This window comes from Coregonus clupeaformis, chromosome 2, assembly GCF_020615455.1.
Source record: "Coregonus clupeaformis isolate EN_2021a chromosome 2, ASM2061545v1, whole genome shotgun sequence".
NCBI lineage: Eukaryota > Metazoa > Chordata > Actinopteri > Salmoniformes > Salmonidae > Coregonus > Coregonus clupeaformis.
Window position 1 is genome coordinate 4,832,306 of NC_059193.1, and position 72,089 is coordinate 4,904,394.

General features: G+C 42.9%; 2 protein-coding genes across 2 annotated transcripts; both read left to right on the top strand.

The window, feature by feature from the left end:
• The first annotated feature begins 7,259 nt into the window (after positions 1-7,259).
• Positions 7,260-29,391, top strand: LOC121536053 (dual specificity protein phosphatase 3-like). The gene is made up of 3 exons (XM_041843356.1): positions 7,260-7,588; positions 23,907-24,139; positions 29,037-29,391. Exons 1-3 carry the CDS (start codon positions 7,419-7,421, stop codon positions 29,276-29,278), a joined length of 645 nt encoding a protein of 214 aa, XP_041699290.1. The 5' UTR covers positions 7,260-7,418; the 3' UTR covers positions 29,279-29,391.
• Positions 29,392-62,014: 32,623 nt separating this feature from the next.
• LOC121536047 (sclerostin) lies at positions 62,015-67,727 on the top strand. The gene is made up of 2 exons (XM_041843343.2): positions 62,015-62,389; positions 65,533-67,727. Exons 1-2 carry the CDS (start codon positions 62,149-62,151, stop codon positions 65,952-65,954), a joined length of 663 nt encoding a protein of 220 aa, XP_041699277.1. The 5' UTR covers positions 62,015-62,148; the 3' UTR covers positions 65,955-67,727.
• Positions 67,728-72,089: the final 4,362 nt, after the last annotated feature.

Genomic DNA, 72,089 nt, shown 5'->3' on the forward strand with positions numbered 1-72,089 from the left:
GAAAGAGGGAAAATAAGGCCACGTAAAAAATAGGTTTACTTTCCCTTTAATGGCTCCCTCTCCACCATATTATCGGGTTGCCACTCGTGTTGCGCGCGTGTCGCTGTCGTCAACCAATTCCTATCTCGAGTGTCTGACCAGCGTTGCCAACTTAGCGACTTTGTCGCTATATTTAGCGAGTATTCAGACCCCTCTAGCGACACAATTTCAAAAAAATCGACTAGCGACAAATATAGCGACTTTTTCTGGTGTTATTGGAGACTTTTGGAGACTCAAATCAAATCAAATGTTATTGGCCACATGCGCCGAATACAACAGGTGTAGACATTACAGTGAAATGCTTACTTACAGCCCTTAACCAACAATGCATTAATTTTTTTATAAAAAAGTACAATAAAAGTGTTGAGAAAAAAAGAGCAGAAGTAAAATAAAACAACAGTAGGGAGGCTATATATATATATATATATATATATATATATATATATATACATATATACACAGTGGGGAAAAAAAGTATTTAGTCAGCCACCAATTGTGCAAGTTCTCCCACTTAAAAAGATGAGAGGCCTGTAATTTTCATCATAGGTACACATCAACTATGACAGACAAAATGAGAAAAAAAATCCAGAAAATCACATTGTAGGATTTTTAATGAATTTATTTGCAAATTACGGTGGAAAATAAGTATTTGGTCAATGACAAAAGTTTCTCAATATTTTGTTATATACCCTTTGTTGGCAATGACACAGGTCAAACGTTTTCTGTAAGTCTTCACAAGGTTTTCACACACTGTTGCTGGTATTTTGGCCCATTCCTCCATGCAGATCTCCTCTAGAGCAGTGATGTTTTGGGGCTGTCGCTGGGCAACACGGACTTTCAACTCCCTCCAAAGATTTTCTATGGGGTTGAGATCTGGAGACTGGCTAGGCCACTCCAGGACCTTGAAATGCTTCTTACGAAGCCACTCCTTCGTTGCCGGGCGGTGTGTTTGGGATCATTGTCATGCTGAAAGACCCAGCCACGTTTCATCTTCAATGCCCTTGCTGATGGAAGGAGGTTTTCACTCAAAATCTCACGATACATGGCCCCATTCATTCTTTCCTTTACACGGATCAGTCGTCCTGGTCCCTTTGCAGAAAAACAGCCCCAAAGCATGATGTTTCCACCCCATTGCTTCACAGTAGGTATGGTGTTCTTTGGATGCAACTCAGCATTCTTTGTCCTCCAAACACGACGAGTTTAGTTTTTACCAAAAAGTTATATTTTGGTTTCATCTGACCATATGACATTCTCCCAATTTTCTTCTGGATCATCCAAATGCACTCTAGCAAACTTCAGAAGGGCCTGGACATGTACTGGCTAAAGCAGGGGGACGCGTCTGGCACTGCAGGATTTGAGTCCCTGGCGGCGTAGTGTGTTACTGATGGTAGGCTTTGTTACTTTGGTCCCAGCTCTCTGCAGGTCATTCACTAGGTCCCCCCGTGTGGTTCTGGGATTTTTGCTCACCGTTCTTGTGATCATTTTGACCCCACGGGGTGAGATCTTGCGTGGAGCCCCAGATCGAGGGAGATTATCAGTGGTCTTGTATGTCTTCCATTTCTAATAATTGCTCCCACAGTTGATTTCTTCAAACCAAGCTGCTTACCTATTGCAGATTCAGTCTTCCCAGCCTGGTGCAGGTCTACAATTTTGTTTCTGGTGTCCTTTGACAGCTCTTTGGTCTTGGCCATAGTGGAGTTTGGAGTGTGACTGTTTGAGGTTGTGGACAGGTGTCTTTTATACTGATAACAAGTTCAAACAGGTGCCATTAATACAGGTAACGTGTGGAGGACAGAGGAGCCTCTTAAAGAAGAAGTTACAGGTCTGTGAGAGCCAGAAATCTTGCTTGTTTGTAGGTGACCAAATACTTATTTTCCACCATAATTTGCAAATAAATTCATAAAAAATCCTACAATGTGATTTTCTGGATTTTTTTTTCTCAATTTGTCTGTCATAGTTGACGTGTACCTATGATGAAAAGTACAGGCCTCTCTCATCTTTTTAAGTGGGAGAACTTGCACAATTGGTGGCTGACTAAATACTTTTTTTCCCCACTGTATATATACAGTGGGGAAAAAAAGTATTTAGTCAGCCACCAATTGTGCAAGTTCTCCCACTTAAAAAGATGAGAGAGGCCTGTACTTTTCATCATAGGTACACGTCAACTATGACAGACAAATTGAGAAAAAAAAATCCAGAAAATCACATTGTAGGATTTTTTATGAATTTATTTGCAAATTATGGTGGAAAATAAGTATTTGGTCACCTACAAACAAGCAAGATTTCTGGCTCTCACAGACCTGTAACTTCTTCTTTAAGAGGCTCCTCTGTCCTCCACACGTTACCTGTATTAATGGCACCTGTTTGAACTTGTTATCAGTATAAAAGACACCTGTCCACAACCTCAAACAGTCACACTCCAAACTCCACTATGGCCAAGACCAAAGAGCTGTCAAAGGACACCAGAAACAAAATTGTAGACCTGCACCAGGCTGGGAAGACTGAATCTGCAATAGGTAAGCAGCTTGGTTTGAAGAAATCAACTGTAGGAGCAATTATTAGGAAATGGAAGACATACAAGACCACTGATAATCTCCCTTGATCTGGGGCTCCACGCAAGATCTCACCCCGTGGGGTCAAAATGGTCACAAGAACGGTGAGCAAAAATCCCAGAACCACACAGGGGGACCTAGTGAATGACCTGCAGAGAGCTGGGACCAAAGTAACAAAGCCTACCATCAGTAACACACTACGCCGCCAGGGACTCAAATCCTGAGTGTCCCCCTGCTTAAGCCAGTACATGTCCAGGCCCGTCTGAAGTTTACTAGAGTCCATTTGGATGATCCAGAAGAGGATTGGGAGAATGTCATATGGTCAGATGAAACCAAACTAGAACTTTTTGGTAAAAACTCAACTCGTCGTGTTTGGAGGACAAAGAATGCTGAGTTGCTTCCAAAGAACACCATACCTACTGTGAAGCATGGGGGTGGAAACATCATGCTTTGGGGCTGTTTTTCTGCAAAGGGACCAGGACGACTGATCCGTAAAGGAAAGAATGAATGGGGCCATGTATCGTGAGATTTTGAGTGAAAACCTCCTTCCATCAGCAAGGGCATTGAAGATGAAACGTGGCTGGGTCTTTCAGCATGACAATGATCCCAAACACACCGCCCGGCAACGAAGGAGTGGCTTCGTAAGAAGCATTTCAAGGTCCTGGAGTGGCCTAGCCAGTCTCCAGATCTCAACCCCATAGAAAATCTTTGGAGGGAGTTGAAAGTCTGTGTTGCCCAGCTACAGCCCCAAACATCACTGCTCTAGAGGAGATCTGCATGGAGGAATGGGCCAAAATACCAGCAACAGCGTGTGAAAACCTTGTGAAGACTTACAGAAAACGTTTGACCTGTGTCATTGCCAACAAAGGGTATATAACAAAGTATTGAGAAACTTTTGTTATTGACCAAATACTTATTTTCCACCATAATTTGCAAATAAATTCATAAAAAATCCTACAATGTGATTTTCTGGATTTTTTTCTCATTTTGTCTGTCATAGTTGACGTGTACCTATGATGAAAATTACAGGCCTCTCTCATCTTTTTAAGTGGGAGAACATGCACAATTGGTGGCTGACTAAATACTTTTTTTCCCCACTTATATATATATATATATATATATATATATATATATATATATATATATATTTACAAAATAGCCTCCAACACTCTACTCAGCAAATTGGATGTAGTCTATCACAGTGCCATCCGTTTTGTCACCAAAGCCCCATATACTACCCACCACTGTGACCTGTACACTCTTGTTGGCTGGTCCTCTCTACATATTCGTCGCCAAACCCACTGGCTCCAGGCCATCTATAAATAACTGCTAGGCAAATCCCTGCCTTATCTTAGCTCATTGGTCACCATAGCAACACCCACCCATAGTATGCGCTCCAGCAGGTATATCTCACTGGTCATCCCCAAAGCCAACACCTCCTTTGGCCGCCATTCCTTCCAGTTCTCTGCTGCCAATGACTGGAACGAATTGCAAAAATCTCTGAAGCTGGAGAATCTTATCTCCCTCACTAACTTTAAGCATCAGTTGTCAGAGCACCTTACTGATCACTGCACCTGTACACAGCCCATCTGAAATTAGCCCACCCAACTACCTCATCCCCATATTGTTGTTTATTTTGCTCATTTGCACCCCAGTATCTCTATTTGCACATCATCTCTTGCACATCCATCATTCCAGTGTTAATACTAATTGTAATTATTTTGCACTATGGCCTATTTATTGCCTTACCTCCATAACTTGCTACATTTACACACACTGTATCTATATTTTCTGTTGTATTTCTGACTTTATGTTTTGTTTTACCCCATATGTAACTCTGTGTTGTTGTTTTTAAATCGCACTGCTTTGCTTTATCTTGGCCAGGTCGCAGTTGTAAATGAGAACTTGTTCTCAACTGGCTTACCTGGTTAAATAAAGGTTAAATAAATTAAAATATATACACATACAGGGGGGTACCGGTGCAGAGTCAATGTGCGGGGGCACCGGCTAGTTGAGGTAGTTGAAATAATATGTACATGTGGGTAGAGTTAAAGTGACTATGCATAAATAATTAACAGAGTAGCAGCAGCGTAAAAAGATGGGGTGGGGGTGGGGTGGGGCAGTGCAAATTGTCCGGGTAGCCATGATTAGCTGTTCAGGAGTCTTATGGCTTGGGGGTAGAAGCTGTTGAGAAGTCTTTTGGACCTAGACTTGGCACTCCGGTACCGCTTGCCGTGTGGTAGCAGAGAGAACAGTCTATGACTAGGGTGGCTGGAGTCTTTGACAATTTTGAGGGCCTTCCTCCGACACCGCCTGGTATAGAAGTCCTGGATGGCAGGAAGCTTGGCCCAGTGATGTACTGGGTCGTACGCACTACCCTCTGTAGTGCCTTGAGGTCGGAGGCCGAGCAGTTGCCATACCAGGCGGTGATGCAACCAGTCAGGATGCTCTCGATGGTGCAGCTGTATAATTTTTTGAGGATCTGAGGACCCATGCCAAATTTTTTCAGTCTCCTGAGGGGGAAAAGGCTTTGTCGTGCCCTCTTCACGACTGTCTTGGTGTGTTTGGACCATGATAGTTTGTTGGTGATGTGGACACCAAGGAACTTGAAGCTCTCAACCTGTTCCACTACAGCCCCGTCGATGAGAATGGGGGCGTGCTCGGTCCTCCTTTTCCTGTAGTCCACAATCATCTCCTTTGTCTTGGTCACGTTAAGGGAGAGGTTGTTATCCTGGCACCACACGGCCAGGTCTCTGACCTCCTCCCTATAGGCTGTCTCATCGTTGTCGGTGATCAGGCCTACCACTGTTGTATCGTCGGCAAACTTAATGATGGTGTTGGAATCGTGCCTGGCCATGCAGTCATGGGTGAACAGAGAGTACAGGAGGGGACTGAGCACGCACCCCTGAGGGGCCCCCGTGTTGAGGATCAGTGTGGCAGATGTGTTGTTACCTACCCTTACCACCTGGGGGCGGCCCGTCAGGAAGTCCAGGATCCAGTTGCAGAGGGAGGGGTTTAGTCCCAGGATCCTTAGCTTAGTGATGAGCTTTGAGGGCACTATGGTGTTGAATGCTGAGCTGTAGTCAATGAATAGCATTCTCACGTAGGTGTTCCTCTTGTCCAAGTGGGAAAGGGCAGTGTGGAGTGCAATAGAGATTGCATCATCTGTGGATCTGTTGGGGCGGTTTGCAAATTGGAGTGGGTCTAGGGTTTCTGGGATAATGGTGTTGATGTGAGCCATGACTAGACGTTCAAAGCACTTCATGGCTACAGACGTCAGTGATACGGGTCGGTAGTCATTTAGGCAGGTTATCTTAGTGTCCTTGGGCACGGGGACTATGGTGGTCTGCTTGAGACATGTTGGTATTACAGACTCAGTCAGGGACATGTTGAAAATTCTGGTAATCCGTCTGGCCCTGCGGCCTTGTGAATGTTGACCTGCTTAAAAGTCTTACTCACATTGGCTACGGAGAGCGTGATCACGTAGTCATCCGGAATAGCTGGTGCTCTCATGCATGCTTCAGTGTTGCTTGCCTCGAAGTGAGCATAGAAGTGGTTTAGCTCGTCTGGAAGTTTTGTGTCACTGGGCAGCTCGCGGCTGTGCTTCCCTTTGTAGTCTGTTATAGTTTTCAAGCCATGCCACATCCGACGAGCGTCAGAGCCGGTGTAGTACGATTCAATCTTAGTCCTGTACTGACTCTTTGCCTGTTTGATGGTTCGTCGGAGGGCATAGCGGGATTTCTTATAAGCGTCCGGGTTAGTGTCCCGCTCCTTGAAAGCAGCAGCTCTACCCTTTAGCTCTGTGTGGATGTTGCCTGTAATCCATGGCTTCTGGTTGGGGTATGTATGTACGGTCACTGTGGGGACGACGTCATCGATGCACTTATTGATGAAGCCAGTGACTGATGTGGCGTACTCCTTAATGCTATCTGAAGAATCCAGGAACATGTTCCAGTCTGTGCTAGCAAAACAGTCCTGTAGCTTAGCATCTGCGTCATCTGACCACTTTTTTATTAACCGAATCACTGGTGCTTCCTGCTTTAGTTTTTGCTTATAAGCAGGAATCAGGAGGATAGAGTTATGGTCAGATTTGCCAAATGGAGGGCGAGGGAGAGCTTTGTATGCGTCTCTGTGTGTGGAGTAAAGGTGGTCTAGAGTTTTTTGTCCTCTGGTTGCACATTTAACATGCTGGTAGAAATTAGGTAGAACTGATTTAAAGTCACCAGCCACTAGGAGCGCTGCCTCTGGATGAGCATTTTCCTGTTCACAAGAATCGACAGAAGAAAGTTAATTTGTAGTTCTAAACATATTTAGGGTGTTTTTTACTCACTTTTTGTCTCTCCCACAACGTTATTCCTCTCTCATACAGGGTCCATCACAATTGGTGGTCCTCTGTAGCTCAATTGGTAGAGCATGGCGCTTGTAACACCAGGGTAGTGGGTTCGATCCCCGGGACCACCCATACGTGAAAATTTATGCACACATGACTGTAAGTCGCTTTGGATAAAAGCGTCTGCTAAATGGCATATTATATATTATTATTATAATTACATGCACATGGCCAATTATACAAATTAGGTGATGACGTCATTCAGCGACTTTTAGCACAGCCAATAGCTACTTTCCTTACTGAGGAGTTGGCAACACTGCCGACCAGCGTTGAGCGAGTTGGGGTGTGTCTGCGAACGGAGAGAGCGTGCGTTTCAGACACCGTGTAGGCTACCCAACAATACATAAGTGAGAATAAAATGCTGCAAAATCAGAAATTGACACGACTCAGAGTCTGACACTTGTTTGTTCGCCAATTCGGAGAGAGAGCCTGGAACCATGAAGAAATCGAGCCCGGCAAAGCAACCACAACCAGCTGAAGTCACCGTGCCAGACATCGAGGTTACTGTGCAACAACTGAACGAGCTTTTGGCAAACAGCAGCGGATTTTACAGTTTACCAACACAGCATTTCAACGAGGTCTTCCCTAGAATATACGTTGGTAACGCGTAAGTTATTTTTATTTTACCGAATTCTGAGGGCTCAACCCTGTTCCTGGAGAGCTACCCTCCTGTAGGTTTGCTCATCAACCCCAGTTGTAATTAACCTGATTGTTTATCAACCAGCTAATTATTAGAATCAGGTGCGCTAGATTAGGGTTGGAGTGAACCTACAGGACAGTGACTATCCAGGAACTGGGTTGGAGAGCCCTAGTATACATTGTCAACACCCATCAATTAAAACCCTATAGTAAACGAATATTTTCCAATTGAACAAATCAAACCATTCCAAAAACATAGGCTTTAGCAGCCCACCGTTGTCAATAAAAGGTGTCTAAGAATTCAGTTGGATTTAACTAACCCTGTCAAGTAATGTATTTTATGCATTAGGCTAATAGCCAATGCAATCTCTTCATAATATTTGCCACGAGCATCGGAGGAGGTAGCCCAATATTGGACTAAAGGAGCCTAAAGTTACTCCTTAGTCCAAGGACCTTACATGTTATTTTTAAAGGTGTAATATGCAGAAATCGCTCCGGCATTTCCTGGTTGTTAAAATTCTAATAGTTTGCCTAATTTCAGTTTGTGACAAAACAAGCAATCATTGTGTAGAGAATCATTGTACCATCTAAACCGCTGTGAAATATATTTTCCATAACCCAAAATATTGTATTTTCAGCTGTTTGAAGGTGGTGTACAAAACCTAAAGTAAAAGAAGCAAAAACAAAATTTAAGAATGGGAAGCATAGAAATGTTGCACGTAGAACAGATCCAGACTTGCTTTCAATGAGAATGACAGATCAATGACTCACATTTCTATGTGAATTTGGTCAGGTCATCCAAAAAGTTACTTATTGCAGCTTTTAAGGGCAAATTGGCTCTGAAAGCCAAAACAGCCAAATACTCATCAAAACGTGAATCGATTCTCAGTTGTGGTACGGTTCTAGAAACATAAATTCCTGTACATTAATATCACATCAAAATAATTTCACAAATGAAAAATACACACTTACTGTTTTAATAGTTGCAGTATTTTTCAGTGACAACACGTTTGTGGTGTCTGTCTTCTATTTAAACCCAGGTGTTCGGAGACACAGATAGCTAATAAACACAGGTAGTCCACTCTGTCTTCCGCCTGATTTCCTTAAACAAATGCTATAACATGGCCGTGTGGGAACCCTAACCCTATAAAGGTGTGTATCAATTTAACCTTTTATTTTTTATTTTTTATAATTTCTCGCCGATATGAAAGATACGGTCCTTATGCTTTCAAAACCGTACCTCAAGCGATGCGTGTTAATGTTCAGACCGAGCGTTGCGGCTCTTAGCAAAACTTCCCCCTACAGTAGACGCCTTCGTCCAATAACTCTTATGTGTAATGAAATGGAACTGAAAGTCATGATCAAAGGTTAGGGAGGAGGAGGCTGCTCTCTTGCTCTGAAGGAAATAGTGAAGACTCATGCACCCTCTCAAACGTTCGTACTTCAACGGTGACACAAAGCCCTATTTTATTTTTATGAAACGATTCCATCATATTATCGTGCCATCTAGGTTGTGGCTCTACTGGGTTTTCCAATATTGTTTGCTATATTAAATCACATTTTCATTGATATCACCCATCTACTCACCTCCCTTTGTCTCGCTTACCTTTACACACACACACACACACACACACACAATCAAAGGGGGATGGAGGGTTAGACCAGTCTGTGTCATGGTATTCCGCTAGGTTAAATCCATTGTGGTTAGTTGACTGGGTACTATAGGCTATGTACGTGCCGACTCTCCCTACAATTTATAGGCCACAATTCCAGTAAGGTCAGTTGTTAGTCATCCCTTATGCTGATTTTGTGTGCAGGAGGTGTGGTGGTCCCAATGTACACTGCTCAAAAAAATAAAGGGAACACTTAAACAACACCCTAGATCTGAATGAATGAAATAATCGTATTAAATACTTTTTTCTTTACATAGTTGAATGTGCTGACAACAAAATCACACAAAAATTATCAATGGAAATCAAATTTATCAACCCATGGAGGTCTGGATTTGGAGTCACCCTCAAAATTAAAGTGGAAAACCACACTACAGGCTGATCCAACTTTGATGTAATGTCCTTAAAACAAGTCAAAATTAGGCTTAGTAGTGTGTGTGGCCTCCACGTGCCTGTATGACCTCCCTACAACGCCTGGGCATGCTCCTGATGAGGTGGCGGATGGTCTCCTGAGGGATCTCCTCCCAGACCTGGACTAAAGCATCCGCCAACTCCTGGACAGTCTGTGGTGCAACGTGGCGTTGGTGGATGGAGGCGAGACATGATGTCCCAGATGTGCTCAATTGGATTCAGGTCTGGGGAACGGGCGGGCCAGTCCATAGCATCAATGCCTTCCTCTTGCAGGTACTGCTGACACACTCCAGCCACATGAGGTCTAGCATTGTCTTGCATTAGGAGGAACCCAGGGCCAACCGCACCAGCATATGGTCTCACAAGGGGTCTGAGGATCTCATCTCAGTACCTAATGGCAGTCAGGCTACCTCTGGCGAGCACATGGAGGGCTGTGCGGCCCCCCAAAGAAATGCCACCCCACACCATGACTGACCCACCGCCAAACCGGTCATGCTGGAGGATGTTGCAGGCAGCAGAACGTTCTCCACGGCGTCTCCAGACTCTGTCACGTCTGTCACATGTGCTCAGTGTGAACCTGCTTTCATCTGTGAAGAGCACAGGGCGCCAGTGGCGGATTTGCCAATCTTGGTGTTCTCTGGCAAATGCCAAACGTCCTGCACGGTGTTGGGCTGTAAGCACAACCCCCACCTGTGGACGTCGGGCCCTCATACCACCCTCATGGAGTCTGTTTCTGACCGTTTGAGCAGACACATGCACATTTGTGGCCTGCTGGAGGTCATTTTGCAGGGCTCTGGCAGTGCTCCTCCTGCTCCTCCTTGCACAAAGGCGGAGGTAGCGGTCCTGCTGCTGGGTTGTTGCCCTCCTACGGCCTCCTCCACGTCTCCTGATGTACTGGCCTGTCTCCTGGTAGCGCCTCCATGCTCTGGAGACTACGCTGACAGACACAGCAAACCTTCTTGCCACAGCTCGCATGATGTGCCATCCTGGATGAGCTGCACTACCTGAGCCACTTGTGTGGGTTGTAGACTCCGTCTCATGCTACCACTAGAGTGAAAGCACCGCCAGCATTCAAAAGTGACCAAAACATCAGCCAGGAAGCATAGGAACTGAGAAGTGGTCTGTGGTCACCACCTGCAAAACCAGTCCTTTATTGGGGGTGTCTTGCTAATTGCCTATAATTTCCACCTGTTGTCTATTCCATTTGCACAACAGCATGTGAAATTTATTGTCAATCAGTGTTGCTTCCTAAGTGGACAGTTTGATTTCACAGAAGTGTGATTGACTTGGAGTTACATTGTGTTGTTTAAGTGTTCCCTTTATTTTTTTGAGCAGTGTATATGCAAAGTCCACCTCACAAACACAGCACTTACCTAGTCTAGACACTATGAGTAAGATGTACAAAAAAAAATTATATATATATATCCATGCATGGAAGGAAGGTGTGTTTACATGTATTGGGTGAAATAAATCCACATTGAAGACCTGTGCAGTAACAAAAAATTACTATTTTATTATACAGAATACAACAGTCTATAGTAGATTATATGGGTAAAGGGAAAGTAAAGCTATACAAAGGGCCATGTAGCTACAGGAAACCCATACTGTAGAAGTAAGTCTCTATTGTCTAATGATATCCATCACTTGGCTCCAGTCATTGCCAAGAGAGGACAGAAAGCAGGACAGAAAGCAAGTGCATTACCTCTGTTACAACAAAATCAATTTGAATATGTTACTCTCCAGGGCCAAGAGCCAGCTAACTCAATAGTCATGTTCTAAGGCACGTGTCAAACTAATTCCAGGGAGGGCCGAGTGTCTGCGGGTTTTCGCTCCTCCCTTGTACTTGATTGATTAAGGTCACTAATTAGTAAGGAACTCCACACACCTGGCTGTCTAGAGTTTGATTGAAACTGAAAAACCTGCAGACACTAGGCCCTCCATGGAATGAATTTGACACCCCTGGGTTAGGGGGTGAGGTGTCTGTGCCAAAGACTGTTTTTGCCTTTATTTTAAAATGTGTAAAGAAGACCCTTAGATATTTGAGAGCACAGTAAATAGAATGTGTTTCTCATTTGTTCTTACATGAAATTTGATGGAATATTTCACTGTCATTAATTGTATGTGTGAACCAATAATAAAACCGATTCTTAATATAACCTTGTATATACACAGGGTAGCGCGTACGGCCCAGTACATCACTGGGGCCAAGCTTCCTGCCATCCAGGACCTCTATACCAGGCGGTGTCAGAGGAAGGCCCTAGAAATTGTCAAAGACTCCAGCCACCCTAGTCATAGACTGTTCTCTCTGCTACCGCACAGCAAGCGGTACCAGTGCGCCAAGTCTAGGTCCTAGAGCCTTCTAAACAGCTTCTACCCCCAAGCCATAAGACTCCTGAACATCTAATCAAATGGCTACCCAGACTATTTGCATTAACCCTCCCCCCCTATTTTGCGCTGCCGCTACTTTCTGTTTATTATCTATGCATGGTCACTTTAATAACTCTACCTACATTTACATATTCCCTCAATTGCCTGGCCGGTGCCCCCGCACATTGACTCTTTGCCGGTGCCCCCTGTATATATCCTCGCTATTGTTATTTTACTGCTGCTCTTTAATTATCTGTAATTTTTTTTTTTTTTTAGGGTATTCCTTCTTAAAACTGCATTGTTGGTTAAGGGCTTGTAAGTAAGCATTTCACTGTAAGGTCTACACCTGTTGTATTCGGCGCATGTGACAAAAACAATTTGATTTGATATTGTGAAGCGTCATCCTCCAATGTAGAGTAAAGGCTTTAAGGCGTAGCTACAAATAAGATGTATGGATTGCCTATCAATTTAAGATCCACTCACACCACTGTCTACGCCACAGAGACCAGTGGCTTCACATGATCTGTGATATACTGTTGCTACCATAGCTCAAGCTGATGCGTAGCTGGCTGCTGTTCAATCAAAACACACTAGGGATGTCGTTAAAACGATAAGAGAAAATCATCAAATTCCATGTCTATTCACAATGCAGAAGAATGGTCCTATTAACATATGTATGACCGCTAGGGCTTTGCAATTAAGTTATCTACCGCAGTCATCCTTGAAAGCTCCTTGAATACATCATGTTTGTCTGTAAGGTTAGCCTACACTACGTATTTTTAAACGCTGACATGAAACCTTTTCTGGAGATAGTTTCGAAGCGCCACTGAACAGGCATTTTACTTGGCTGTAAAGGAAAACCGCTTCTGAAGTGGGACTAATGTCCATCACTAGGCGACCAGAACTGTCAATCAAATAATCTTGAGCTGCCTCCGCGTAGCCTGGCTGCGTACAAAGTACTTTAAAGTTTGTTAAATACCTTGACTTACCAAGACATTTAGTAGGAAGAAAACAACATATCTTCCACTAGTAATCAACATCTAAGATTCAGTATTTTTGGAATGGAGGAGACTGATTAGTTGCTGTACTTCCGAGAACACAAACACTAATCTTTCATAGTGAGCTAGCGAAGGACCGAGAGGGGAGGGGCTGAGTATAGGCAGGTCGGCCACCAGGCAGACTGAGTCAGAACAGTTCACTAGGCCTATCTATCAAATTTCTGTCCTGCTAGAGCTGCCCCGGTTAACTGTAAGTGCTGTTATTGTGAAGTGGAAATGTTTAGGAGCAACAATGGCTCAGCCGCAACGAGGTAGGACACGCAAGCTCACAGAACGGGACCTCTTAGTGCTGAAGCTTGCAGCGCATAAAAAGTAAATGTCCTCGGTTGCAACACTTACTACAGAGTTTCAAACTGCCTCTGGAAGCATCGTCAGCACGAACTGTTCGTCAGGAGCATCATGAAATAGGTTTCCATGGCCGAAAAGCTGCACACAAGCCTAAGATCACCATGCGCAATGCCAAGCGTCGGCTGGAGTGGTGTAAAGCTCACCGCCATTGGACTCTGGACCAGTGGAAATGCGTTTTCTGGAGTGATGAATCACGCTTCACCATCTGGAGTTCGATGGATGAATCTGTGTTTGGCGGATGACAGGAGAACACTACCTGCCACAATGCATAGTCCCAACTGTAAAGTTTGGTGGAGGAGGAATAATGGTCTCGGGCTGTTTTTCATGGTTCGGGTTAGGCCCCTTAGTTCCAGTGAAGGGAAATCTTAACGCTACAGCATACAATTACATTCTAGTCGATTCTGTGTTTCCAACTTTGTGGCAACAATTTGGGGAAGGCCCTTTCCTGTTTCAGCATGACAATTCCCACGTGCACAAAGCAAGGTCCATACAGAAATGGTTTGTCGATCGGTGTGGAAGAACATGACTGGCCTTCACAGAACCCTGACCTCAACCCCCTCGAACACCTTTTGGATGAACTGGAACGCAGACTGCGAGCCAGGCCTAATTGCCCAACATCAGTGCCCGACCTCACTAATGCTCTTGTTGGTGAATGGAAGCAAGTCCCTGCAGCAATGTTCTAGTGGAAAGCCTTCCCAGAAGAGTGGAGGCTGTTATAGCAGCAAAGGGGGGACCAACTCCATATTAATGCCCATGATTTTGGAAGGTTATGTTTGACGTGCAGGTGTCCACATACTTTTGGTCATGTAGTGCATCATCAGTGACTAGGCTACGATATTCTACACAAAACCAACTGAAGACTGAACACACATGCATCATTAGCAAAGAGAAAGCGCAGTCGAGCCAGCTGCACTGTGATTTGCACTTTTTCTTAACGTTAAGAAACCCAATTTCGTTTTAACATTTAAAATGGTCACACCCCCTAACACACACACACACACACACACACACACGGGTGTCATGCCTATTAAGTCTTAGCAGATTTATCCATTTGCCCCTTAAAATAATACAGAAGATATTGGCCGTGTCTGAATACCCGTACTAGCGCTTTAAATGGTAGGCTTTTTGGATATGCGAAAATGTCAACATTTGACGTTTTTAAGATTGAGTATGCTTTAAATGCCAGGATGTCATACTCATTTCGGCTTTTCGTCTAGTAGAATTCACTTCATGCTATAGAGTAATGGCGTCTCTTTGTAGGTGCCATGGTTCGTTGGACAAAGCCTATGGGAAAATTAATTATTGTAGGATTTTTGGATAAACGGCGATAATAAGGTCTGTGGTAAACACAGGATTAGGGGCTCTTATGTTTTGTTCTATGAGAGAATCTTCATCAGCGAACGTCACTTTTTGTACACTTATGCATTTCTGTAATCATAAAAAGCACAAAGGCTTCATAATTCATAAATGTCTTGTTAACTGACTGATTATCTCATAAAACAAAACAACATGTGTTAACTTCCGACCTTTATTTTTGGCATTTATCCCAAAACCCTATTCTTTCCCTATTCAATTTCCCCCATAGGAATGGCTGAACGAACCAGAGGTAACGTATTTCCGATGCGCTCTATTGGGGAAGAGAATCGTGTGCAGTGCCGGCTCTAGCCTTTTGGGGGCCCTAAGCGAGATTTGGTTGGGGTGCCCCCCACCTCGCGGCAAAACATTTTAGTGGCCCCCCTATTGCCGTTAGAGAACATTTACATTTTAAAGTTCATTTCCTGCAATTCTACACATTTTGCCATGGGTTTCAGATTTATTTTAGCAGTTTTAAAGCCAATTTCCTACAATTCTACACATTTTGTAATGACGTATGCCATGTTTATATGATATCTGAGTGCGAATGACTAACAACATCAATGGGGGCCCCTTGGAGGTCAGGGCCCCTGGGTGGCATACCGTATTTTATTATATACCGGTATTGAAGCACGGACGGGTTTGGGTTTTTACTTTACCTTCTATAATTGTATTTGAATGTTTGGTTTGTAAAATGTGATACGCCGTGTGTAATGTACATTTTTGTAGTTTACTCCGCTACTTGAGTCATCTCTCGCCACTCTCTCCGTGCCACTTTCCACACAGACCGTGCCCCGCCCCCTGTCACTCAAGGAGCGCATTTGTTGTTGCTCAACCACGATACACTTGCGTTCAGTCTGCATGGTCATGCAACAATGTTGATAAAAAATAAAAAAAACATTTTAGTCATTTAGCAGACGCTCTTATCCAGAGCGACTTACAGTTAGTGAGTGCATACATTTTTCATACTGGCCCCCCGTGGGAAAAGAACCCACAACCCTGGCGTTGCAAGCGCCATGCTCTACCAACTGAGCTACAGGGGACTACATGATGACAACTATGCTGTTTCCGCTTTGCTTCTTAATATAAATCCACAAGCGTTCAATATTTACACCATTAGTATGTTTCTTACATCTGCAAACAGCTAGTTTGTCTTTTCTTAGCAAGTTGTGGCTAAATTGTGTTGGCTTCTAATGCTATCCGCTGATGCTAATCGCTAGCTAATAAACGAGTCAGAGCAAACGTAGCTAGCTATACAGCCTGATACCAATGGTGGTGTAGGCCTAAATCAGCATGTTGTTTGCGCAACAGTACCTTCTAAATTAAAGAGGAATAGGTGAAGCATGAATATGTTGGCCAAAGATTATAGGGTCCTCTAGGAAACACTGACCAACACTTTGTTTCCTGGTTCTTACCCTGTCAAATTAACTCCTCCCTGGCATTTTCATTCGTTGCCATGTCAAACACTGTATTCAAAGTGCCCAATATTATATTCTAATTATAGAATTAGAATAATCATTATTTCCATGATTCTAACAGTTCATCTAAGTGTTCACAATTGTGTTACATTTGATTAAAAATAAGGCCTAGATTATTATTTTTTCATATCGTGGAAATGATCTCAAATGAGTGCAGGAAATGTATGACCATTTTGAGATTTTTGGGAGGTTGAAGTTGAATTGAACAATATGAAACAATCAGAATGAAGAAGGACCCATCAAAATCACTGTATGTGTTGCCACCCTAGGGTCACGCACAACTCCTAAAGCAAAAACTTTTAATATTCAAAAACATTAAATACCGTCAAATGTGGAAAATACAGTGAGATTATATTTTGGCGGTCGCCCAGCCCTACTAACTACCTATCTAAAAATAGTTAGCTAAAAAGGCTAATTGAGGGACTGTCAGTGACTGACATAACATGAGAAAATCTACTGATGCACAACCAAATTTCTAAATTGCACCTGGTGTATTCTACTATTCTTACTCTCAATAGTAAGTTGAGACTGAGTTTTTAAAGGTGGTCGTGGGCCCTGAGCAACCGCTTATGTTGCTTATGCCTGGAACCAGCCCTGCACGTGTTTGACAACAGCTGATAATCAGATCAGGGGACTGGTTGTAGCAAAATGAACGAATGGCGGGAAACAACGCAATTCCGCATTTAGATTATGCATTCTCAGTCAAATTGGTTGTTGATCATTTTCAGCCATTTTCAAGTCTTGCCATAGATTTTCAAGCCAATTTAAGTCAACTGCCACTCAGGAACATTCTTTGTCATCTTCGTAAGCAACTCAAGTGTAGATTTTGCCTTGTGTTTTTTGGTTATTGTCCGGCTGAAAAGTGAATTAATCTCAGTGTCTGTTGGGAAGCAGACTGAACCAGGTTTTTCTCTTGGATTTTGCCTGTGCTTAGCTACATTCAGTTTCTTTGTATCCTGAATCTCCCTCGTCCTTGCCAGTGATGTGTTGTTGGATTTGCCACAAACACTTTGTATTTAGGACAAAAAGTTAATTCCTTTGACACAGTTTTTGCAGTATTACTTTAGTGACTTTGGAATATTTTTTGGAATATTTTTTTATTATTTTCACGCTGACATTTAGGTTAGTATTTTGTAGTAACTACAATGTTGTTGATCGATCCTCAATTTTCTCCTATCACAGCCATTAAACTCTGTAACTGTTTTAAATCACCATTTGCCTAATGGTGAAATCCCTGAGCGAATCTATTAATATTTTTAATTTAATTTTTTATGTTTCTCTGGCAACTCAATTTGGAAGAATGACTATCTTTGTAGTGACTGGGTGTATTGATACACCATCAAAAGCCTAATTTAACATCTTCACCATGCGCAAAGGGATATTCAGTGTCTTCTTTTTTATTTTTACCAATCGGTGCCCTTTGAGGCATTGGGGAAAACTTCCCTGGTCTTTTGTGATTGAATCTGGGCTTGAAATTCACTGCTCGACTGAGGGACCTTACAGATAATTGTATGTATAGGGTACAGAGATGAGGTAGTCCATAAAAAAATCATGTTAACCCCTATTATTGCACAAAGTGAGTCCTTTCAACTTATAATGTGATTTGGTAAGCAAAAGTTTACTCTTGAACTTTTAGGCTTGCCATAACAAAGGGGTTGCATACTTTTTGACTCAAGACATTTCAGCTTTTCATTTGTTATTAATTTGTAAACATTTCTAAAAACAAAATTCCACTGACATTATGGGGAATTATTATGTGTAAATCAGTGACACAATCACAATTTAATTAATGTTATATTCAGGCTGTCACAAAACAAAATGGGGAAAAAGTCAAGGTGTCAATACAATTAAGCCCAGTGTGGCTTTTCACATAGATCTGTCTTATTAGAATGTTTTGTAAGTAAAGTCATTACTTCACATGAGACTAATCTTTCATTTTATCTAAATTTTTCTTACAGAAATTAGGGCAGTATACGTTAGAAATGTCTAAACTTCGATTTTGGTGGGTTTAATAGATATACTTCACTTAACCTATTGAGTTAGTTGATATTAGTGAAAATACTATATGTTTGTCCTGGCTGCTATCATGGTCAAACACTCCCTGAATGAAAAGTTTACTACGCATCTCAGTGACTGGCTTCAAGACACGCTCATAACACAGACTTGATTAGTGAGACACTCTCAAAAACACCATCCATGGAACCAAACGTCGATGGAAGCCATGATGTAAGGTGTGCTGAAATGCTTTTATCGACGCCCACTCAGTCTTTAATATAAAGCGCTGGGGAGCACCTGGTTGACGGCACACTTTGGCTCTTTGTAAGGGCTTGTTTTAATAATGTATGGGCTGGGACTGCACAGTGGAGGACTATGAGTCGAGGACAGGGCAGGTGAATAGAGGGCGAGAAGGAATTAGCCTGTGCATGCACTTATATGCGCACGCACACATACTAACACAAGCAGGTATGCATACACTTTGGTAGGCACTGGTGTACACACACATTCAGACGCATAGATGCTCTATCTGTACACTTTGATGCGTACAGGCACATACTCTGCAACACAAACATGTATTGTACACATACACAAATGTATCCTCTCCCCTTTACACAGAGGCATCGTCTTTACAAGAGAAATGTGACTGGATTCGCCAGAATCGACAGAGCATCACAGAGGGAATAGTGAGAGAGCGAAGTAGACAGCAGGGAGAGAAATAGTGAGGGGAGATGGAGAAGGGTAGACACAACGGAGAGAAGGGTAGATGCAGCAGGGAGAGAGCGATATGGGCGTCTGTGAGCAGATCTGAGCGGCTGAGCCCCAAGTATTGAAGCCATCGCTCCATCACCTCAGAGTAGCCTTGGTCTGCAGACAGGCCAGACAGATGGGCCACCTCATACCCTAGTCATAAAGTAAGATGGTGGCAGACTGGATCTTTATTAGTTAGCCCTGCAGTGGGAGGCAGTGCGGGCATGTTGACCCTCTGTCCCAGGGGACCCATCCAAGGTCATTCAGCCTATCCACGCTCCTGCCTGGATCCTGATGATATGCTCATCCAGCTGCAGAGCACTCTGGGATAAGATGATAAAGCCCCCAGAGCATAGTAAATATAGTAAACAGAACCTGTATTCAATTAAAGAAATGCCTGTATGTAGGTATATACCCAGTGGATAGAGAGTAGCTGGAAGTCTGCTAGTTTAAAAGTTGAGTAAGTAACAATTTTGTCTGAAAATGTACCCACATTTCGGAACGTATTCAGACCCCTTGACCTTTTCCACATTTTGTGACGTTACAGCCTTATTCTAAAATTGATAAATAGTTTTTTTCCCTCATCAATCTACACACAATACCCCATAATGACAAAGCAAAAACTGATTTTGTAGATTTTTTTTGCTAATTTATTAAAAATAAAAAACATACCGTTATTTACGTAAGTATTCAGACCCTTTGCTATGAGACTCCAAATTGAGCTCAGGTGCATCCTGTTTCCATTGATCATCCTTGATGTCTTTTCTACAACTTGATTGGAGTCCACCTGTGGTAAATTCAATTGATTGGACATGATTTGGAAAGGTGTATATATATCTATATAAGGTCCCACAGTTGACAGTGTATGTCAGAGCAAAAACCAAGCCATGAGGTCGAAGGAATTGTCCGTAGAGCTCCGAGACAGGATTGTGTCAAGGCACAGATCTGGGGAAGGGTACCAATTATTAATCTTTTTCAGCATTGAAGGTCCCCAATAACACAGTGGCCTCCATCATCATTTTTAAATGGAAGAAGTTTGGAACCACCAAGACTCTTCCTAGAGCTGGCCGCCCAGCCAAACTGAGCAATTGGGGGAGAAGGGCCTTGGTCAGGGAGGTGACCAAGAACCCGATGCTCACTCTGACAGAGCTCTAGATTTCCTCTGTGGAGATGGGAGAACCTTCCAGAAGGACAACCATCTCTACAGCATTCCACCAAAAAGGCACATGACAGTCCGCTTGGAGTTTGCCAAAAGGCACCTAAAGGACTGACCATGAGAAACAAGATTCTCTGGTCTGATGAAACCAAGATTGAACTCTGGCCTGAATGCCAAGTGTCACATCTGGAGGAAACCTGGCACCATCCCTACGGTGAAGCATGGTGGTGGCAGCATCATGCTGTGGGGATGTTTTTCAGCGGCAGGGACTGGGAGACTAGTCAGGATGGAGGCAAAGATGAACGGAGCAAAGTACAGAGATCCTTGATTAAAAACCTTCTCCAGAGCGCTCAGGACCTCAGACTGGGGCCAAGGTTCACCTTCCAACAGGACAACGACCCTAAGCACACAGCCAAGACAATGCCGGATTGGCTTCGTGACAAGTCTCAATGTCCTTGAGTTGCCCAGCCAGAGCCCGGACTTGAACCTGATCGAACATCTTGGGAGAGACCTGAAAATAGCTGTGCAGAAACACTCCCCATCCAACCTGACAGAGCTTGTGAGGCTCTGAAGAGAAGAATGGTAGAAACTCCCCAAATTCAGGTGTGCCAGGCTTGTAGCGTCATACCCAAGAAGACTTGAGGCTGTAATCGCTGCCAAAGATGCTTCAAGTACTGAGTAAATACTTCTGTAAATGTTATTTAAGTTTTTTATTTCTAATAAATTAGCAATCATTTCTAAAAACCTGTTTTTGCTTAGTCATTATGTGGTATCGTGTGTAGCTTGATGGAAAACAACGATTACATTTTAGAATAAGGCTGTAACAAAATGTGGAAAAAGTCAAGGGGTCTGAATACTTTCCGAAGGCACTGTAAATAGTTTGATTAGTGAATGCCATGATGTAGTTATTTTATTAACTGTAATCATTTTTCAAAGCCATTTTAGATGGGCTTGCTGTTTGGTCCGAACAGTTTCACAAATCATGGGAATTTTTCACACTATGAAGATGTTGTCTCCCCTCTGAAGCACGTGTTGCTAGGCTATCCCACTGCACTTGCCTGGGGGGGGGGGTTGGCTGGGCCTGGCTCCCAAGTGGGAGGGCGTATGCCCTCCCAGGCCCATCCGTGGCTGCGCCCTTGCCCAGTCATGTGAAATCCATCGATTAGGGCCTAATGAATTGATTTCAATTGACTGATTTCATTATATGAACTGTAACTCATTAAAATCTTTGAAATTGTTGCATGTATACTTAATAAAGCTGCATACTGTGTACTAATCATACTATTTAGAACATGCTGTTTAGTAAACATTTATGCAGTAAGCAACAATTGTTAACATACTAGACTCACCGATACTGAGAATGCGTCATCTAATGTGCAATTGCGTTGTTTCCAGCCATTAACACATTTTTACAGCACGTCCCCTTATCTCAAATTCAGCTGATTATCAGTTGCTGTCAAATACACCTGGGTCTGAAAAGACGACTGTTTCTCAATAGTGTGCAGTAAATTCAACTAAATGAAAAGCTGAAATGAGTATGACATCCTGGCATTTGAAACATACATTTTAGAAATGTCACACTATAAAATGTTATATTTTCACATACTAAAAATGCCTAATATTGATATAGAATACAAGTACCGGTATTTGGACGCAGCCGCTGATTAAAACTGGAGGAGGGAAGGGAGCAGAGATTGAGGAGAGCAGAAAGAAATGTATAGTTCCTTGGAAGTTGAATAGATGGAGGTGCACTGGAGTGGAGCTGTCTGATTAGGAAGCGCTTTAGCCTCTCTCTCCTTCATTCTCTCACTCTCTCCCCTCTGGCCCTTTCTGGATCTCTTTTTCTCCTGCCCTCCTCTCCCTCCCTGAGTTTCATGCTAATTATATACAGAAAGACTTGTTGTTTTAAACTACTGTGTACTAATCATATGTCATACTATTTAGAATGTACTGTTTAGTAAAATGTATGCAGTAAGCAACAAATATGAACATACTAGCCTCATCCATACTGAGAATGCGTAATCTAATGTGCAATTGCATTGTTCCCCGCCATTCGTTCATTTTGGTACAGCTCATCCCCTAATCTGATTGATCAGCATTTGTCAAACACGTGGGCCTGAAAAGACCATTATCTTTCTCAATGGCATGCAGCTAATTCGTACTAGATGTAAAACCGAATTGAGTATGACATCCTGGCATTTAAAGCATACTATATTGTCGAAATTTCCAATGCTATAAAATGTCCTATTTTCACATACCCACACAGTAAGTGTTACATTTAACACTGTCAGCGAGTACATATGATCCCACTCTACACAGAGTAAAAATGTACATCAAAGTGTTACATTTATAGTTTTAATCTGGCACTGATGTTGGGCGATTAGGTCTGGCTCACAGTCGGCGTTCCAATTCATCCCAAAGGTGTTCGATGGGGTTGAGGTCAGGACTCTGTGCAGGCCAGTCAAGTTCTTCCACACCAATCTTGACAAAGTATTTCTGTATGGACCTCGCAGAATTGTCTAGAATGTCATTATATGCTGTAGCGTTAAGATTTACCTTCACTGGAATTAAGACCATTATTCCTCCACCGAACTTTACAGTTTGCACTATGTATTGGGGCAGGCAGCGTTCTCCTGGCATCCAGATTAGTCCGTCGGACTGCCAGATGGTGAAGCGTGATTCATCACTCCAGAGAACACGTTTCCACTGCTCTAGAGTCCAATGGCGGCGAGCTTTACACCACTCGAGCCAACGCTTGGCATGGTGATCTTAGGCTTGTGTGCGGCTGCTCGGCCATTGGAAACCCATTTCATGAAGCTCCCGACAAACAGTTATGGTGCTGATGTTGCTTCCAGAGGCAGTTTGGAAGTCTGTAGTGAGTGTTGCAACCGAGGACAAGACGATTTTTACGCGCTATGCCCTTCAGCACTCAGAGGTCCAGTTCTGTGAGATTGTGTGGCCTACCACTTCGTGGCTGAGCCGTTGTTGCCCCTAGATGTTTCCCCTTCACAATAACAGCATTTACAGTTGACCGGGGCAGCTCTAGCAGGGCAGAAATTTGACGAACTGACTTGTTGAAAGTCACTGAGCTCTTCAGTAAAGTCATTTTACTGCCAATGTTTGTCTATGGAGATTGCATGGCTGTGTGCTCAATTGTATACACCTGTCAGCAACGGGTGTGGCTGAAATAGCCGAATCTACTAATTTAAAGGGGTGTCCACATACTGTTGTGTATATACAGTGTAGGTTTAAGACTGGGCAAGATGGAGTGGCCTGGGTTGGGTGCGATAATCGACAAGCATGAAAGTGCATCCAACACATCACATTTTCACAATGATGCTCTGAGAGTGCATTGGCTACTAAGAACATTTTGGGTGACAAGCAGGAGAGGCTTTGAGAGGCTGTTACGACAATGGCTTGAATAGCATGTCTGGGACAACTTTGTCAGAACTGCTAAAACCTGGTATTGTTGTACTGTGATGTTTAGTTTGACAGCCACTGTAAAGTAGGTCTAGCATTTTGCTTATTTGCTGCATCTTCCCTTGGGTAGCTACTCTACAAAACTGATAATAGGGATTATGGAAGCCTTCAATATAACTTTATTGAAGTGTTCCAAAGCACTGTTCTCAGGTGTGCCCCGTGCTTAATCAATGTCTGTCTACCTCATAGAAATATCTATTTCTATGGTCTACCTCTCCAGGTTCGTGGGCCAGAATCTGATGCGTCTGCAGAAGCTGGGCGTGACCCACATCCTGAATGTGGCGGAGGGCAACTCCTTCATGCACGTCAACACCAATGCAGATTTCTACAATGGCTCGGGCATCACCTACCATGGCATCCAGGCCAATGACAAGCCGCAGTTCAACCTCAGTAATTTTTTTGAGGAGGGGGCGGACTTTATCGAGGAGGCTCTGGCACACAACAATGGCAAAGGTGAGTCTGACCACTCTGAGTTCTCTTTAATCTTATTCATAGGTGATTATTGTGTATTTACCATTTCACCATGTAATTTATAAGCAAATACCTGATCATTTCTGTACAGTAAAATAGTGGCAACTGCCCCTTATACAGTGCCTTCAGAAAGTATTCATACCCCTTGACTTACAGTGAGGGAAAAAAGTATTTGATCCCCTGCTGATTTTGTACGTTTGCCCACTGACAAAGAAATTATCAGTCTATAATTTTAATGGTAGGTTTATTTGAACAGTGAGAGACAGAATAACAACAAAAAAATCCAGAAAAACGCATGTCAAAAATTTTATAAATTGATTTGCATTTTAATGAGGGAAATAAGTATTTGACCCCCTCTCAATCAGAAAGATTTCTGGCTCCCAGGTGTCTTTTATACAGGTAACGAGCTGAGATTAGGAGCACACTCTTAAAGGGAGTGCTCCTAATCTCAGCTTGTTACCTGTATAAAAGACACCTGTCCACAGAAGCAATCAATCAATCAGATTCCAAATTCTCCACCATGGCCAAGACCAAAGAGCTCTCCAAGGATGTCAGGGACAAGATTGTAGACCTACACAAGGCTGGAATGGGCTACAAGACCATCGCCAAGCAGCTTGGTTAGAAGGTGACAACAGTTGGTGCGATTATTCGCAAATGGAAGAAACACAAAATAACTGTCAATCTCCCTCGGCCTGGGGCTCCATGCAAGATCTCACCTCGTGGAGTTGCAATGATCATGAGAACGTTGAGGAATCAGCCCAGAACTACACGGGAGGATCTTGTCAATGATCTCAAGGCAGCTGGGACCATAGTCACCAAGAAAACAATTGGTAACACACTACGCCGTGAAGGACTGAAATCCTGCAGCGCCCGCAAGGTCCCCCTGCTCAAGAAAGCACATATACAGGCCCGTCTGAAGTTTGCCAATGAACATCTGAATGATTCAGAGGAGAACTGGGTGAAAGTGTTGTGGTCAGATGAGACCAAAATCGAGCTCTTTGGCATCAACTCAACTCGCCGTGTTTGGAGGAGGAGGAGTGCTGCCTATGACCCCAAGAACACCATCCCCACCGTCAAACATGGAGGTGGAAACATTATGCTTTGGGGGTGTTTTTCTGCTAAGGGGACAGGACAACTTCACCGCATCAAAGGGACGATGGACGGGACCATGTACCGTCAACTTGGGTGAGAACCTCCTTCCCTCAGCCAGGGCATTGAAAATGGGTTGTGGATGGGTATTCTAGCATGACAGTGACTCAAAACACACGGCCAAGGCAACAAAGGAGTGGCTCTAGAAGAGGCACATTAAGGTCCTGGAGTGGCCTAGCCAGAAAATCTGTGGAGGGAGCTGAAGGTTCGAGTTGCCAAACATCAGCCTCGAAACCTTAATGACTTGGAGAAGATCTGCAAAGAGGAGTGGAACAAAATCCCTCCTGAGATGTGTGCAAACCTGGTGGCCAACTACAAGAAACGTCTGACCTCTGATTGCCAACAAGGGTTTTGCCACCAAGTACTAAGTCATGTTTTGCAGAGGGGTCAAATACTTATAAATTGATTTGCATTTTAATGAGGGAAATAACATTTTTGACATGCGTTTTTCTGGATTTTTGTTGTTGTTATTCTGTCTCTCACTGTTCAAATAAACCTACCATTAAAATTATAGACTGATCATTTCTTTGTCAGTGGGCAAACGTACAAAATCAGCAGGGGATCAAATACTTTTTTCCCTCACTGTATTTTATTTTGGGGGGGATATTGGACATAACGTTGAAGATATGCCGTTGTTTCAATGGTACAAATTGAACATATTTTACAAAAGATTTGTCTATGTTGAAATTTGGTTTCCATGATGACATAATCCTGTGGTTGAAATTTCACACTCAAAACAACAGTTGATTACTTTTTTCAACGTAGATTCCACATCACAATACGTTGACAAAATACATTGAAACAACGTTGATTCAACCAGTTTCTGGATTTTTGTTGTTGTTCTGTCTCTCACTGTTCAAATAAACCTACCATTAAAATTATAGACTGATAATGTCTTTGTCAGTGAGCAAACGTACAAAATCAGCAGGGGATCATATACTTTTTTCCCTCGCTGTATGCCACATTTTGTTGTTACAGCCTGAATTCAAAATGGATTGAATAAAATACATCTCCTCTTCGAATTGAAAACGTTTTATATATTTTATTGAAAATGAAATACAGAAATATCTCATTTACATAAGTATTCAATTATTTGTATTAGCACCTTTTGCAGCAATTGCAGCTGTGAGTCTTTCTGGTTAAGTCTCTAAGAGCTTTGCACACCAGGATTATACAATATTTGACATTTATTATTTTCAAAAGACCATTTTCAAGTCTTGCCATAGATTTTCCAGCAGATTTAAGTCAAAACTGTAACTCAGCTACTCAGGAACATTCACTGTCTTTTTGGTAAGCAACTTCAATGTAGATTTGGCCTTGTTTTAGGTTACTGTCCTGCTGAAAGGTGAAATAATCTCCCAGTGTCTGGTGGAAAGCAGACTGAGGCAGGTTTTCCTCTAGGATTTTGCATGAAAAACTCCCCAGTCCTTAACGATTACAAGTATACGCATAGCGTGATGCAACCACTATGCTTGAAAATATGGAGGGTGGTACTCAGTAAGCGGCATCTAGTGGGCAAAGCTTGATACTTTCGCACTAATTTAAGGTAAATAATGCAAGTGACTTCAAATGGCTAATTTCTCTGGACAGGGAAAAAAACATCACCAGATTCACAGGAAATGCATTACAAAGGATAAAGCTGCAGCAGCTCCATACTACTTGTTAAACATAGAGAACTGATACTGTGTACTGGTTGTTGGGGTGGGATTGGCGTGGGGGGTCCGTGGGTAGCTTTTGACAATTTTATTGGATTCCTCAAGTCTTACTCATTGTTAGGAAGAATTATGGTCCAAATCGGATGTTAGGTACTATATTTATTGAAGGTTATATGAATCCTATAAATTAAAATAGCCAATTTGGGTGCAATTATTTAGCTTTCAACAAAATAATGTTGTAGAGTCCATACCCAGACGAATTGAGGCTGTTCCAAGGGCAAAAGGGGGGAGTGCAAATCAATTTTAGGAAGGTGTTCATAATGTTTGGTATACTCCGTGTATGTCATCAGTCCTCCGGATTAACAAAGTGGAGATGGATACTCCTGTAAACTGTTTCTCAGGCCAGTCCTATTCCACATTGCTGTATGAGCTGATATTTCGGTCAGTTAAATTTGAGAACATTCCGCTGGTGATAGACCTGTTGTACCAAACCAGACACTCCACATTTTTCCATAGATACCAAACAGATACCAGTTTGCCGCAAGTTATTTTTCCTTTCCTCTGTGTTCCAAAGGTAAAACACGCTTAGATGCTACTTAAAGAGGACCATTCGATGTACCAGGACACTGTTTGAAACATATTGCATTGAACAGCACATTGATTGCGTTTAGTAGTACTGTAAAACGTACTATTTGAAATATATGTCTGAGATTTGTAACCGAGCACCAACCAACACAAAACAAAGTGAAATCTAGCAAGGAAGCGAACAAGAAAAGATAAAGGGAGTCCCATCACTTCAACCAAAACCCTCTAATTCATAACAGCCTCTGTAGACAGAAAGAACAAGAACAGCCATCTATCTCTGACCATGGCTCTGGCCCCTTGCTCCTCTCTCCTCTCTCCCAAATGTTACTGGGGTGTTGACATACACTGGGGACCCATTTTTAATTGGAGCCCTGAACACGGTGTTTTATGGCATGGATTTAATGTCATCTTTGACATACAGCGGAGCAATTATAAATCATCTTAATTCTCAGCCAATTTGGCAGCAGTTGCATCTACACCCCAGTAAATCAGTGGCTACCGTAGAGGAGGTGGAAGAGAAAGAGGTGGTGGAGGAGGACACATCTTTCCAAAGAGACACAATGCCGTAACACCAGCCCCTTCCTGATGGATAAAGTGTCTTGCTGTAACCCATCGAGGCTTGATCAGGGACATTTTGTGACCACCCTGCCGAGCTGTGGAAAGGTCAGGGTTGGAGCTTGTGCACGTGACTCGTCAGCAGGGTTGTTCAGCTGGATGAGTGTGTGTGTGTGTGTGTGTGTGTGTGTGTGTAGAGTGAGTCCGTGTGGGAAGCGATGAGCAGCTGATTTCGGGTATGTAATGAGCTGCTACAGTCAGCCATGCATTGATCGGTGGGAGGCATGGCAATTGGGGATTGGAGAGGGGTCACTTCAATGGCAAGAACCTAGTCTCGAGACGCGGGGAGCACTGTCGGGTTTCGAACACGCTGCAGAATCAGCTGATCTGAACTGAGCACAAGCAGATCAGCTTCTCGGTGAAGTTGGCGCTGTGAGTAGGGAGGTTGATAATGAACTTATGCGTTGAGGAGGAGATGCATAGCCTACATATCCAGGCACGTGCACACACACACATGCTTTTAATGAGGCTAGGGCAGTGGTTAGGCGCAGCAAATATGGTTGACATTGATTTGTCTGCCGCAGAGGTCAGGCCCTGGATTTGCATCTCCCTGGCTGAGATGCTTCGCTAGGCAAGTTTATTTGGAGCATCTGTTCGTTCCCTCCCTCCTTTCATCCCTGTACCTCAGTCTTCCCTCTCTTCTTCCTTTTACTTCAGTCGCAGTCTTCGTCAGAATCCCAATGCCAGAAATGGTCTCCTTTTATTGTTTCCATTCCTTTTTAAGACCACTGATCTGACAGGATTTGATGGGTTCAAGCAGTAGAGTGAAACCCTATCCAGTCCTCTCAACCATCAGTGTTCATGAAGGAATGGAGTTAAGGGGGCCATTGAGGAGAATTGGGACGTAGCTCTAGGTGTCTGTCTGTGTCCATCAGGGAAGGTGTACGTCCACTGCCGAGAGGGCTACAGCCGCTCGCCCACCATTGTCATCGCTTACCTCATGCTGCGCCACAAGCTGGACGCCCGGGTGGCGGTCGCCACGGTGAGGCTCAAGAGAGAGATCGGCCCCAATGACGGCTTTCTGCGCCAGCTGTGCCAACTCAACGAGAAGCTGACGAAAGAGGGCAAGTTGAATGGGGTGATGCCAGTCGTGGCGGCCAAGTTAAAGACCAAATAAGACCAAATAAGGTTGGCTCCCCTAAGAGCCAACCTGACTCAATCCACCCTGACCAGCACACATCACTCAGACACACATGCACATACATACATTCACAACATGTAACATACATACATACATACATACATACATACATACATACATACATACATACATACATACATACATACATACATACATACATACATACATGCATGCATGCAGTGCTGTGAAAAAGTATTTGCCCCATTTTCTAATTATCTCCTACTGAATGTTATCAGATCTTCAACCAAAACCTAATATTAGACAAAGGGAACCTGAGTGAACAAATAACACAACTATTACATACTTATTTAATAAACGAAGTAATGCAACACCGACTGCCCCTGTGTGAATAAGTAATTGCTCACTTACACTCTAACTGGTTGTGCCACCTTTAGCTGCAATGACTCTAACCAAATGCTTCCTGTAGTTGTTGATCAGTCTCTCACGTCGCTGTGGAGGAATCTTGGCCCATTCTTCATGCATTTCAAGCATGAACTGCTCCTTCCAAGTCATTCAGTTCTTGCTTGAAAACCAACAAATGTTGCTGAGTTAAAGCAGTTATGCATGCAAGGGTGGGCCAAAATAACTCCACAGCAACTGATCAACAACTACAGGAGGTGTTTGGTTGGAGTCATTGCAGCTAAAGGTGGCACAACCAGTTATTGAGTGTAAGGGGGCAATTACTTATTCACACAGGGGAATGTGTTGCATAACTTAATTTAAATAAATATAATAAGTATTTTTGTTTATTTGTAAACTCAGGTTCCCTTTATCTAATATTAGGTTTTGGTTGAAGATCTGATAACATTCAGTATCAAAAATAGGCGAAAATCAGAAAGGGGACAAATACTTTTTCACGGCACTGTGCATGCAAACATGCATGGTGACAGTCACACACACACACACACTACTCTGTCATGCTGCCGTCCTCTCTCTCACCTTCACTCCTCCTCTTTTTCTCTGTGGGTATCCTTGGATACATCTGCCCAACAGTGGGGGAGTTATGTTAGGCAGAGGAGAGATGGAAGCCTTCTAACCATGGCTCAATTCTGTAACCCAACTTCTGTCTCTATATTCCATAAACATACATGCCACCGCTAGTACATACAGCCCCAAAGTTCTCCCAGTGTGATGTTTTGACTTGACCAATGAAGCATTCCCTAGACCTAGCCATAGGTTTAGAACACTGGAAATCTCTCCCTGTGTGCCACTTTTGGAGCTCTGAGGTACGAATAATAGATTATATCACAATTTTTCCATAGTGTCCCACTGCAGGGACTGTCTGACTACAATTTACATTTTTTACATTTTAGTCATTTAGCAGACGCTCTTATCCAGAGCGACTTAGTTAGTGAGTGCATACATTTCTTTTCATACTGGCCCCCCGTGGGAATCGAACCCACAACCCTGGCGTTGCAAACGCCATGCTCTACCAACTGAGCTACACGGGACAATGATGTCATGACACCAACAAAATTATCCCTGACCAGTCTGGAATGTTTTGAGACACACTGGTTCATTTGGTTTAGACTATTCCTGATTGGGTGTGACAGCGTAGCACCCTGCCATCACACCAGCAAGTGACATGGGTAGTGTTTGGTGGGTTAATTTGGTATATCAACAAAACATTCCATAGAGACCAGAAAGGTGGCTCCCCAAGATGTCAGCCAAAGGAATACGCACTTACCATGCCAGACCGTTACCCACTGCTAATTCCATAGTGCACATCCGTCATTCTGTCCATCCCATAGATCTACAGTTCCGCTGTCGATCAATGTCACTCACAGCAATTCCAATTGGCCCTTACATATCCACTGCCTTGCACCAATATGTGTATGCCAATGTTATGCCTCTCTTGTCTTAACATACACATAATGAGGTGAAATCCCAAGGCCTTTGTTTGTCTGTTTTAGTACATTGCTGTATACATCTCAATGCCCTACCATCCTATTAAAGTATATGGTATGATCAAATCCAGGAGATAAACGTCCCAGAAATGATCATGTCCGGTGTTGCACATACAGTTGCACATCAAATGAGTGTGGTAGGCTCTACAGTTCTCTGAAACAATGACATCGGAATCAATGGAAAGAAAAAGGCTCCACAGACAAGCTCACTAGACATCTAGCCTTAGGGGGGTTCATCCCTCAGTTGTTCAGAGTTGTCTTTAATTTAACTTAATCTTAAAGTGAGAGACAGACACTAACAGGGACAGAGAGTCCTAACGACCAGCATCACTCCATTTTGGACATGATGCACTGGAGAGGGGTCTAGGAACTGTTTTTTCACCCAGTTCTTTCCATGTGTCAAATCAGAATGCTCACCATGGCTTATTGGTGCGTCCATGGATGGAATGAATAGAAGTGGGATTAGTTCTCTCTCTGGCTGAGAAACTGAAAACTAGGTTGCGTTCTCTAATACAGCACTATCTATTCCTCTTTTTATATATCTATATACATATAAAATACATGTGTATTTACATATTTAAGCATTGACATATATGAATGTAGAGCAATATCTTTAATGTGTAGGTATCATTAGTACATGTGTTTAATTATACTGTATATCATTACTGTAGCTCTAAATTAATTACCCCATAGATTAAACTTTTACACACTTATAGTTCTTATGTCAACATTAGATGACTCAATCCTCCCTCCATTAACTCGTCTACATACCTCTTATATTCCAACATCTGTATTTAAAGATGCTTTCATGCATTTTCCTATCTGTTTTGTTGAACATATGAGAGGGTGATATACATGGAGGGATTGTAGATCTATTTTGATTAGAATCTGTTGATTCTGTGACTCATGCTGATGACTAATAGGAAGTTCTCTCTGATGCTCTATGCTCTGATCCCAAGTTGCCTCATAACACCTTCCATCATTCACACATCACACTACCATTCATAACCACCATCATCCCAACTGCACAATTATTATTTTTTCTTCTCCTAATTAATCCATTTGAAAACAAAGCGATAGTCCAGACATTTCTAACATTCCTGTTTTGATCTGAAGACCTAGGATTTATCCAACCTAACCTACTGTAGTTACTGAGAACCTTTGCCATCAACGCAAACAGTGTGCAAAGATTTTCTGTTCCAAGCAACCTACAGTAGCTGCTTACAATGTTTATGACTGGCTTGGTAACATGAAAGGAGTGTTGTCTATCTGGTTCTAATAGGCCTATTTCTATCAGGTCCATAAGTCTGTTTTCCTACTGAACTACAATAGGCAACAAGACACCATTAGATTCAATTTAGATTTTTTAAAATGTTTTATTCAAACCTTGATTACCAAGGAAAGGTTGAGTTATTCAACCAATTGGGAGAATTTCTGGCTATTGGTCTAAGATGAGGCTACTTTTTTTCAGCATTAACTGCCTACAGTTGTTTACCAATAGTCCTTTGTTAGTACCCATTTTAGCACAAATTAGGTTAAATGGTTAATTTTCTAACAAACAAGGGGTTGTAAAATACATTGAACCAGCTCCATAGATCCGCATCAAACACAACCCTCTGTTAGTGTTGAAGGAAGGACAAACACTGCCCCCTGCTGTTTCAAATGATTCCAGTGGTTTTTGCACAACTTATTCAGTTATTGAATGCCATTAAGCTGACACTTTATTTGCCAATTATCATTAGCCTTGGTTTCTGCTGTCTATTAAACAGTTTGAAGTATTGTAAAACATGGACTGAGGTGTGACTACTTTTCTTGTCTATTTTGAATAGTGTGCCATGAAATGTAATTTGTGTACTGTATATTCACTCTTGAATATAATATACAATTGAATTGTCAATGTATTAATGTTACATAATCTCTGTGCTTATGGATTTGCTATGTGATGTATTGTCAAGAATGTGAAATGTGATATTACTCTACTGTGTATTACTATATGAGGGATATGTAAGTTACAGTAATTGCACTCTGGCTATTGTGAGTCACTGTATTTTACCATCACAAAAGGTATTTAATCAGCCCTATAGTAATATAATGTCCTTGTGTTACAGTATGCTGTTTATAAAAAGAAAAGGAAATAATTGTTTTATTAATGTGCATTTGAATGATCACAGTGTGTATGGTGTTACTTTTTTGTCTCATACTTTGATTTTTTTCTCTCTACTAATAAACGCTGCTCTTTTTATTATCTTTATAAACACTTGAAACAGTTCATATTCCAGCACCCAGCCTTCCCTAAGTCACCCTTCACTTTCACTGAATGTCTTTCATGTTTCCAGATTTACCATAGGTTTCAGACAGACATGAATGTCACTTGTCTTTTTCCTACTCCATATTACCATTGGTGACATCAGTGCCACCTCCATTCCGTTCAGGCATTATGGAGTAGTAGGAGATTTGGCACAAATGACCCCACACTGCCTGGATTCCACAACCCAGTTATCCTCTCTCGTTCTCACAACGTTGCATTCATGTCCTATTCTTGTCACTGAGGATTACCACTATCAAATATATTTGGTTGTTAGGTTTTGTGTTAGGTTCATTTCCTTTTCATACTAGCGTTAGCGGGCACTGCCTGGAGAAGGAACAGGAAACGCATCACAGGAAATGCATCATGATAGTAATGACACAGAATCCCACCCAAAAGCCTTAGACTGAAGATGTATATTTTCTATTTACGTACTTACGTCACACGGAATGGAAGGACGGCACCCTTGCAGATGGAGATGACACTGCTCGTTGAAGTGCACTTGATTTTGAATTGCAATGTTATTTTTCTGACCTTGAAAAGTTTTCTTATGTTAAACAATAAATGGCTAAGATGTTAACCTTGTTTTGGTGGATGGCAACATTTTTCCAGCTTGCATGTATGATACCAAAAACACTTGACACCTAGCGACATAACATGTTATGACACTGTCACAACCATGGCATAACAGCTGACAACTTGTCATATGGTCAAAACACTTTCCTGACACTTATTTAGATCTTTTGAGATATTGCATTATTTTATGGCTGGTTATGACACCTACATAAGTGTCAAAACCCACAAAACCTGCCACATTTTTTACATTACATTTTAGTCATTTAGCAGACGCTCTTATCCAGAGCGACTTACAGTGAGTGCCCCCCGTGGGAATCGAACCCACAACCCTGGCATTGCAAACGCCATGCTCTACCAACTGAGCTACATCCCTGCCAGCCATTCCCTCCCCTACCTGGGGAGGGAATGGCTGGGCCAATTGTGCGCCGCCCCATGGGCCAATTGTGCGCCGCCCCATGGGTCTCCCAGTCGCGGCCGGCTACGACAGAGCCTGGATTTTTTTAACCACAGAAAGTTCCATTATAATACACCATAGCCTACATGTCAACAGTATTTTCATGTTGTATAACATTTTCTGATTATTGACCATATTAAGTTATCATTATAATTGTGCACACATTGTCAGACATGCACCTACCCCAATGCTTTGTTGCTGATGACTGGGATGATATCAGGAGCAGGACAAGACACCTTCTTTTTGACTAATGACTGACATAAGGGCATGTACAGTCATGGTCAAAAGTTTTGAGAATGACACAAGTATTGGTCTCCACAAAGTTTGCTGCCTCTATGTTGATAATGGCAATTTGCATATACTCCAGAATGTCATGAAGAGTGATCAGATGAATTGCAATTAATTGCAAAGTCCCTCTTCGCCATGAAAATGAACTTAATCCCCCAAAAAACATTCCCAATGCATTTCAGCCCTGCCACAAAAGGACCAGCTGCCATCATGTCAGTGATTGTCTCGTTAACACAGATGAGAGTGTTGACGAGGACAAGGCTGGAGATCACTCTGTCATGCTGATTGAGTCAGAATAACAGACTGGAAGCTTTAAAAGGAGGGTGGTGCTTGAAATCATTGTTCTTCCTCTGTCAACCATGGTTACCTGCAAGGAAACACGTGCCGTCATCATTGCTATGCACAAAAAGGGCTTCACAAGCAAGGATATTGCTGCTAGTAAGATTGCACCTAAATCAACCATTTATCGGATCATCAAGAACTTCAAGGAGAGAGGTTCAATTGTTGTGAAGAAGGCGTCAGGGCGCCCAAGAAAGTCCAGCAAGCGCCAGGACCGTCTCCTAAAGTTGATTCAGCTGCGGGATCGGGGCACCACCAGTGCAGAGCTTGCTCAGGAATGGCAGCAGGCAGGTGTGAGTGTATCTGCACGCACAGTGAGGCGAAGACTTTTGGAGGATGGTGTTAAGAAGGGCAGCAAAGAAGCCACTTCTCTCCAGGAAAAACGTCAGGGACAGACTGATATTCTGCAAAAGGTAAAGGGATTGGACTGCTGAGGACTGGGGTAGAGTCATTATCTCTGATGAATCCCCTTTCCGATTGTTTGGGCCATCCGGAAAACACCTTGTCCACAGAAGACAAGGTGAGCGCTACCATCAGTCCTGTGTCATGCCAACAGTAAAGCATCCTGAGACCATTCATGTGTGGGGTTGCTTCTCAGCCAAGGGAGTGGGCTCACTCACAATTTTGCCTAAGAACACAGCCATGAATAAAGAATGGTACCAACACATCCTCCGAGAGCAACTTCTCCCAACCATCCAAAAACAATTTGGTGACGACCAATGCCTTTTCCAGCATAATGGAGCACCTTGCCATAAGGCAAAAGTGATAACTAAGTGGCTCGGGGAACAAAACATAGACATTTTGGATCCATGGCCAGGAAACTCCCCAGACCTTAATCCCATTGAGAACTTGTGGTCGATCCTCAAGAGGTGGGTGGACAAACAAAAACCCACAACTTCTGACAAACTTCAAGCAGTGATTATGCAAGAATGGGCTGCCATCAGTCAGGATGTGGTCCAGAAGTTAATTGATAGCATGCCAGGGCGGATTGCAGAGGTATTGAAAAAGAAGGGTCAACACTGCAAATATTGACACTTTGCATGAACTGAATGTCATTGTCAATGAAAGCCTTTGACACTTATGGAATACATGTAATTATACTTCAGTGTACCATAGTAACTACTGACATAAAGATCTAAGAACACTGAAGCAGCAAACTTTGTGAAGACCAATACTTGTGTCATTCTCAAAACTTTTGACCACGACTGTACATGATAGGCCTATCTGTCTTATACAGTGAGGGAAAAAAGTATTTGATCCCCTGCTGATTTTGTACGTTTGCCCACTGACAAAGAAATGATCAGTCTATAATTTTAATGGTAGGTTTATTTAAACAGTGAGAGACAGAATAACAACGACAAAAATCCAGAAACATGCATGTCAAAAATGTTATAAATTGATTTGCATTTTAATGAGGGAAATAAGTATTTGACCCCCTCTCAATCAGAAAGATTTCTGGCTCCCAGGTGTCTTTTATACAGGTAACGAGCTGAGATTAGGAGCACACTCTTAAAGGGAGTGCTCCTAATCTCAGCTTGTTACCTGTATAAAAGACACCTGTCCACAGAAGCAATCAATCAATCAGATTCCAAACTCTCCACCATGGCCAAGACCAAAGAGCTCTCCAAGGATGTCAGGGACAAGATTGTAGACCTACACAAGGCTGGAATGGGCTACAAGACCATCGCCAAGCAGCTTGGTGAGAAGGTGACAACAGTTGGTGCGATTATTCGCAAATGGAAGAAACACAAAATAACTCAATCTCCCTCAGCCTAGGGCTCCATGCAAGATCTCAGCTCGTGGAGTTGCAATGATCATGAGAACGGTGAGGAATCAGCCCAGAACTACACGGGAGGATCTTGTCAATGATCTCAAGGCAGCTGGGACCATAGTCACCAAGAAAACAATTGGTAACACACTACGCCGTGAAGGACTGAAATCCTGCAGCGCCCGCAAGGTCCCCCTGCTCAAGAAAGCACATATACATGCCCGTCTGAAGTTTGCCAATGAACATCTGAATGATTCAGAGGAGAACTGGGTGATGTGTTGTGGTCAGATGAGACCAAAATCGAGCTATTTGGCATCAACTCAACTCGCCGTGTTTGGAGGAGGAGAAATGCTGCCAATGACCCCAAGAACACCATCCCCACCGTCAAACATGGAGGTGAAAACATAATGCTTTGGGGGTGTTTTTCTGCTAAGGGGACAGGACAACTTCACCGCATCAAAGGGAAGATGGACGGGGCCATGTACCGTCAAATCTTGGGTGAGAACCTCCTTCCCTCAGCCAGGGCATTGAAATTGAGACGTGGATGGGTATTCCAGCTTGACAATGACCCAAAACACACGGCCAAGGCAACAAAGGAGTGGCTCAAGAAGCACATTAAGGTCCTGGAGTGGCCTAGCAAGTCTCCAGACCTTAATCCCATAGAAAATCTGTGGAGGGAGCTGAATGTTCGAGTTGCCAAACGTCAGCCTAGAAATCTTAATGACTTGGATCTGCAAAGAGGAGTCCCTCAAAATCCCTCCTGAGATGTGTGCAAACCTGGTGGCCAACTACAAGAAACGTCTGACCTCTGTGATTGCCAACAAGGGTTTTGCCACCAAGTACTAAGTCATGTTTTGCAGAGGGGTCAAATACTTATTTGCCTCATTAAAATGCAAATCAATTTATAACATTTTTGACATGCGTTTTTCTGGATTTTTTTGTTGTTATTCTGTCTCTCACTGTTCAAATAAACCTACCATTAAAATTATAGACTGATCATTTCTTTGTCAGTGGGCAAACGTACAAAATCAGCAGGGGATCAAATACTTTTTTCCCTCACTGTATTTTATTTTGGGGGGGATATTGGACATAACGTTGAAGATATGCCGTTGTTTCAAAGGTACAAATTGAACATATTTTATACAAGAAATTTGGTTTCCATGATGACATAATCCTGTGGTTGAAATTTCACACTCAAAACAACAGTTGATTACTTTTTTCAACGTAGATTCCACATCACAATACGTTGACAAAATACATTGAAACAACGTTGATTCAACCAGTTTGTGCCCAGTGGGCTCACTCTAACCATGTCTATCTCTACAGTAAAGTAGTCATACTTGTCAGCCCTGTATCTCTGACACATTTGACAGGAGGAATAATAGCACACTATCTTAAAAAAATATATAATTATATTTTTTTTAGGGGGTAGATCAGCTTTAATATTTCAGATAGATTGTAACTTCCATCAATGTAATTGTCTGCATCACTTCCAATTCCCCATATGTTTTTTTTCTCGCAAATATTACATTTACATTTACATTTACGTCATTCCAAAGTTAAATCTAGAATCAGTGTCCTATTTCGCAACAAAGCCTCCTTCACTCATACTGCCAAACATGCCCTCGTAAAACTGACTATCCTACCGATCCTTGACTTCGGCGATGTCATTTACAAAATAGCCTCCAACACTCTACTCAGCAAATTGGATGTAGTCTATCACAGTGCCATCCGTTTTGTCTCCAAAGCCCCATATACTACCCACCACTGTGACCTGTACGCTCTTGTTGGCTGGTCCTCATTACATATTCGTCGCCAAACCCACTGGCTCCAGGCCATCTATAAATCACTGCTAGGCAAATCCCTGCCTTATCTTAGCTCATTGGTCACCATAGCAACACCCACCCGTAGTATGCGCTCCAGCAGGTATATCTCACTGGTCATCCCCAAAGCCAACACCTCCTTTGGCCGCCATTCCTTCCAGTTCTCTGCTGCCAATGACTGGAACAAATTGCAAAAATCTCTGAAGCTGGAGACACTTATCTCCCTCACTAACTTTAAGCATCAGTTGTCAGAGCACCTTACCGATCACTGCACCTGTACACAGCCCATCTGAAATTAGCCCGCCCAACTACCTCATCCCTATATTGTTATTTATTTTGCTCATTTGTACCCCAGTATCTCTATTTGCACATCATCTCTTGCACATCTATCATTCCAGTGTTAATACTAATTGTAATTATTTTGCACTATAGCCTATTTATTGCCTTACCTCCATAACTTGCTACATTTGCACACACTGTATATATATTTATTTCTGTTGTATTTTTGACTTTGTTTTGTTTTACCCCATATGTAACTCTGTGTTGTTGTTTTTAAATCGCACTGCTTTGCTTTATCTTGGCCAGGTCGCAGTTGTAAATGAGAACTTGTTCTCAACTGGTTTACCTGGTTAAATAAAGGTTAAATAAAAAATAAATAAAAAATAAATAAAAAATTTAGCAGACGCTCTTATCCAGAGCGACTTACAAATAAAATATACACACATATATATATATATATATATATACACACACATACACATACACATATACACATACATACACATACAAATATATACATACATACATACAGTGGGGAAAAAAAGTATTTAGTCAGCCACCAACTGTGCAAGTTCTCCCACTTAAAAAGATGAGAGAGGCCTGTAATTTTCATCATAGGTACACGTCAACTATGACAGACAAATTGAGAATTTGTTTCTCCAGAAAATCACATTGTAGGATTTTTAATGAATTTATTTGCAAATTATGGTGGAAAATAAGTATTTGGTCACCTACAAACAAGCAAGATTTCTGGCTCTCACAGATCTGTAACTTCTTCTTTAAGAGGCTCCTCTGTCCTCCACTCGTTACCTGTATTAATGGCACCTGTTTGAACTTGTTATCAGTATAAAAGACACCTGTCCACAACCTCAAACAGTCACACTCCAAACTCCACTATGGCCAAGACCAAAGAGCTGTCAAAGGACACCAGAAACAAAATTGTAGACCTGCACCAGGCTGGGAAGACTGAATCTGCAATAGGTAAGCAGCTTGGTTTGAAGAAATCAACTGTGGGAGCAATTATTAGGAAATGGAAGACATACAAGACCACTGATAATCTCCCTCGATCTGGGGCTCCACGCAAGATCTCACCCCGTGGGGTGAAAATGATCACAAGAACGGTGAGCAATAATCCCAGAACCACACGGGGGGACCTAGTGAATGACCTGCAGAGAGCTGGGACCAAAGTAACAAAGCCTACCATCAGTAACACACTACGCCGCCAGGGACTCAAATCCTGCAGTGCCAGACGTGTCCCCCTGCTTAAGCCAGTACATGTCCAGGCCCGTCTGAAGTTTGCTAGAGTGCATATGGATGATCCAGAAGAGGATTGGGAGAATGTCATATGGTCAGATGAAACCAAAATATAACTTTTTGGTAAAAACTCAACTCGTCGTGTTTGGAGGTCAAATAATGCTGAGTTGCATCCAAAGAACACCATACCTACTGTGAAGCATGGAGGTGGAAACATCATGCTTTGGGGCAGTTTTTCTGCAAAGGGACCAGGACGACTGATCCGTGTAAAGGAAAGAATGAATGGGGCCATGTATCGTGAGATTTTGAGTGAAAACCTCCTTCCATTAGCAAGGGCATTGAAGATGAAACATGGCTGGGTCTTTCAGCATGACAATGATCCCAAACACACTGCCCGGGCAACGAAGGAGTGGCTTCGTAAGAAGCATTTCAAGGTCCTGGAGTGGCCTAGCCAGTCTCCAGATCTCAACCCCATAGAAAATCTTTGGAGGGAGTTGAAAGTCTGTGTTGCCCAGTGACAGCCCCAAAACATCACTGCTCTAGAGGAGATCTGCATGGAGGAATGGGACAAAATACCAGCAACAGTGTGTGAAAACCTTGTGAGGACTTACAGAAAACGTTTGACCTGTGTCATTGCCAACAAAGGGTATATAACAAAGTATTGAGAAACTTTAATTATTGACCAAATACTTATTTTCCACCATAATTTGCAAATAAAATCATTAAAAATCCTACAATGTGATTTTCTGGATTTTTTTTCTCATTTTGTCTGTCATAGTTGACGTGTACCTATGATGAAAATTACAGGCCTCTCTCATCTTTTTAAGTGGGAGAACTTGCACAATTGGTGGCTGACTAAATACTTTTTTTCCCCACTGTATATACATACATCCATACACACACACATATCCTTTGTAAAATTATATTTCCCTTCATTACCATCCAACCCCACCAGCCCTTCCCCAATTGGAGCAAACTACATCAATTTATTACTGTACTGGCTCAGTCTGCCCTCCATGCTTCAGCTAAATGAACTTTTGACTGGGCATTGAAAACGTTGGGCTGTATTTCACCGTTGCAACAGCTGCGATACAGATTTCTACAAATCCTCAAAGGTGACACAGACACAGCTCCCCACATTGTCAGATTTACCTGGCTACCCCTCCACATCGCTCTTGCCAACTGACGTTTCTTCTACAAGATGAGTCCGGATTTTCCTCCCTCCCCGATGATTTCTAGAATGTGAACCCAATCTGACAGTTTTGATTGGTCCCAGAAACAGATGGGTTGAGCCAGAGCCAGCCTACATGATGACGTTATCAGTTTTGATACTCTGATTGGTTAGATTTGTTAGAGACGATCCAAACGCTGATTAATTTCTTTTGTACAACGCCCCTCATTTTGAGGTCATGCAAACGACTTCTAGGATGGCAGTTTCAGACTGAATGTATGTAGCAATCAATAGAGCAGCGGAATTAAATTCAGGGTGAGTCGTCAAGCAAACGTCGGTGAGGTGACACCATAGAGATGGATAGAGATCTTTACTTGGGGAAAAAAAATGTTTTTGCATGGACAGTGCAATTGAGTGTTTCGACCATTTTTATGTAGTCAGCTGGGTAGGACTTCGTATGGGTTAAGGAAGGATGGAGATGGCCTCAATGACGCTGCCCGTGCTCTCAAAGACGCCATAATGGGACAAATACAAAGATGAATCGTCTAAGTCAATGGGTGACACTGATCCAATGTCACATCTATCTCCTGAATGGCATTGTATCACCTGACCATTAGATGGAGACAAACTCCTCTGGAGAGCCTTGTTGAAATATCTCTCTCTCTCTCTCTCTCTCTCTCTCTCTCTCTCTCTCTCTCTCTCTCTCTCTCTCTGTCTCTCTCTCTCTCTCTCTATCCCCCCTTTCTCTCTCTCTCTCCCCCCCCCCTCTCTCTCTCTCTCTCTCTCTCTATCCCCCCTTTCTCTCTCTCTCTCTCTCTCTCTCTCTCTCTCTCTCTCTCTCTCTCTCTCTCTCTCTCTCTCTCTCTCTCTCTCTCTCTCTCTCTCTCTCTCTCTCTCTCTCTATCCCTCTTTCGCTTTCGCTCGCTCGCTCTCTCTCTCTCGATCCCCACTTTCTCTCTCTCTCTCTCTCTCTCTCTCTCTCTCTCTCTCTCTCTCTATCCCCCCTTTCTCTCTCTCTCTCTCCCCCTCTCTCTCTCTCTCTCTCTCTCTCTCTCTCTCTATCCCCCCTTTTGCTCTCTCTCTCTCTCTCTCTCTCTCTCTCTCTCTCTCTCTCTCTCTCTCTCTCTCTCTCTCTCTCTCTCTCTCTCTCTGTCTCTCTCTCTATCCCCCTCTCTCCCCCTCTCGCTATCACCCCTTTCTCTCTCTCTCTCTCTCTCTCTCTCTCTCTCTCTCTCTCTCTCTCTCTCTCTCTCTATCCCCCTTTCGCTCTCGCTCGCTCGCTCTCTCTCTCTCTCTCTCTCTCTCTCTCTCTCTCTCTCTCTCTCTCTCTCTCTCTCTCTCTCTCTCTCTCTCTCTCTCTCTCTCTCTCTCTCTCTTTATCCCCCTCTCCCCCCTCTCTCTCCCCCTCTCTTTATCACCCCTCTCTCCCTGCTCTCACCACGGCCCCTTGCACTCTGCAATTACTGCAGCCCAGCTGTATCGCTCCCCAGGGGCCCCCGAGAACCAGGGGTCTCCTCCCTGCCTAAATCCAGGGCCCCTGCCGGAGAAGCGGGCGGGGGTGCAGAGGTCAGAGACTAGCAGGAGTAAAGTGGAAGGATTATGTGTTGGATGTAGCAGGCTATGGGTCCCTAGATCTCTGCGGCTCAGTGTTAATCCATGATGGCTGTATCCGGAATCTCATCAATAATCGAGCTAGGCTTACTGTGATGAAGTGTCATTTACTTCAGCTATCTGCAGCTAGTGGTATTCTCTGAAAGGAAGTGTCTATGCTGTGTTGTGGTGATGGTGCAGGATCCAAGGCGGACATTTGCTAAGGGATATGTAGCACAGTTGGAAGTGAGAATGGCCTCATTCCTCATTCCTTCGCTATATTAGGGAAACAGTCAGATACTCTGAGGATGTATCAGAATGCTGGAAGAGAGAGACTTGTCTTCCTGTAATCTGAGTGATGTCAACAGAACCATTCTCTCGTACAGAGCTGTCATTACATCAGCAACAACACAGTTCATAACCCAGCATGTGTTGAAACTAGCACTCAAGTTTTATGTGAATATTTATTAGCTTAGGAAGGAGATGCTTCAGTGGTGCAGTATACTAGTCATATGTAAAGCAGATATCATGGGTTTCAACCCAAGACCATTATCGATGTGTCTTTCCCATAATTCCACCAAATAAAGTTGTCAGATGTCTTTTGAAATCTTTATTGCTAGTCGACTCATTTATCCCTTTCCCCTCTGGGTTTATTATGTCAAAATACCAGAGGGCTAATTTTCAAGTTCAAAACTAACTTTGTGTTCTGGGTGAAACCCATATATTTGGGTTCATCCAACATCCAATGGCTCCGATCTGAATTCCATCTCTGCAGCGATAATGTAGGTTCTTTTGCAATTATTTACAGCTCTTTTAATTGCAGGCCTTTCCGCTTTCATCTTTGGCCTCCTTTTTAATGACTTTATCAAATTAAAAGCACATGATGCTCCCATTTACTACTCGTCCTAATACTCCACCACACTCACTTCACAAAAAAACAGGGCGGTGAGGGGGAAGAGAGAGAGGGAAGAGGGGGAACATCTGTGGCGCAGTGCTAATTATTGGGAAATATCGGAGAGAATGGGGTTTGGAATGGATGGCCCTCAGATCCTCTTCCAAGCGCCTGTGCCCGTGGTGGTGTTGCTCTTTTCATCTCCTCCTGCTCTGTTGTTTTATAGCGCTGTGTGGATCCTGTGGGGCCGAGCCAAGCATGCATTTCTGATGTTTATTAAGGAGAAAGAAGAAACTGTCATGTCATGCTTGACAAAAGATGGCCGCGAAGCTCTTTAGAACTACCCATCCCTTTAAGAGTTGGTGGTGAGAGCATAACATATTTGATGTCCCCCACAAAAAAGAAAATAAAAAAAAAAGTTTTCATTTTTCGGACCTTCTGAGGGAAAGCGGTGGGGAGTGTATAACTCTAGCTTGGCTGCGGCGGGATGTCTGTTATTCTTTCCGAAAGTTTTCATTTGATTTGTGTTGGGAAACATGCAGAGTAATGGTAATAATAGTGGCAGACAGTAATAATGATGGATTTACTTAATAGGGAACCAGTTGATTATTGGTTTAGCCCCATCCTATATCTCAGATCTTTTATCTCCCTACGAGGCAGGACACAGCCTGAGATACTCTGGCAGGGCACTGTTGACCATTCCAAAGTGTAGGTTGAAAACTAAAGGAGTGGGCATTTGCCATTAGGGCCCCTGGACTTTGGAATGGTCTGCCAGATGAGATCAGGCTTGCAGATTCAGTGCCTCTTTTTAAATCCCTAGCTATCTGTTTTCATTCTCCTTCCTTTGTTTATTTGTTAGTACTTTCATTTTATTATTTTATTATGTGAAGCACCTTGTTACCTGTAGGGGAGAGTGGGGTTAGTTGTGCCAAATGGGTAAGTTGAGCCAAACAAAATTAATCATTTGACAATTGGTCATCATTTCATGGTGTCTGTGAAGGAAGAAATCACATGCAAAAAGTAGTAAGCAAGTTTGGTCCCAAAAACTTATTTTCACCAAGTCAAATTAATTTATTGTGTTAGAAGTTTTATGATGCTTTAAGATTATTCTATACAGTGGTGTAAAAAGTACCCAATTGTTATACTTGAGTAAAAGTAAAGATACCTTAATGGAAAATGACTCAAGTAAAAGTGAAAGTCACCCATTAAAAAAAATTGTAGCCCTCCACAAGTCTGGTTCATCCTTGGGAGCAATTTCCAAATGCCTGAAAGTACCACGTTCATCTGTACAAACAATAGTACGCAAGTATAAACACAATGGGACCACACAGCCATTATACCGCTCAGGAAGGACGTGTTCTGTCTCCTAGAGATGAACGTACTTTGGTGCGAAAAGTGCAAATCAATCCCAGAACAACAGCAAAGGACCTTGTGAAGATGCTGGAGGAAACAGGTACAAAAGTATCTATATCCACAGTAAAACGAGTCCTATATCGAGATAACCTGAAAGGTCACTCAGCAAGGAAGAAGCCACTGCTCCAAAACCGCCATAAAAAAGCCAGACTACGGTTTGCAACTGCACATGGGGACAAATATCGTACTTTTTGGAGAAATGTCCTCTGGTCTGATTAAACAAAAATAGAACTGTTTGGCCATAATGACCATTGTTATGTTTGGAGGAAAAAGGGGGATGCTTGCAAGCCGAAGAACACCATCCCAACCGTGAAGAACGGGAGTGGCAGCATCATGCTGTGGGGGTGCTTTGCTGCAGGAGGGACTGGTGCACTTCACAAAATAGATGGCATAATGAGGAAGGAAAATTATGTGGATATATTGAAGCAACATCTCAAGACATCAGTCAGGAAGTTAAAGCTTGGTTGCAAATGGTTCTTCCAAATGGACAATGACCCCAAGCATACTTCCAAAGTTGTGGCAAAATGGCTTAAGGACAACAAAGTCAAGGTATTGGAGTGGCCATCACAAAGCCCTGAACTCAAACCTATAGAAAATGTGTGGGCAGAACTGAAAAAACATGTGCGAGCAAGGAGGCCTACAAACCTGACTCAGTTACACCAGCTCTGTCAGGAGGAATGGGCCAAAATTCACCCAACCTATTGTGGGAAGCTTGTGGAAGACTACCCGAAACGTTTGACCCAAGTTAAACAATTTAAAGGCAATGCTACCAAATACTAATTGAGTGTATGTAAACTTCTGACCCACTGGGAATGTGTTGAAAGAAATAAAAGCTGAAATAAATCATTTTCTCTACTATTATTCTGACATTTCACATTCTTAAAATAAAGTGGTGATCATAACTGACCTAAGACAGGGAATTTTTACTATGATTAAATGTCAGGAATTGTGATAAACCGAGGTGAAATGTATTTGGCTAAGGTGTATGTAATCTTCCGACTTCAACTGTACTTAAGCATCAAAAGTAATTGTAATTGCTAAAATATACTTAAGTATCAAAAGTAAAAGTATAAATAATTTATACTAAGCAAACTAGACGGCACCATTTTAATGTATTTTTTATTTACAGATATCCAAGGGCACGCGCCAACATTCAGACACCATTTACAAACGAAGCATGTGTTTAGTGAGTCCGCCAGATCAGAGGTAAGTGTGTGAATTAGAGCATTTTCCTGTCCTGCTAAGCATTCAAAATGTAACGAGTTCTTTTGGGTGTCTGGGAAAATGTATGGAGTAAAAGTACATAATTTTCCTTATGAATTTAGTGAAGTAAAAGTAAAAGTTGTTGAAAATATAAATAGTCAAGTACAGATACCCCCAAAAAGTACTTAAGTAGTACATTCAAGTATTTTACTTAAGTAATTTACACCACTGATTATATACATCAGTTGGGGTCTCTGTACGCTTCAATATGAGGTCCTAAACCTAGCATGAAAGTGCATCTTTGTACTGTAGTTGTGTGGGCTCATATAGTCTAAATGTTTGCATTGGGGTAAGTTGAGCCAATGGTTGAGCCAATTTAAGTGTTTTCTTCCCAGGTGTAATGCAAGTCATTATCGCTGGGATATGAGGTAACAACAGGACTGGCCTATGTTGAAAGTGTTTAAAAAATACAAAGTGTTTGTTAGGTGTTAAGCCTTTGTTAAAATGTGCTTAAAATGATTAAAATACAAAAAAGTGATTGTGATTGTGTTGAATCGTGTTTGGGAAATAAAAATTGACATGATTTTAAAAAGTTAGTGGTAATATTTAATTCAGTGCAGAAATGTGTAGGTGGCATAACTTACCCTGTCCCACGGCTCCATACCAGGTGTAAGTTGTGCCAAGAGACCACTTTTTCTGGATAAGCTATGTTTTCAAAACTGTCATGTTTACATGAATTCTGATTAATTCCAGGGATACACAACATGCTGAAATATATGTAGATATCTTTATTAGAAAGAATACTATATTTCCCTTGACTGAGTGATGCTGAATGTAAAAACAATGGCTCAACTTACCCCACTCTCCCCCATTAAAAAGCGCTAAACAAATGAAGTTATTATTATTATTATTGCGGGAGATCAAACATAATTTAGTCAAATTATCCACAGACATAACATCCACATGAAACGCTTGCTGAGGTATTGTAAAAGCAAGTCATAATAGAGGAAACTGGGGTGATATTGTTGACGCTCCACATAGGGCTTACATGTCCTCCCGGCAAGGTTAGCCTTAAATAGCATGTGTTTGGATATCAGTTGTGTAACGTGGAATTGAGTACTACTTATTTTCATTTATTCCGGATGGCTTTGTGTGACTGTGTACCACCCACATAACATAACCTGGATTCAAATGTACTGTAGCTTGACACAAACATTGTGTTAGCACCAAACACAGTACAACTGAAAGTAAAAAAAAAAAAAAAGGCTATATAAAAAAATATGTCCTGTATTTGCACCCTATTATTGCCCCTGGCTGTGAAAAAAGACCACCCTGGTCTACAGGGCAACACGCACAATTCTTGCAAGAAATACAGTATCAATATTCATAGCATGACCAAGAAGACATTTGTTATACATGTACTATTTTACCATGACCATGGTGTACCATGAGCATATCTACCCTATCAATCTCTATTATCACATAGCCAACCCATGAAAGCCCACATTACTGAATGAAAACATCCAATGGTGGAGGTGAACACAGGGATATACCATCTAACTTAGGAATTTAGGGTTAACCTGTTTCTGTCCGCTACAGGTTTGTTTTCACACTACTGTCAGCAATGGAGAGGCAGTGTTTGAGTCTGGAGGTAGGCAGTGTTTTCTGGAAGCTAGCAGGCTGGGTGGCCAAAGGGAATGGCTACTTCTCTGCGATGCTCACCAGCTTCTTTTACGTGACAATCTGTGGCATGATCCCCTTATTTCTGCTTATAATTAGCCTTTATTGCATTAGATACCAGAGCTGGAGATTATTTTCACATGCTTGTTATCTCGTTTTATTAATCCCGAACGGCTCTCAGAATAAGAGTGTTTTTACACCCCAAGTGTGGATGTAAATTCTTGTCTGTTCAGCAGCTGAAGGTTGTTGGTACTTTCATAGCTAATTAGAACACCTCACTCGGTATTCTGGGAGATTATGAGACTCTATTGGAATGTGTTGCCTTTCTCTGTGTTCTCATTCATCAATATGTATCAAGCTTCCTATAGTTTAGATTTGGGTGGGCCATGCTGCTAGTGCTTATATTTTCTCAAGTTGGGTTTGGGTGTACACCGTGCTTCCTGACAGGTTGACTCGGGCAAGGAAATCGAAAGCTTGAAAAAACACAGTCAGGGAATATTTGGCAGGAGAATAAATACTTTGGATATACCACTACATCATACATTGGACCAGGTTCAGTATCAAAATGCCCTAGATCTTGTTAGTGTAGAGTGCCAAATTCAGTTTCTCTGTTCATGTATGTGGTGTGAGTGTGACCTCTACAGCCTTACCACTATATGGACACACACACACACGCACAGAGCGAGAGAGGGCTCCATTAACAAACCATATGGCCACAATCCCACAAGCAGAACTCCTCTCCTCCTGGCCCAACTGGGCTTCACATGCAGGCAGCCCCGTTGGAGCTTTCCCATTCTAAGAGGTTAAATAAACACTGCACATAATTTATGGCCAATGTATAATACAGTCTTGTAAACCTACAAGGTTTCCCATCTAATGAATAGTATCGACAGTGAACAGCAAAGGGCAAACGTAGGTCACAGAGAAGACTGACAATGCCAAACCAATTAAGGGGTAATTTTAAGGCTTGGGAAACAATGCTCTGTTAAATCTCAGTTGGCAATCCTGGCCCCCATTTGATAAAAGCGTTTCAAAAGTAGAAATCTGGATTATAACAAAGCGGAGCAACGACCAAAGACAATGAGGAGAAACCAGCCTGCAGAGAAAGAAAGGGGGGGGACACAGTTGATATTGGAAGTTTTTTTGGAAGAGGACAATAATGTTTGGTTTCCATAACCACTAATGTTGTGTGCAAAAACCCCTGCTCTCCTCCAAAATATCCCATCAGAGATGTCTCCTCCTGGCATCAGCCGTGTGAGGTCAGTCAAGGAGAGAAAAAACAAGCTAGAATTATGTTTCCTTGCCTCGTAATCAACCGCTATGTTAGAGCTTCTTGTAAAACGCGGCAGAGAAAGCCTTCACATTGGCAGTGAATAATTTAATTTGCAGGGTAATTACTTTGGCAGCTAAGAATAGCACCTGCGGCAGGTGGCGTGGTGAGTGGCATGCTGGGCAGTGCGACTGGTTAGCACATTGTTCAGGCTCCCCAGTCAAGCCGCAGTCGAGGTTCCCACAGTTCCCACCACATGGCTCATGCCTGCTGTGGTGTACGGAGCAGATTTAGATGATGAAGGCTCAGTTTGGAAAGCATTGGGATGAGATAAAGGATGTTATGTGCTCCTGCTGGTGTCTACTTAGACTTGTTTGCCAGGGCTTGGAATGAGACTACCGTCTACCTACGAGAATATGGAGCATTAGGTTTTAGGCCTAGTAGAGGATAGAGCTGGGAGATACACACGTGTGTGCGTGAGTGAGTGCATGTCTGTGTGGATGTGTGCGTGACTGAGTGAGTGCATGTGTGCTAAGGTGTGGAGAATCAGAGCAGGTGGTCAGTCCAGTTCAAGTGTTCAGCAGTCTGATGGCTTGTAGATTGCAATTTTCTCTGTGCCTGTTGGTATCAGACCTCATGCTTCGATATAGACTGCCTGACAGTAAGGGAGTGAACAGCTCGTGGCTGGGGTGTGTGGGCACCTTGATGATGCGCCAGGCCTTCCTCAGGCACCATTTCGAGTAGATGTCCTGGATGGATGGGAGCACGGTCCCAGTGATGTACTGGTCCGTCTTCACCAACTACTGGAGGGTAAAGACACTCTCAATGGTGCAGCGGTAGCATTTGGAGAGGACCCGGGGTGGCATGCCGGATTACTTCAGCCACCTTAGGAAGTAGAGTCGTGTTGCACCCTCTTGACAAGAGTGGTGGTGATGTTGGTCCATGTCAAGTCTTCGCAGAGGAACTTAAAACTGCTGACTCTCTCTACTGCAGTCCCATTGATGTGGATCGGGGCATGTTCCCTCCTCTGCTTCCTGAAGTCAACAACCACCTCTTTTGTTTTGCTGATGTTGAGGGAGAGGTTGTGGTCCTGGCACCACAATGCCAGTTCACTTACATCCTCCCTATAGGCTGACTCGTCGTTGTTGGTTATCAGGCCTACAACCGTGGTGTCGTCAGCAAACTTTATGATGGAGCTGGTGTCGTGCAAAGCCACGCAGTCATGGGTGAACAGGGAGTACAGCAGAGGACTGAGGACACGCCCCTGTGTTAAGAGTCAGTGTGGAGGGGGTGTTGTTGCCAATCCTCACAGCCTGTGGTCTGCCAGTCAGAAAGTCCAGGATCTAGTTGCAGAGGGTGGTGTCCAAACCCAGGGCTCTGAGCTTGATGACAATCTTGGAGGGAACAATAGTGTTGAATGCTGAACTCTAGTCAATGAACTTCTGTGGATCTGTTGGAGTGGTAGGGAAAACAGTGTGCCTGGCATGCTGGCCTTGATGTAGGCCATGACCAGCCTCTTGAAGCACTTCATGATGACCGGGGTGAGTGCGACGGGGTGATAGTCATTTGGGCACCTTGTTTTTCTTGGGCACTGGGATGATGGTGGTCTCCTTGAAGCAAGTGGGGACTACAGCCTGGGACAGGGACAGGATGGAGATGTCTGAGAAGACGCCCGACAGCTGGTCAGCACACACTCTGAGGACGCAGCCAGGGATACCATCTGGGCCGGCAGCTTTTGAGAGTTTTCTTCACGTCAGCCTAGGAGAGCGAAAGCACATGGTCGCCCAGAGCAGCGAGAGTCTTCCTGGATGGCTCGGTATTGTCTGCCTCGAAGTGAGCATAGAATGTGTTAAGTTCATCTTGGAAGGAGGCTTCGGTGGGCACCACACAGCTTGATTTGACTTGTAGTCCTTGATAGTCTGTAGTCCTTGCCACATGCATCGCGAGTAAAGAGAGACTGTTGGTGTGAAACAAAAAAATTCCAGTCCTGTCATGACAAATGGTTGAAATTCTAGCTCCACCTTTAAAATAGCAGGGTTAGTTTAGCATCAGCTATAGAAACAGGGTGAAAATGTATATTATAAAGCCTTTCCTAGATTGAAAACGTCCTGTGTTCTGTTTTGAGGAGAGTGCAAGATTATACTGTATGCTGATAAATATTTTTCATTGTGTGACAATGTCCAGATGCAGTTTAGAATGAATTGTGTTTATATGAATGAATGATAAATCAAGTGCCTGGACTGTTGGAAAGCAAAACAACGCGTTCCTGCCCTGCAAAACATTCACATACAGTGCAGAACCCCTGCTAATAATGCATTGCTTCTAAACATGTGCAGGGATTGATAACCTTTCCCCAAGTAGCTTAGCTAATACACATGTTAACTGTTTCCATGTATCCAATACCTCCTCTCCAAAGCCCAAAGCAACTGTAGGCTGATTCCTACAATATCTCTTACAATTTGTGGTTATCAGGATCCCTCCATTAAATGTAGTAGATTTAGTGCACTCTTCATGTCTTTTGAGTTGCTTGGACACTCCAGTCCTCAAGTACAAATCAAATGTTCAAATATTATATATAAAGCCCTTTTTACATCAGCAGATGTCTCAAAGTGCTATACAGAAACCCAGCCTAAAACCCCAACAGCAAGCAATGCAGATGTAGAAGCACGGTGGCTAGGAAAAACTCCCTAGAAAGGCAGAAACCTAGAGAGGAACCAGGCTCTGAGGGGTGGCCAGTCCCCTTCTGGCTGTGCCGGATGGAAATTATAACAGTACTTGGCCATTAAGCCAGATGTTTCGCCAAGATGTTCAAACGTTCATAGATGACCAGCAGGGTCAAATAATAATCACAGTGGTTGTAGAGGGTGCAACAGGTCAGTACATCAGGAGTAAATGTCACTTGGCTTTTCATAGCCGGGCATTTAGAGGTTGAAATAGCAGGTGCGGTAGAGCGAGAGAGTTGAAAACAGCAGGTCTGGGACAAGGTAGCATGTCTGGTGAACAGGTCAGGGTTCCATAGCCACAGGCAGAAGAGTGGAAACTGGAGCAGCAGCACGACCAGGTGGACTGGGGACAGCAAGGAGTCATCAGGCCAGGTAGTCCTGAGACATGGTCCTAGGGCTCAGGTCCTCCGGGATGGGAGGGAGAGAGAGAGAATTAGAGGGAGCATACTTAAATTCACACAGGACACTGGATGAGATAGGAGAATAACACCAGATATAACAGACTGACCCTAGCCCCCCGGCACATAGACTATTGCAGCATAGATACTAGAGGCTGAGAGGGGGGGTTCGGGAGACACTGTGGCCCCGTCCGACGATACACCCGGACAGGGCCAACCAGGCAGGATATAACCCCACCCACTTTGCCAAAGCACAGCCCCCACACCACAAGAGGGATATCAACAGATCACAAACCTAGTACCCTGAGACAAGGCTGAGTATAGCCCACAAAGATCTCCTCCACTGCACGAGCCCGAGGGGGCGAAAAACCGGACAGGAAGATCACGTCAGTGACTCAACCCACTCAAGTGATGCACCCCTCCTAGGGACGGCATGGAAAGCATCAGTAAGCCAGTGACTCCGTAATAGGGTCAGAGGCAGAGAATCCCAATGGAGAGACAGGAACCGGCCAGGCAGAGACAGCAAGGGCGGTTTGTCGCTCCAGTGCCTTTCCGTTCACCTTCTCACCCCTGGGCCAGACTACACTCAATCATAGGACCTACTGAAGAGATGAGTCTTCAGTAAAGACTTAAAGGTCGAGACCGAGTCTGTTTCTCTCACATGGATAGGCAGACCATTCCATAAGAATTTAGCTCTATAGGAGAAAGCCCTGCCTCCAGCTGTTTGCTTAGAAATTCTAGGGACAATAAGGAGGCCTGCGTCTTGTGACCGTAGCGTACATTTAAGTATGTACGGCAGGATCAAATCAGAGAGATAGGTAGGAGCAAGCCCATGTAATGCTTTGTAGGTTAGCAGTAAAACCTTGAAATCAGCCCTAGCCTTAACAGGAAGACAATGTAGAGAGGCTAGCACTGGAGTAATATGATCAAATCTTTTGGCTCTAGTCAAGATTCTAGCAGCCGTGTTTAGCACTAACTGAAGTGTATTTAGTGCTTTATCTGGGTAGCCGGAGAGTAGAGCATTGCAGTAGTCTAATCTAGAAGTGACAAATGCATTTTTGGAAGATGGAAAAATGCCATCCTTTAAATATTCTTGATATGTTCGTCAATTAGAGAGATCAGGGTGCAGAGTAACGTCGAGGTCCTTCACTGTTTTTTTTTTTAGACGACTGTACAACCATCAAGATTAATTGTCAGATCCAACAGAAGATCTCTTTGTATCTTGGGACCTAGAACTAGCATCTCTATTTTGTCCGTGTTTAAAAGTAAAAATTTGCCGCCATCCACTTCCTTATGTCTGAAACACATGCTTCCAGGGTAGTCAATTTTGGGGCTTCACCATGTTTCATCGAAATGTAGAGCTGTGTGTCGTCCGCATAACAATGAAAGTTAATATTGTGTTTCCGAAAGACTTCACCAAGAGGTAAAATATATAGTGAAAACAATAGTGGTCCTAAAATGGAACCTTGAGGAACACCGAAACGTACAATTGATTTGTCAGAGGACAAACCATCCACAGAGACGAACTGATATCTTTCCGACAGATAAGATCTAAACCAGGCAAGAACTTGTCCGTGTAGACCAATTAAGGTTTCCAACCTCTCCAAAAGAATGTGGTGATCGATGGTGTCAAAAGCAGCACTAAGGTCTAGGAGCACCAGGACAGATGCAGAGCCTTGGTCTGACGCCATTAAAAGGTAATTTACCACCTTAATGAGTGCGGTCTCAGTGCTATGATGGGGTCTAAAACCAGACTGAAGCGTTTCGTATACATTTTTTGTCTTCAGCAACGCAGTGAGTTGCTGCACAACAGCTTTTTCTAAAATGTTTGAGAGGAATGGGAGATTCGATATAGGCCGATATTTTTTTACATTTTCTGTGTCAAGGTTTGGCTTGACAAAGAGAGAGGCTTTATTACTGCCACTTTTAGTGAGTTTGGTACACATCCAGTGGATAGGGAGCCATTTATAATGTTCAACATTTGGCAGGCCAAGCACAGGAAGTAGCTCTTTCAGTAGTTTAGTTAGAATAATGTCCAGTATGCAGCTTGAAGGTTTAGAGGCCATGACTACTGTCATGAATGTGTCAAGAGATATAGGATTAAAAAACTTGAGTTTCTCCATTTATCCTAGGTCCTGACAGTTTTGTGCAGACTCAGGACAGCTGAGCTTTGGAGAAATACGCAGATTCAAAGAGGAGTCCGTAATTTGCTTTCTAATGATCATGATCTTTTCGTCACTGCTGATGTGAAAGGCATCCTCTCTTGGGGAATGCTTCTTTTTAGTTAGCTTTGCGACAGTATCAAATATACATTTTGGATTGTTCTTATTCTCCTCAATTAGGTTGGAAAAATAGGATGATGGAGCAGCAGTGAGGGCTCTTCGATATTGCTCTGTACTTTCTTTCCAAGCTAGTAGGAAGACTTCCAGTTTGGTGGAGCGCCATTTCCATTCCAATTTTCTGGAGGCTTGCTTCAGGGCTCTGGTTTTTCTGTATACCAGGGAGCTAGTTTCTTGTGACAAATGTTTTTTGTGTTTTAGGGGTGCGGCTGCATCTAGGGTAGTACGCAAGGTTAAATGTAGATCCTCAGTTAGGTCGTTAACTAATTTTTGTACTCTGACATCCTTGAATAGGTGGAGGGAGTCTGGAAGGGCCTCTATGAATCTTTGGGTTGTCCGGGAATTTATAGCACGGCTTTTGATGGTCCTTGGTTGGGGTCTGAGCAGATTATTTGTTGCGATTGCAAACGTAATAAGATGGTGGTCCGATAGTCCAGGGTTATGAGGAAAAACATTTAGATCCACAATATGTATTCCATGGGACAAAACTAGATCCAGGGGATGACTGTGGCAATGAGTAGGTCCGGAGAAATGTTGGACAAAACCCACTGAGTCGATGATGGCTCCGAAAGCCTTTTGGAGTGGGTCTGTGGACTTTGGAATATTATCTGCCATGACTACAAGGTCCGATAGGAATTCAGGGAACTCAGTGAGGAAGTCTGTATACGGCCCAGGAGGCCTGTAAACAGTAGCTATAAAAAGTGATTGAGTAGGCTGCATAGATTTCATGACTAGAAGCTCAAAAGACGAAAATGCAGTAATTTTTTTGGGGGTAAATTTTATATCGTAAATGTTAGCAACACCTCCGCCTTTGCGGGATGCGCGAGGGATATGGTCACTAGTGTAACCAGAAGGAGAGGCCTCATTTAACACAGTAAATTCATCAGGCTTAAGCCATGTTTCAGTCATGCCAATCACATCAATATTATGATCAGTGATCAGTTAATTGACCATAACTGCCTTGGAAGTGAGGGATCTGACATTAAGTACCCCTATTTTGAGATGTGAGATATCACAATCTCTTTCAATAGTGACAGGAATTGAGGAGTCTTTATTCCAGTGAGATTGCTAAGGCAAACACCGCCATGTTTAGTTTTGTTCAACCTAGAGCGAGGCACATACACGGTCTCAATGGGGATAGCTGAGCTGACTACACTGACTGTGCTAGTGGCAGACTCCACTAAGCTGGCAGGCTGGCTAAAAGTACAGTCCTATGCAGTTGTCATATTATGTGAACAGAGGGACATGAATACATAGTGATACAGTTAAGCAATAAGGCCCGAGGAGGTGTTGTATATGTCCAATATACCACAGCTAAGGGCTGTTCTTATGCATGACGCAACGCAGAGTGCCTAGACACAGCCCCTTAGCCGTGGTATATTGGCCATATATAACAAATCCCCCGAGGTGCCTTATTGCTATTATAAACTGGTTACCAACGTAATTAGAGCAATAAAAAAGAAAGTTTTTGTCATACCTGTGGTATACGTTCTGATATACCACGGCTGTCAGCCAATCAGCATTCAGGGATCGACCCACCCAGTTTATAATATACAGTATATTGTTCCATCAAAATGTTTACCTGCATTTTATGTCCTTTCCATTTTGCAATCTATATGACCCTCTCTACAAAGGAAACTCACACTTTGTAAGATAGATATCGTGCCAGCAGGGTGTATTTAGGGGAAGATGACAGATATGAGGGGTTTTGTTGATACTCTGCAGAACTACAGACGACACATTGTTGAATGACTTAAGCAATGACGAAAGAGGTAAACAATTAAGAATTTTGCCAAAATTAATTGCAAAACAGATATTTCCGATTTCACACACCATTTACAACTATTTTCACCCATTATACTGCATTTGAAATAAACATATATTTCAAACCTGTGTGGTCAAGTAGTTAACATCCTGAATCACTGAGCCCTGGCTGCTGCAACCTGGTATCAGAGCATTTCGTATTAATCTGTAGCTAAATCCAAGACACTCCATTTAGTATGATATGTTACGTTTCATATGGTATGTATTCATTTGTGGATGTCCATCACCCATTTTGTATGATATGTTAGGAATTACAATTAATATTTTATGTTGCGAATTTACAAACGTACAATATGTTATGAATTTGCAAACGTACTATATGTTACACATTTTTGATAGGTGGTTAACGTTAGCTAGCTGGCTAACGTTTACTAGGCTAGGAGTTAGGGGTTAAAGTTAGGGTTAAGTTTAGGAGTTAAGTTAAAGGGTTAAGGTTAGGGGAAGGGTTAGCTAAAATGGTTAAGGTTAGGGTTAGGTGAAGGGTTAGCTAAAAGGGTTAAGGTTAGGGTTAGAGGAAGGGTTAACTAAAATGCTAAGTAGTTGCAATGTAGCTAAAAAGTAGTAAGTAGTTGAAAAGTTGCTAATGAGCTAGAATGCTAAAGTTGTCCTTTAGGTTGCTAGACGTTTGCGTTATATGCCCACCCATCCGCCCTGACCAGGTAACCGTCTGTCTTATGTAACCATACCAAATGTAACATATCATACTAAATGGAGTGTCTCGGATGTATGTACAGAATAATACAAAATGCTTTGAGACCAGGTTGTAATACTAGTCACCTGGCAATTTTTATTAAGATGGCTTTAGCTAGCCAGCTAGATAGGTTCCCAATCTCCCAACCTCATAACTCTATACTTTATGTGGCAGTTGTACTAAACTCCTAAGGCAGAAAAGTTCTTAAAGAATCAATGTGTATCAATAATTAAAATAACAATTGAACAGGTAAAGAGGTATGCTAAGATAACCTTTTCTGGTGTTTGAAAAATTCTACATTCTCCGAATTACAGAAGGGGTCGAGCCCCCCTTCCGGACCCCCCCACCCCACACCTACCCGAGTGCCCCCTTTAAAATAATGGTGCATGATGCCCCTGATTGGAAGTGCTTAAAGATGGAGGCTCCATTGTACAAATACTGCCCTCTTGAGGGACAATAAACAAATAAACTGTTCAGAGGAAGCAGATAGGATTATGACTGCCCTTTGATCAAACAGACATTTTCTCCTATCCTTTTGAGGACACAGCAGAGATGCACAGACAGACCACCCAGGGTGCGTTGCATGACATTTTTTACTTTTACACACATTCTGGTAAAATAGTACTATTCATGACACATTGTCTCCTCTCCTATTCATTTTGGGAAGTGAGCTATGGTCATAATGCGATGTTTGATGGTTTCCTTCTAGCTTCAGGCTTATTGAAACCCTACATCAGTGTTGGAATAAAGGGAGCCATCCAACCGGCTTCAAAACCATGCCAATAATGATAAAGGATAAAGATGATTCATTATTGTTGTAATGCTCCTTTCAGGAGCCACAACAAACAAACAGCCTAAAACCTGTCAAAAAGAGATCATGCTCTTTGCTGATGAGCTTCTAGCTTTGGCACAGTGATTTAGTGGACTGGACACAGCTCTCCCTTAGACTCTGTCCATGTGTCTCCATGTCTTCCCTTCTGTCATCGCGCTGGGGAAGAACAGTCCCGTGTTCACCACAGGGACATCTCTGATTACTACCTTCCCTCTATCCCTGTCACTCACAGTCCTCATTTAGAACTCCCTGGCTTTCTGAATAGAACACCCGGGCTCCAGTGCTTTTTTACTGCTTTATCATGATAGCAGCCGAGGCCCTGAATAACAATCAGATGCTCTCCAGCTTGTGGGCCGCCAGCAGTGAGAAAGGATAGGTGGATATTTTATTTTATAGGAGACTAACAAACGTCTGAGCCACATAAACAAAACATTTAGCTCCCCAGGACTCAGCCTGGTCTCATAGACTAGACATAACATAGTAAATGTAAATGGTTGTCCTCTGTAACTCAATTGGTAGAGCACGGCGCTTGTAACGCCAGGGTAGTGGGTTCGATCCCCGGGACGACCCATACACAAAAATGTATGCACTGTAAGTCACTTTGGATAAAAGCGTCTGCTAAATGGCATATTTTATTTTTTAATTTTTTTTAATCGAGGACACTCAAATTAGTATGATATGTTACGTTTGGTATGGTTATATAAGACAGAAGGTTACGTAAGGCAAAAAACGAAAGTAGGGTGGTTGGCCTGGGTGGATGGGTGGGCGTATAAGGTTGTGAGTTCGAATCTCATCACGGACAACTTTAGCATTTTAGCTAATTAGCAACTTTTCAACTACATACTACTTTTCAGCGACTTAGCATGTTACCTAAACTTTCCTCTAACCCTAACATTAACCCTTTTAGCTAACCCTAACTTTAACCCTTTAACTTAACTCCTAAACTTAACCCTAACTTTAACCCCTAACCCCAAGCCTAGCTAATGTTAGCGAGCTAGCTAATGTTAGCCAACTAGCCACCTAGTTAGAATTCGTAACATATCATAATTATTTGGCAAATTCATAACATATTGTTCATTTAAAAAATGTGTAACATATAATACGATTTGTAATTCGTAACATATCATACGAAATGGGTGATGGACAAATTAATACACACCATACCAAACGTAACATAGCTAAATGGAGTGTCTCGGATTTATGTACAGAATAATACAAAATGCTCTGAGACCAGGTTGAGTGTTACAGAGAAACAACAAAACATTTTTGTTTTATTTATTCATCAAAAAGGAATCAATAGGCTAAATACACTATATATACAAAAGTATGTGGACACCCCTTCAAAATAGTGGATTCGGCTATTTCAGCCACACCTGTTGCTGACAGGTATATAAAATCGAGCACACAGCCATGCAATCTCCATAGACAAACATTGGCAGTAGAATGGCCTTACAGGAGAGCTAAGTGACTTTCAACTTGGCATCATCATAGGATGCCACCTTCCAACAAGTCAGTTCGTTAAATTTCTGCCCTGCTAGAGCTGCCCCGGTCAACTGTAAGTGCTGTTATTGTGAAGTGGAAACGTCTAGGAGCAACAACGGCTCAGCCGCGAAGTGGTAGACCACACAAGCTCACAGAACGGGACCGCTGAATGCTGAAGTGCGTAGAGCGTAAAAATAATCTGTCCTCGGTTGCAACACTCACTACCAAGTTCCAAACTCCCTCTGGAAGGAACGTCAGCACAATAACTGTTCGCCGGGAGCTTCATGAAATGGGTTTCCATGGCCGAGCAGCCGCACACAAGCCTAAGATCACCATGCGCAATGCCAAGTGTCGGCTGGAGTAAAGCTTGCCGCCATTGGACTCTGGAGCAGATGGTGAAGCGTGATTCATCACTCCAGAGAACGCGTGTTCTCTGGAGTGATGAATCACGCTTCACCATCTGCCAGTCCGACGGACTAATCTGGGTTTGGCGGATCCCAGGAGAACACTAACTGCCCCAGTGCATAGTGCCAACTGTAAAGTTTGGTGGAGGAGGAATAATGGTCTGGGGCTGTTTTTCATGGTTCAGGCTCCTTAGTTCCGTTGAAGGGAAATCTTAACGCTACAGCATAAAATTACATTCTAGTCGATTCTGTGCTTCCAAATTTGTGGCAACAGTTTGTGGAAGGCCCTTTCCTGTTTCAGCATGACAATGCCCCCGTGCACAAAGTGAGGTCCATACAGAAATGGTTTGTCGAGATCGGTGTGGAAGAACTTGACTGGCCTGCACAGAGTCCTGACCTCAACCCCATTGAACACCTTTGGGATGAATTGGAATGCCAACTGAGAGCCAGGCCTAATCGCCCAACATCAAGTAGCGGACCTCACTAATGTTCTTGTGACTGAATGGAAGCAAGTGCCCGCAGCAATGTTCCAACATGTAGTGGAAAGCCTTCCCAGAAGAGTGGAGGCTGTTATAGCAGCAAAGGGGGACCAACTCCATATTAATGCCCATGACTTTGGAATGAGATCTTCGACTAGCAGGTGTCCACATACTTTTGGTCATGTAGCGTAGCGTGATCAAATTAATATACAAACATTCCCCCTTTTGAGTCCTTCCCATCACTGGCAGCTAACATCAAATCAAATGCTGTTTGTGTCACTCTACACTCTCTCCTCCTCTGATGATGATACTGTCTGCATGCACTAGAGTATCAGCATCCTCCCTAGCTATCTTTGCTCGGTGTTGCACCTTGGAAAGAACCACTTACTAGGGAGAATAGGTGGGTACTCTTTGCCTGGTCCAGTCAGTGTGCCCCCTCTGTAAAATACCGCTGACAGATCATTTTTTTATATAAATAATTATGATAAAACTTGGTCTTAAACATGAAGTTTAGTCATTAATTTAACATCTGAAAAATTAATTTTAAAAAAAATACAAATAATTACAGGATATATTATTTATTGGGCATGACACCTCAGCAAATCCAAAGGCTGTGATTTTCAAGGATGTCAAGAATTTTCTGGGTCCAGCTTTTCCATCCTAATTATATTATTCAAACCAGACACTATACAGGATGGGACTTCTAAGTGAATCAAAAAATTCAGTGAAAAAATTGTGATAATGAATTAATGAGATTGTTTGAAGATGAATGGTGTTATATTTCTATAGATACTTTTTCAGTGGTCTATGACTGTGCAATACATGTATAAAGTTGGTCAATAGTCTATTAATTCAAAAGCAGATACACCAGCATACAATATACAACAATAAAATAAATAAAATAAATACAATAAAACAGACTGTTGCGACCTGTCAAAGTGTACGAATTTCACAATTTCCCAATTCATTGTTGGCCAGTTATTCTTTTTTTTTTTTACTACACAACATTGCGCCAGCTATCAAACACATTGTCTATGATGGAGAGGGAAGCAGCCTCGTCATGAAACATCACTCAATGGTCTTCCCGACTGCGCCCTGCAACACTCCAAACAAAACCACATCAAAACAACTGGAACACTTTTGAGACACATACATAGTGCATGAATCACGAAGGAAAAAAAGCGGCAATACAGGAACTCAAAGAGACCAGAGCCAGAGGTACCAACGTACTGTACCCAAACCCGCACGCACCTCTCTTTGCGCGCGCACATGCACCTCTCCAGTTTCAATGAATTTGGCTGGGGTTGGATCCCTCCCACTTCGTGTAAGCGCTTAATTGTCCGTTATGACGAACGCTGGGGTACTTAAATAGCATCAAGGTCTCTTGTATGGGTGGAATTGGTCAACTTGTCACAGAGCGCATCTTACCCATCGTTTTTTCCAGCTCCGCAGATCGATAAGCATGCAGGTGTCTCTCGCGCTCCTTGTCTCCAGCACCGTGCTGTTGCTGCTACAGGGATGTTGTACCTTCGTGCAAGGATGGAGGGTGCTAAAAAACGATGCTACAGAGATCGTACCAGAATATACTGAAGACATACATCCTCCCGAGGAACCAATACTACAGGCTTCTAATAATAACAGTAATACAATGAATCGACCAAAACACGGGGGAAGGAGATCATCAGCAAATACAGCCTCCTATAGTGAGTATTTATTTTTACGTTATCTGGTAGGCTACAGAGCTATAAATGAATAGAGGATGTGTTACATATCCATATTCGGGGCGCATTATGAATACTTGTAATAATTACTTGCATTACTTGTAAAACATGTAAAACACCCGTAGCCTATTATGTGAGATTGGTATAGAGAAACGATGTATCTGTATGGATAATCTTTAATCAATTTAATGGAATACATTGGGATTTTGTTTAATCAATCTAATTAATATTTCCTTCGAATTTTACTGTAACACATAGTTTGAATTATTAGTAGGCTACTTATATCAAATCGAAGAGTTTAAAATAAACTGCGTGGAATAGTGCTAATATCTCATGGAGATCTATGTGCAATAGGCTCTCGTGCATAATATGCGCAATCATTTGGTGAAAAAATTGCATTTTCAATTTATGGTAAACGGGGTCGTTTTGACAATATCTAATAATCTGTCATGTTATATATGTTAGATAGATAAGGCATTATTTTTCAAGCACCGAGTTATTGGACCGTCAGCACTGTTCAAAGAGAGCGCACTGCTCATTTCTCAGGATAGCGTGTCATCCTTTACGCACGGGTTAATTCGTTTCTGTCAATGTGCAAGACCACACACGTCCTTTTAATCATAAAACATGCGCAAAGTATCGATGAAAATATCAATGTATCCTATAGTCTCTGTAGAATAATGATACCTCACCTGTGTGGTTTATGTAGATCATTATGCCAATAATAACCAAATAAATCCTCCAAAGACCACCCAGAATAATTTCTCATTTAATTTATGAAAGTGCTGAGAAGTGCTAGTTTCTGTATGTAGAATAGTTCATATCAAATCATGGGTAAAGAGTCAACCTTCAGTGGCTGTTTTAAATTGCAGCTTTCCCTGCTGATGCTTTACACTGGTGTTTAGACTGGAACAGCTGTACTGTTCAATGGAGGAAGTAGGATTGGGGTTAGATGAATGCTATGCCAAGGCTGAGAGAGCAACATGTCACAGACACATAATATGCCTGTGGTTTCATCCTCACACAATCTGAAGAGCTGCACTTATAAGAGATCATGGTTTTCACTCTATCCTTGGTGCTATTTCCCTCTCTTTTATACAACTAATTAGTCAAGGTCTGCCTATGCCATAACTATTTAATTGCAACAACATGTGTCCAAATAGAAAATCCAAGAGTTTCTGCTCTTAGGGGATTTCTTCAGGGTATTTGGAAATTGCAACACTGTGATAGAGAATGAGTCCCACCTGTGGCCAGTAAAGGTTATGCTGTAGTCATGCTGATTTGTACAGAGGAAATATCTCTGAGTGCCTTGTCTCATGGATTCAAGATGCACAATATAATTCTTGCCCAGTTTTCCCCTTATCTAATCATGTCATGTCAAATCTAATAGAAGTTGTACATAGAGTAAAAATTACAAATGTTGTGATTAGGATATAAAATACTGTAATGATGGATGTGATCAATTTAACATAATACTTTAAATCCATAAACAACAGATACATAAGTAGGATCTTAATTTGAGACAGTTTGCTACAGCAGGAAAATAATCCTGCAGCAACAGGAAATGTAATTTCTAATGTAGATTATAATTAATTAGCATTTTTGTAGGGGTGATACATTTTTCGTAAGGGGAAATCAAGTCAGAAATGTCAAAGTGGAAATTACAAACTTCAGAAGCCTTTTTAAACCTCAAAAACACTATACATTTTAAATTTCCTGCACCAGGGTGATCAGATTAAGATCCTACACCTGGTAGGGTTGGAAGAACATGCATCTTTCTAAATATCTTATACTGAGCAATATCCATCAACAGAGAGAGAGAGAGAAATAATAATCTATTGGGTCATGTCATATGTGATAGGGATCTTCCTCATAGGCATATCTGCCTCTCTCTGGGAGGACCATATCTTCCCATTATTCTTCCCATGGTCCCAGTGGGGTCATTGAGGCAGAGAGGGTGACCTCTGTCTGGCTCCCCTCCAGGACAGTCCCTCCCTGGTCCCTGGGCTCAGCAGTCAGCACACTGGGAGAGACCTGAGACCAGGGGAGAGCCCTTATGCTGTGGCCGCCCGACCTGCCGAGCCACAAAATAACACCAGATCAGGTTCTCTGAGAGGAGAAAAAAGTAAACCTTCCATAAATCCTTTTGTTCGCCTTTTTGTAATAGAAAAGCCACAGAAGAAAACAGATCCGTCTCAGAGTGTATAATTTCTTAAACGACATGTCCTCTGCCATTCTATATGCCACTTGTAAAACAAGAGGGCAATAACTCATTCATAGGGCTGTTGAAAAGGCCATGGCCAAAATATTGAGTTACCAATTATGCACTGAATATGCTCTCTCGATTGCTTTGGTTCATTTGGCTCATTTCCAATTGTCAAATGTTGTATTTAGGAATGAAAATACTTGTTGTACAACAAGCATTTAGAGAAAGTTTCCAATCTTCACATCCTTTTTCCGGAGGGCCTGTTTTGTGTATTTTAGCTTTTGTTCCGACTTAAATCTCCATTATGTTTGATTGAGCTGTTTAATAGCATTCTGGTCTGGATTTGCTATCAGCTGATTGCTGCCAGCTGGAATTCCACATCCAACCATTGTCAGGCAACAGTCATTATCAGATCATGCATCAACGTTAGTGTTGAGTTGTAACTCCCCCCCCCCCTTATACTGAGCCCTTAATTTTGAATTGGATTTGTATATCAGCATTGCATTTATTTCATTACTGTATGTTATAGCCCACAGTTAAAATTCTTTGTAAAAAGTGCACTATGCATTAAGAAATTCTAAATGTTATGTTTTTCTGAGTGGTGAAACGGAAGGAAGAGTTTATGAACATTTCAGATGAATTAAATTCAGACTCATGTTCCATTTCCTAGCCCAGCTCCACGCATGCAAACAAACCAAGTTCTTAGAATAAACAAATAACATTATACGCACAGTGGGAACCATACTTTTGACACTGACACATTTATTCAGCACGTCTCACGGAGACACAGCTGTCAAAGCTCTCTGCTCTTGAATAGTTAAATGGAAGATTGTTTCCTCGAATCGGCCCGACTTCAAAGTGTTTGGTTTGGAGTGATGCCACAGAGTATGTAACCTTGATATCCTCCTCTTCACCCCAGGTGCCTCGGAGCTGAGCTGCAGGGAGCTGCGCTCCACCCGTTACATCACTGACGGCTCCTGCCGCAGTGCCAAGCCCGTCAAGGAGCTGGTGTGCTCGGGCCAGTGCATGCCCACCCACCTCCTACCCAACTCCATCGTGCGCGGCAACTGGTGGCGGAGCAGCGCTTCTGACTACCGCTGCATCCCGGCCCACTCCCGAACCCAGCGGGTGCAGCTGCAGTGCCCCAACGGTAACAGCCGGACTTACAAAATCCGCGTGGTCACCTCCTGCAAGTGCAAGCGCTACAGCCGCCACCACAACCAGTCGGAGGCCAAGGAGGCCTCCTCTTCGCCCAAGCCCAGACGCAACAAGAAACACACCCGGCTGCCCGGGAGTCGGAGCAAGAGCAACACACCAACACTGGTCAGCAACTCATACTGAGGATTCCTTTCCTTCTTCCATACAAGGACAGAGACCAAAGTAGCACACTCGCTCATACATACGCACATGTTACACACAACCCAACACGGCTCCTTCATTGGAAGAGGGAGAAGAAGAGACATTTCAACAAAAAGGGATTTGTAAAGCTGTTTGTTTGACTAGCTTGACATGCGTCTTTCTCACCAGACAGGCACTGTAGATTTTGCAGCCTATTTTCGAAAATATTTCAGAACTTTTGATTTGCATGACCAAATGATTCGACAGAGAATGCCAGGGAAGGTCATGTGACTGGTCAGGAAAGGTGGATCACTGCTAGGATTGGAGTGTAGATTACATGCTCCAGTTCATAGATAACGGCCTCTGACTCAGGCACAAGCAGAATCCACCTTAGCCACAGTAAGAGGTGCACCTAAACTCAAAACCCACCTGTGAAAACATCCAGCGGGCAGGCTCCACTGCTTGATAGGCCTATAGGGTTGAAAGGTGTCTCTATGCTGTAACTGGTTATAATCCATCTCTTCCATGGCTGTGTGTACTGTACCGTAGCAGCATGTGGTAGCCCTGGGGCTTCAGGCTCTGGAGGTGGGCTGCTGACAGGCCTGAGAGGCCTTGGCCTCGACCCCAGACCACGCAGTCTCATGACAGCCCGGGCAGCACCTCACTCACCAGGAGCCTCCCAGGGCCCTCCTCGCTCCGTAGCAGCCTTACAGGAGCTGTCAGTTAGGGCCCCTGGCCCAGTGGCCCTAGATCCCCTGTGAGAGAGAAAGAGGGAGAGAGAGGCATAGGGAGAGCAAGAGAAGGGAAATGGTTGTGTCAGCACTCCAAGACCAGGGTCCCTTCAGTCAAACAGGCGACTGGGCATTCCTGTGACTCGTCTTAATGACTAAATGAGCCCATTCCTGTGTTTAGGATTTCCCCTAGACATGGCTGGTTGCTGTTTGCAGGAATCACACACACACACAAAAGGTCCACGTGTGGAGGTGGCTCCAGTAATTGTGCCTGTTGTTACCTTCTGGCACAGCATTCTCCGCTAAACCCACACTGACTGGAACTATTTGTTAGCAGCAAATAATATTGGCGACCAACCAGCCATATACCTATTATATTAATTGTGAACCTAGAGTGTGAGGGAGAAAAAAAAATATTATCTGACTCCCAGCCCCATTCTCTGAATAGCACTGACAGGAAAGATAGGAATGAGATAAATACTGAATCTAAATCTGAATTGTTTTATATTGGCTGTTGATATCCTGCAGGATGCAGACAGACAGAAATAGACAGAAAGACAGACAGACAGGAAAAGGTTTTGGATGCCCAGTCTGCCCATGCTGACAACCCATTCCCCTTTTTCAACCCTACTACGGACTGGCCTGTATTTAATGAAGAATATTCATAACGTTTCCGCTTATTGTCCACATTTCATTGTTCCATTCTCTCATATTGCTTCCTGATTTCAGTTTTCTAAACTGTACTGAAAATGTTTCCTTCTTGTTCAATTGTGTGTTTGAAATAGCAACTGGAAGGGATTTTGTCATATAAGTACAGTTGCGATGTATAACTTGATTGTACATATTGTACCCGTATTGGCTAAAAGGAGTTGGGGGGAAAAAACGTTGCAGCCTCAAAGAAATGAACTGCATATTTATTTTTTATTTCCACATTTAAATTATTTATGCAACTTTTTTATAGTAAATGATAGCCATTATTGTCATATAGAATAATAGTGACTTTCAGATAATAATGAAATACTGTACAGTACACAAATAAAGTAAAGGCAGATATATTTGAAAGAGGTGTGTGTTTGTTATCATTCTTCTCTGAATAGGCTGCTTTGTCAAGGTCTTTCTCTCCTTTATCTGTACCTGCACGCTAAGTGTTCTCTCAATGTGTCTCATGTAAACAAATATCGGCAATTAGGAAGTTTCGGTTTTGTAGCTCTTTGGAATGTCTGGCCCGGCTCACAAAAGGAGAGGAAGAAGAATTTCCACAAAGGAATTCACGCATGAGATGTTAGCGGCTCAGTCACAACAGCAACATTGCTTTGTTCATAGAGGTGGATATGAGCCATAGAAAACGTAATTCAGTCTGTTTTCTCGCCTCCCTCAAGGCCCTAATTTGGACTCAGACAACTACCAACTCTTACTGGATCCAGGCACTCCAATCACCAAATGAGGTGTTTATGATGAGTTTTATCGACCAACGTAATTCTGAATGATGATAACTGGCACCTACTATACTACAGCACTTTGGAAGACCAAGTAATGTTAAACTGTAGTAAACACAAAACAGAGAACTGAGTGGAAACTATTTGTAAGTGAGTGCTTGTCATTACCCTTGCCAATGACTAACAATTGATATTCAGTTTCACTGCATCATCCAAAACAGTCACTCATTATGTCATGATCAAGCCCTATCCAAGAGAGCAGACATGCCATGCTTTTCCTCAAACTACTGGCATCTGACTATGTTTCCTAGTAATTCAAGAACAGGTACTTAAGTGCAGTACATGAGTAGTATCTTAATAGATTGATGCTGACAAAAGCATCTGCCCCGCGTTACCGCGTTCATACAGGCCATTACTCCACATTGACCTAGCGTTGACCTCGGCAGGCCTAGGGAACACGAGGGTGTATGGGAGGTCAGACACGATCAGTTTCCTTTGGGCACGTCATATATACGAGGGCCGTTGATGAGGTTCTTAGCACCAGGTGCAGAAAGTCTATGGGGACCTCAGCTATTAAAAGAGAGAGTGCAAAAGCCTCAGATTTGGTCCCCTCAAATCAACTTTAGTGGATTCACAGACGGTTCCTGATTGTTTCATGGCATGTACCGGTATAGTGAAAATGTATAGAACTGACAGGTTTTTATAACCCCTATAAATGACCACTGATTCCCACCTCCCAAACGTAGCTAAATGCCTGATATTTACATAGAAAAGTGTGTTGTGAAAAATTGTAGAATACAAATGAACTTTCAATGATTCCTCTGACGAGATGTTGTATTAAGCACTTCTTTCAACTGCCAATTTCTCAGGCTAATCACTTTTGTTAGTGCTTTCTGGACTTGTGCTCTCAACACACTACTACGCTCATCAGCTAAAACCTAGTCTCCCCACCACACCATCTCATATAGGCCTATATCTGCTGACTGACTAAAGATCCAAGTAAAAATTAAGACACTGTGTGTGTTTAAGGCCTGTTTTTCCCTCTAATCTTCTATACTGAATAAAAATATGAACACAACATGCAACAATTTTAAAGATTTTATTTAGTTACAGTTCATGTTAAGAAATCAGTCAATTGAAAAAAAGTAATTATGCCCTAATCTATTGATTTCACATGATTGGGAATACAGATATGCATCTGTTGGTCACAGATACCTTTTTTTTTAAAGGTAGGGGCGTGTATCAGAAAACCAGTCAGTATCTGGTGTTACCACCATTTGCCTCATGCAGCGCGACACCTCTCCTTCGCATAGAGTTGATCAGGCTGTTGGTTGTGGCCTGTGGAATGTTGTCCCACTCCTCTTCAATGTCTGTGCAAAGTTGCTGGATATTGGCGGGAACTGGAACACGCTGTCGTACATGTCGATCCAGAGCATCCCAAACATGCTCAATGGGTGACATGTTTGGTGAGTATGCAGGCCATGGAAGAACTGGGACATTTTCAGCTTCCAAGAATTGTGTGCAGATGAATGGCACGACAATGGGTCTCAGGATCTCGTCACGGTATCTCTGTGCATTCAAATTGACATCGATAAAATGCATTTGTCTTCATTGTCTATAGCTTATGCCTGCCCATACCATAACCCCACCGCCACCATGGGGCACTCTGTTCACATTGACATCGGCAAACTGCTTGCCCACCCGACGCCACACACGCTGTCTCCCACCTGCCTGGTACAGTTGAAACCGGGATTCATCCGTGAAGAGCACACTTCTCCTGTGTGCCAGTGGCCATCAAAGGTGAGCATTTGCCCACTGAAGTCGGTTACGATGCCGAACTGCAGTCAGGTCAAGACCCAGGTGAGGACAACGAGCACGCAGATGAGCTTCCCTGAGACGGTTTCTGACACAGTTTCATCAGCAGTCCGGATGGCTGGTCTCAGACAATCCCACAGATGAAGAAGCCAGATGTGGAGGTCCTGGGCTGGCATGGTTACACGTGGTCTGTGGTTGTGAGGCCGGTTGGACGTACTGCCAAATTCTCTAAAACGACTTTGGTAGAGAAATTACATTCAGTTTTCTGGCAACAGCTCTGGTGGACATTCCTGCAGTCAGCATTCCAATTGCACGCTCCCTCAAAACTTGAGACATCTGTGGCATTGTGTTGTGTGACAAAACTGCACATGTTAGAGTGGCCTTTTATTGTCCCCAGCACAAGGTGCACCTGTTTAATGATCATGCTGTTTAATCAGGTTCTTGATATGCCACACCTGTCAATTGGATGGATTATCTTGGCAAAGGAGAAATGCTCACAAACAGCGATGTAAACCAATTTGTGCAAAACATTAGAGAGAAATAAGCTTTTTGTGCGTATGGAAATTTCTGGGATCTTTTATTTCAGCTCATGAAACATGGGACCAACACTTTACATGTAGTGTTTACATTTTTGTTCAGTGTATAATGGAATGGTAAAATATCCCATTTCAACATTGTGCACAGCATTATTGGAAGGCTTGTGTCAGAATGTTTTTTAAGATTGGTAAACACTTGAATGGCTTAGCAACTGCCAACACAGACTTAACTGATGTCTTGCCAGAGAGCAAATGAAAAGTCAAATGAAATAGATTGTATATCACCATATAAAGATGTTTGACTGATACACATGTCTGCCAGTGTTGTCTGCATTAAAAGAGTAAACAACTCTCTTCTGCTGACTAGTAATACATTAATGGAAATTAAGTTGAGGAGACAGTCCTAGCATGTGAACAACTTTGGCTTATTCAAATCAAACTAAGAGCAAGTAATCCTCAAAAACAATCTTCGGCATATTACGTTTCCCCTGGTCGGCTTCCTGCGCAATAGCCTAACAACCTCGCGGGCTTCCAAGTCGTTTTCCAAGGAGAGTTATATTTACTGAGCAAAGAACATTGCTAATGCAATACATGATATTCTGACTGTTTTCATGAATTATATAAATGTATGATACCGCTATGCCCCAGTAATTTCACCTCTGTGTCCCCAGTCAAAGTGATCCAGGACCAGATACTATTCCCCAAGTCAAACACATAAGAACTATGACGGATGTATTTGGAGAGGGATGTTTGTGTTCAACTGACCACTCCCTTATCAGGTCATGAGCGCTAATAGCTTAAAAGAAATCGAAACCAGAGGTGCAGCTTGGCGCAGACCTGGAACATGGAAAGCAACCAGTCTGACACATGTTTTGCATCCTCCTTGGTCAGTTGCTGGAGAAGGAGGATAGGGTTTCAGAAGAGGGCTGAAAGACTAATGTTCAGCAGGGAAGGGGAAGCCAGGTTCAGGGGAGAGGAGAGCACAGGCGAGCCGGTAGACGTCCTCCCACGTTAGCCTCAACATACTAACATGTGTAAGCATCTCTACCGGGCATGGGACTGGTAGGAGCCAGGAGGAGGGTAGGCCTACACATGCCTTCCCTCCCCAGGGCTGAAGAGAGGAGAATGGGGAAGATGGACACACATCTTCCGAGATGGACGGTAGCACCATATGGGTCACGGCGCCGCAATTAGCCATGTAAGCCTCGGCCAGCAGGCAAGTATAAGGAGTGAGGCCGGGACCGACCATATGTGGGGAGAGGACAACAGGAGGTGGAGAAGGAAAGGAAACAGAGCAGCCAATAAACATTTCCAAACAACCACAGCAAACAAAAGTACCGGAGAATGCTCTTGGGAGAGCGTTTCCCGCTTGATTTTCACTAATTGGACTCGGAATCGAAGCCGAAAAAGCCAAATGAAAATATTAATTTGCTTGGGCAGGCGTTCTGAGCTGGGTGTTAAGTCCTGGCCCCCGACCACACTTTGTTTATGTTAAAGATTACAATGTGTCCAAGTCAAAAAAGCACCCCTCACACTCGATGTCTGTTCTACCAACAGACACATGCCAGAGAAGTGGTCTCATATAAAGATGGAGGGGGAAAGGGGCAGGTAAGGGCCACT

What these genes read in the sequence shown, in the direction of transcription:
- LOC121536053 (XM_041843356.1), top strand. Translation starts at nt 7,419, where the DNA reads ATGAAGAAATCGAGCCCGGCAAAGCAACCACAACCAGCTGAAGTCACC. An exon ending in AGAATATACGTTGGTAACGC is followed by an intron (nt 7,589 to 23,906) that starts GTAAGTTATTTT and finishes CTACCTCTCCAG; the next exon opens with GTTCGTGGGCCAGAATCTGA. An exon ending in GGCACACAACAATGGCAAAG is followed by an intron (nt 24,140 to 29,036) that starts GTGAGTCTGACC and finishes TGTGTCCATCAG; the next exon opens with GGAAGGTGTACGTCCACTGC.
- LOC121536047 (XM_041843343.2), top strand. Translation starts at nt 62,149, where the DNA reads ATGCAGGTGTCTCTCGCGCTCCTTGTCTCCAGCACCGTGCTGTTGCTG. An exon ending in AGCAAATACAGCCTCCTATA is followed by an intron (nt 62,390 to 65,532) that starts GTGAGTATTTAT and finishes TCTTCACCCCAG; the next exon opens with GTGCCTCGGAGCTGAGCTGC.